Here is a 72,089-nt window from a genome sequence, read left to right as displayed (position 1 = left end):
GGCCGAGTATATTTAAAGAAATGAGAGTGAAAAGACCGAACTGCCCCGGATTTGGGCTAAGTGGTCGGCCGACCACCTTTTGTGGTAGGCCGACCACCCCCTTTGCAAAAAGCTGGTCGGTGGCCTCTCCCTGGGACAAGACCTGGTCGGTGGTGTTCCCCAAGTGTCCACCAAGCTCTCTGCAAATTTTGGGAAGGATTGGAGTCCCTGGGACCTGAAAAAGTACAAGAGAAGTGCACTTTCTGTCGCGAAATCGCCCTACCGAAACTTCAACTCCAGCTTTCAGTGCGTCTGTCATCATTGCTCGTCAAAAGTGAGATGTATCCTTTTTGAACACATTGCAACCCCCCCGGGAGGTAAACCGGAGGTTGCAATTGAGTTGCCCTCATCAAAAACTTGTATTTCTTCGCTCGTCGTTTTATGACAAACATGCATTCTAGTTTGCACTTGCTCTGCATTGTTACACACGTCACCTGCATTCTCATGCACACCACTCATACTATTGTGCACGTTTCACGGGTGTTGTCATACCCTCATGCTTAACCCACGATGTCACGCGCATTACTCCTCGCATTGCGATGCACTTTTCTATCAACACCGCGATTGTCTGCATTCAATAGCATTTTGAAAACATGTTGTTAACAATGTTGTGCTTGTTGAGTCTCTCTCTTTTCAGGGCACGATATTGTATGTACGGTTCATTTGAGGCTGGCGCGACCAGATGAACTGCGCATGTATTGTATCTTCTCCGTGTGAGACGTGGCGAGAATTGAATAATTCTCCGCATTCTTAAACTGCATGAAATGTAGTTGTTGCTTTGCATTCTTGCTTAAAACTGTTGCATCTATTGTGAATACGTGCTTCATTATAGCTTGCTGCATTCGCATGATCCTTGAGTTACCTCCGGCTTCTTGCATTGTCGGTTGCATTTTGCCCCTGCCTGCAGGTATGCCTGCAGGCACATCTCTGCTTATCTCACCTGTTTGTCTAAGTCTTCGGCCTTGTCAAAAATGGGTCGTCTTTGGGCTTTGACATTCACTCTCGTCACTTATGACTTCCGAGTTCTGTCAAAGAGGGGCAACTGTAGACACCCCATTTTTGACCGACCTTAAGACTCAAACGTTACCAGTTGAGCACTCGGTGATATTGCATATCGTGCTCGTTCAGAAGTTTCAGAGTCTCGGCTACGAGCCTTGTCTCCGGACTTCCGAACTCTTTCGTGCCTTGCCTCGGTTTGCGAACCAGGCTCTATTTTCTCTATTTTCTCATCCCGAAGGGAGGGAGAGGTCTCAAAGATCATCTCTCAGTGGTCGCAGGCTATGTTTTGTGGTCGTAGGCCATCTTTCCCGTTTGGAGCCCGGTTTCCGGTTTTTTAGAGCCGACGGCCGTGTGACTCGGTTCGGGACCGCCTAACCATCTCCGTTTACTCCATTTTCTGGTACACACCTTATTTACTCCCTTTTGGGGGACACTGTGGTCTGAGAGACCAACTTCGTGGCCAAACGCCACCTCCGGTGCTTAACAGCCCATTTTCGGGGCCTCGGGCTGCGCGTTTCGGTCCCCGAACCTTCGTTTTGCATCCGTTTTAGTTCATTTTTGGTGGAGACCTTATTTTCATGATTAGGAAACTTGTAGGAGGGTGGGAGGCCAGCAATTACTCTAAAAAACCAGTTTTGTCTCTTCATCGCTCTCCGACGCCCGTTTTCCTCACTTGAAAGCCAATGTTGACCACCCCGGGGCCACTTTCTTGAACCCTAGACCCCATATTTGTGATGTACACACCTGGGAGGCCACCAATATTTGGTTGCCGACCAGTAATTGTTCCTGACCCTTTTGACCCCCTCTAAAAAATGGTCTTTTCTCTCTCCTGGTTCACTTTTTTTGGGTTTCAATCACATAGTTGTGTTATGCACACACGGGAGACCACCAATATGAGGTGGCTGACCAGTAATTTTGCTTGACCCCTTTGACCCTTGGTCGGACTGCCATGGGAGGTGGTCGGCCGACCACCTGAACCCCCAAAACCTGGCCGGCCATGACCCCCACACCCTGTTCCTTCCAGCTGTGACCTCTTTTTTCTCCCAGATCCTGTATCCGGGGGGGTGCCCTTTTGGGGGAAAATTTGAATTTATTTCCCCCCATTTTTCCTCCCCTCCTTTGCCTATATAACCAGCCCCTCAGCTGCATTTTGAGGGGTTAAAAAATTGGTTTAAGGCCATTGCATACAACTCTCCCTCTCCCTCTCTTCCAAGCCTCAAAACACCTTTAGCCCTACACCATTTACCCTGCACCTCATAGCACAAGGCCTCCATCCTCCATTCCAGCAACTTGAGGCTATTTTCCAGAGGTGAAGAACTCCCAAACTTGGCTCAAAAGTTGTTGAAGCATTGGTCTACAAGGGTGAGTCACTTTCTTCCATTTTCTAGTCTTTTTTTGCTTTGTATATAAGACTTAGTTGCTTGCATTTTTGGGTTCCGACCCTAACTGTAAATAGTCATATTTTGAGCTTCTTTTCATGTTTGATTAAGAGTCTTTCTCTGTTTGAGGCATCCTGCTATCACTTGCTTCTTTAACTCTCTTTTAGGCCTTATTTTTGCATAGTATTTTTGGCTTATTTGTGAGTTGTTTTGGACTTTTCCATAAACTGTAAAATAGCTTGTTTTGAGCCCTTCTTCAACATTGTTGAAGGGCTCTCCTCTGTTTGAGGCCTCTTGCTATCACTTGCTTCTCTATCTCTCTTTTAGGCCAATTTTTGCATAGTACTTTAGGCCTATTCGTGGGCTGTTTTGAATCTTGCCATAAACTGTAAAACCTCTTTTTTTGAGCCTCTCTTAAACATTGTTCAAGGTCTCACCTCTGTTTGAGAACAGAAGCTGCCACTTTTCTCTTTATCCCTATTTTAGGCCTTTTCTTGCATGATAGTTTGGCCTTACTTGTGATTATTTTTGTGGCTTGATGTAAACTGTAAAGTGCCTTTTTTTGAGCCCCTCTTCAACTTTGTTGAAGGGATCTTTGCCATTTGGGGCCATCTTTTGTCCCTTTGTGTTTAATCTCTATTTTGGGGCCATTTTTGCATGATAGATTAGCCCTATTTGCATTCATTTTTGGGACTTGTTATAAAATGAAAATATGCATGTTTTGGGACTTTCTTGCATCTGTCTTCATGCTTCATGATCAAATAACGCATGTTTTGTATAGCTATAGGCCAATGCGCATGCCTAGTTTCGTGTTTCGGGTTCATTTCATGCATCAGGTGCCATGTTTCCATGTTTTGGGATCATTTTGCATCACATTTCAGTGCTGAAACTTGCATGTTTGTATGCCATATTTCGTGCCCTGCCATGCCTTGATAGAGTGGCATTTGTGCCTTAGGATCGGTCCTCAGTTTGCGTACATGCGTGCACGTATTTCGAGAGTCTCGTTTTTCATCTCATGGCTACTGATGTGAGTGTGGCTGAGGTCCACTCATGTTAGTGTAAGTCCATTGTGCATTGTGTATGCCATTTCATTTCATAGCATTGCGTATGCTAGGTTGTATGTTAGAGCATTGTGTATGCCTTGTTACATCGTGCATTGTGTATGCCATCTCATAGCATTATGTATGCTAGATTGTATATTAGTTGCATTCATGCATGTCATGCATATTGCATTGTGCTTGGGATAGGAGTTAGCCCGAGCACGGGAAACGAGGGACGTTTCGTACTTCGAGTGACGGAACGTGTCTCAATTCCCAGTCACCGACACTCCGGATTATCCATGATGGAGTTTAGGTCTTGTTGTGTTTATATGTGCATTCATTTTATATTGAGTCGTGCAATTCGACTCCTCGGCCATCATGCATCGATATGCGTGATTGGTGGCACGAGGATCGAGGACTACACTCCCCGAAGAGTAGTCATGCATACATATGTGAAAATACTTTGCCATGCCCCTTTGTTGCTCTCTGTTGTAGCAAATCAGAAATCAGCAGCCTTCCGGAGCTTGGCACGCATTCCAAGAACAATTGCAAACAGAGGCAAACCGGGGCATCACAGTGGATTTTTGCACAAGGCAACCCGAGCATGCATCATTCGTCATCCGGAGCAGATTTGAGGCAGTCCCTGGCTCGCATGCCAATTTATTGCTTTCCTAATTTAATTTGTTAATTAATTAGGATTTTGTACATATTTGGACTGTAATTATTTGGGACTGTATATTATTTATTCGGACCCTCTGCGCGAGGGCACAACTGTAATAAGTGTGCGTGTGTGTGATGTATGTCTTCCAACCCCACGTCTTTCTCCCTTTTATTTACCCACTTATGATGGTTAGATTAGGGCATGTTTCAATTAGCATACAGTATGACAGCATGTTTGCATTCATTCATCTGTTTTGCATGCACTGGGCTCGGCGCATCATACTAACTGCATTGTATTTTCAATTCCAAGATGAATACATGTTAGCTGTAGCATTTCATATGCCATGTCTAGAATAACCGAGCCTACTATAGTTGTATTTTTGCATGTGTTGCATTAGGCATTTCTGTGTAATTAGGATCATGCATGGATTTCTAATTAGCTTCTGTTTTGGCTTGGAGTACTCAGTAAGTTCTATGCTTTAGCATCCTTGCATGCGTGTGAGTGACTGCCATGATAGCATGCTTACCATGAGGCTAATTGCTTATGTGATATAACTGCCTGAATGCCTGTGGGTGAAGGTTGGGTTATTTGGATTGGAACAATTCGTTGACTGTGAGTTTTTTTTAAGCCCACTAGATAGTGGCAAAATCATGTTTTTTTAAGCCCACCCGAGGGTGGCAAATCCACGTCTTAGCCTACTTGCGGGTAGCACCATCAAACCATTTTAAACAAACATGAAACGTTTGGTTCCAATTCAGGTGATCCAGTCTATACTTGTATGCTGTGCGCATCACATAGTAATCTAGGCTAATAATCGGAATAAGAACACATAATGCTTTCAAAACTAGATATCATGATTAGTAGAGGCCGATCTTTGATCGGGCGAGCGGGGGTGCTCACGAAGTGACCTTCCCCAATCGTACCCAAGTTCCCGAGCCGAGGCAACTTTGGTGATGACGGACACGTGGCCTTAGGCAACGAGTCAGGGTTTCCTAAATTTTCCCAAAATAAAATATTTAGGTGGCGACTCTGTATCTGGCAAAGCAGTCCATGTTTGGTATTTCTTTCAAAAAATCTGTTTTCTCAAAACGATTTGCCGGATTTGGACTCTTTGGTTCAGATTAAGAACCGTAACAATTTGAGAGTCCTGAACTGTAGTGAGCCCAATATCGAACGGAACGGGGGGGACTCGTTCCTTCCGGGGTGTTCGGGGACGTCTACAGACACCATTGGCCCTCGGCACTCGTTTGTCCTAGGCCTCTTTTGCTGGACCTAATATACATGTTGTAAGTGCCTCACCGTCTGAGTCTCTCTACGCACCTCGTTCTTATTGGCCCTTGAGTGAATCACATTGATCACTCAAGGTCCATTTGCTTGTTGTTGTGGTGGTAGTGGAGGTGGTGCTGCCGGTGCTTGGGGCAGTCTTGCTTGCTCTTCCCTCATTTTAGCCTCATATACCAGGTCTCTCAAGTGACCCTATTTGACCAGGTCTTCCAAATACGTCTTTAGGGCTTTGCACCCCTGAGTCAGGTACCCATCCTTATTGTTATAGGCACAGTGTTTCCCAAGGCTTCTCCCCATCAATTTGCCAGAAATCTTTTTCGGTACTTTATAATACGGCTGGCTTTTGATCCATAACACTGTGGTGATTGCCTGAGTAGCTCTCAACCCTATTTCCTGCCTATTAAAACTTGTATTACCTCGGCCTCGTTTCGGTGAGCCATTTCTCTTCTCCTTCTTCGGCACCTTCGTTCCCGGTGTATCATCTTCTACTCTGGTATATTTCTCTATCCTTGCCATGAGCTCCTCCATACTTTTTGGTAGAGTCTTTGCTAGCAACTTCCGAAGCGTGCAATCATCTTCTAGGCCGTTCTTAAAAGATACGATCGCCAACTCCTGGTTGATCCTAGTATTTGGTTAAACACCTCGTAATACCTTTTGGCATAAGCCCTGAGGCTTTCACCCTCACTAATTTTTAGAGCCATTTGTTTGTAACAAACCTAGCCACAAACATCTCGGCTAGGCCTTCCTAACTCTTCACAGTTCCTTTCGGCAACTTGTGAAACCAATCCGAAGCGATTTCACCAAAAGATGAGGGGAACACCTTGCATAGTAATGGTTCGTTCCTGGTATACAAAGCCATTAAATTCAGATATAAGCTAACGTGAAAGTTCGGATCGAACTTACCGTCATAAATTTGGAACCTCGGCATATGAAACCTTTTTGGGGCCTCAAACCTATCCAACTCCACTGAGAATGGCGTTCTCGGCTTGACGGGAGATGTGACCTTGACATTTTGCCGCTTCCTTTGGAGGTAGTCCCTCAAATCTTCCTTAGTCTGACCAGGAGCTCAGCTGTCAACGGATTTCAGCCTTTTTGATGCGTTGCTCCCGGTGTCGTTATGTGTTCTCTTGAACTTCTCTTCATTCACCATGTCAAAACAAAGTTCCTTCCCCCGAAGATGCTGATGCTCCTTGACGTAAGTTTCCTTAGTACGAGGTGTCCTCTGAGACTCTCTTCTCATTGACTCTGCTCGCCCTGCATCTCGTGAAGGCCGATGTAAGCGTTCCTTCACCTTGTTATGCTGAGAGACTGTTAGAATTGCTTTTTGCCCCCTTTTCTGGGTGTCGTTCTTGGTCGCTGGAATTGGCGTGTCCTTCAATAGAAACGGTGGTTGCATGACATTGTTCTGCATCCTGAAGCTAACAACCGATTGTAGGTTTGCCAACTTGTTTGCCATTCTCTTCATCTCGTTGTCCCTCATCAGGCATTTATCTTTCCATACCTAGAGGTCGCTTTTATTTTAATACTCATCTCGATTTGCTTTCTTTGGTGCGTCTCCCTCTTGGCCAACATCCTTCTCCCCGGGATTCTGATCCTGTGTTCATTCATTATGGTTTTCCTCTTCTAAGTTAGGATCGGCCTGTTTACCACTCCCACATGGGACGTCGTCCCCGATCTTTTTCTTCTGTCCGTCGTTGGCCATCTATTCTCTTTACTTTCCCACAGACGATGCCAAATTGTGGGTGTTGATTTTTGACCACACAACCAAATGGGGAACTCAGCTGGAGAGCATTGGCAGAATAGATTAAGCTCGAACAACCTGTCACAAAAAGATAAGAATCCGACGATAGTTCATCCACCCGGTGGTATTCCAACTCTTAAGTTAGTAATCGAATATCTCTCAAAGAGAGCAAATTGTGCTTAAACTCACAAGAAAGAACTTATTGCTCCCAGTATCTCACACCTACCTGAGACCCATGGGGGTGCCCTATTCTTATAGCTAGTATTGACATGATCCTTGTGGAAGCCTAACTATAGTAGACTCAAGCTCAATGCTCATCCTGGACTCTCAGCTAGATAGGGATAAACTCCCAAAGAGCTTAATCCTTATCTAGACTAAGATCCTCCTCTGTTCTAGGACTCTTGTTCCTTATCCACTTATCCCAGATTCCGATATCTCCGCAAATAACCTCGGCCTAGCAAGATCACCCCGGCGTCAAGACCAGACCACGTGGCACTTTCGGCTAATACTTCGGCGTCACCTTGGTCACGTGCTGTCATTCACAAAATATATTCCCACAGAAACTAATGATTTTTTTTTGTTGAGAAAATTACAAAACAACATTTAATTTTGAAAAATAATTACATACACATGAAAAAAATTATAATTTTAATAATTACAATTTATAAAATTTACCGTTAATATGAAATTTGTTATTTTTTTTCACCTTTGATTTTTTTTTTTCTTTTTTCTTTTTTTGCGTAGAAAAATTACCAATAAATCCTATATGGGGTAATATTGATTCATTTAGTCCCAAGAGTTTTTTTATGAATCGAATGGTTTTATTTGGTTTTGAAAATGCGTATTTATTTCATTTGGTGCCATTTGAATTTACTTGTTTACCTTTTTGTAATTCATTTGTTATCTCTACTGATTTGTTGTGGTCTAAAAATGTAAAGTGTGCAAGATTTCTTTTTTTGTGTGATTGGGAAGGGGAGTGAATTATAGTGGCTGGGTTGGTGGATGATGTGTTTTTGTTAAATGTAGAAAACATCATTTGAAAGCGGGGAGAAATCATGTTTGGCGACATAGAAAACGTCATGCGTACAATTTTCAATGTTAGCACCTTTGATATGTGTTTGTAACGTTATGGGTAATGTTGATTTGGCACATTGTTTCGTCACATTTCAATTAATGAGTAATTCATTTAAGCCAAACGTGGTCATAATAAAACACCTAAATAAACATTAAATGCAATACCTCGCATGTTTAAAAATAGACCCTATTATGGTTATTGTAATCAATTTTTTAGACATGATGTTAGATTATGACGATCAAACCGCACCGACAACAATGCCATATACAATGGAAAGCAACATCAAGGAATATAAGATTCCATTGCCAACATTAAGGAGCAATGCACTTTTTAATCAGGAAAACACATTTGCTATGGTGTGGCCGATTGCGACATTCAAAAACTAATGTCGCATTACGCTTGTACAATGTGGTTACCGTAAACAGTATTAGGGAAGATGTTACATTCATATTCTCGATGAGCAACACTAACATCACATGATTCGACTATCGGGGATGCAGACCGATGCAGGCTGCTACAACTAGTGCTATGATTAGATCTATTGCTTTTGTTGGAAGAGTGGTCTATTGGTGGACTCCTACTCAAAGCCATATTAATGATTGATTGAGTCACTGCATACACTTCATGGTCATCGACGTGGTCTTTCAATTGTTTCTTTCAACTCAGCAACCATTCTATTTAGCTGTGCTATTTTCATACACAATGATGTTGTCAAAACCAATAAACAAATTTGTGGCTTGCGCATCGAGCATGCATTGTAATGATGTGACTCTCTTTTCTAAGTTTGCATATGTTTGGACTTTATTCGAGATTGGGTCTCTAACTCTATAATTCTGTATGGAGCCTTTCTTAGTTCCTCTTCTGCATCCACTGATTCATTACAATTAACGTCACCCATAGCTGTGCTCAACAGGTGAAAAAAATCGGGGAAGAGATTCAACCATCCTTCTTTGGCGACCAACACGTTGGGAACATGCTTTTCCATTTCCCACAGTAATTCGATGTGGGGTCTCTTGGTGTTGATAGGTGGTTTAATGTCAACGTGGCCACCGTTCAGGGAATCCAGTCTCCAATAATCAAAAGTTGGCTCCGTAACATCCATATTACGCTCATCATTGCCTTTTCCATCCTACACAGATTCTGGCTCAACCTCCAACGTATCCTCCACATTTTGTTTTGCCACGTTTTTAGCCATTGTCGTGGTCAAGTAATAACATTCAATAATTGTTCCCAAGAGTTTGCCACACCTCCCTTGTAACAAAAACAACCAATGTTACCCATTTAGTCAAATAAAAATGCCAATGTATTCACGTCAGTACATGAATTATGACAAACCTCGAGGGAACCGTCTTCCATTAAGTCTAACCTTTTCATCTAATTAATTAGCATGTGAACAATCAGACTCGCATGTTGGCCGATGACATCCAATTCCCCGATATGACATCAAACCATCACCAACAGCGCCACAAAGAATGAAAAGTAGCACCAACAATGTAATTTTGGCCTGGGCCCATGTTGGGCCTTGTAGGCTCCCGCTAAAAAGAGTACTGGGCTGGCCCACGAGCCAGAAAACTAGGCCCAGGCCCAAGCCCAGGCCTAGGGGTATTCGGGCTTTGGGTGGGCCAGTGGGTTGGACCCCTGGGCTCGGGTTTTGGGTGGGCCTAAACAAATTTTTTTATTTTATTTTTTCCACTAAAATTTTATTATTTTCCATTAAAAATAACATTGGGCCTCGGGTGGCCCAGGCTTTTGGGCGGGTCTTGAGTGGGCCAATAGATCGGGTTTCAAAACGATGGCCCAGGCCCTGGCTTAAGGCCTCAGGCTGGCCTTGGGCTCGGGCCTAAGCGGGTTGGGCCCACCTCGGGCCGCCCGTGGGCCACGGGCCAAAATTACACCCCTAGTGTCTAGTTAAGGATGTTATAGGCAAATGTAAACAGACCGAACCCGAAAATATGGTTACATCAGTCAGTATCACTTGCATAAGTTAGATTCATATTACCAATTTAGAAACACAATATCACAAGTTTGGAGAAGGGGGGGGGGGAAGGAACATTTTAGGAGTTATGTTAGCATTTGGTATGTTTCAAACGTATAATAGTAACTCAATGCATACCACTAGATACACATTTGCATGGGGGTAGTTAACAATTTTTACAATGTTACATTTACAACATCAACATTCACATGATGACACTCAAATGTGTCCAATTCTGTATGTCTATTTTCCTATTTTAAAGATGATTAGAACATAAAATTAATCCGAATACGCTATGAACATCAACGACAATGATAGAAAAATGAGAGAATATTCATATAATACATTCATGATGTAAAAAATCCTAATTTCTATGAATATCAATGTCCATTTTCAATTTGTTATTTAAATCTTTGAACACTAACAGGTTTGCTCAAAATGATGACATAAATTACCAAATGACCACTATCTTAACATAGGGGATCGATTTTAACATCCATTCCCATGGCTTAACAAAATCAAACCCTAAAATAAGGCATCCAAAGCATACTGCCACATTGACACATTAAACATAAGAATACATGCAAATATGTTTGGGCGTTACAGTAACAACATCTCGACAACAATCATACATGACCCAAATTCGGATTACCATTCAACCCCACAATATCAACCTAATCAACAACATCTTAGGAATACATAAACACCATAAACACGACATTAGCATCAAACACATGCAAACTGGAAAACACAAACAGTATATCACAACACGCACGAATCCTAGCGTTACATTACACATTGAAATAGAAAATATCAAACATTCATACCCTTACATCTCATTGTCATGAGTTTACAACATCGACACCGATTGTAACTGCTCAACAATATAAGGTTTATATCACCAACTTTAGAATGTAAAATCGGTGGCCTGTGCCGATAATATCGTATTCAACTAAACGTTTGCACCGATTCCTGAAGGCTATTCAAATCACTATTGTAGTTGACGTAGGGTTTCAACAAATTTGGGTTTGTATCCCTAATGTTGAATGTGGAAATCGGCGATTAAGTGCGAAAAATTCTTATTTTCCAATTACGTTTACGTTAGAATCACACTGAAGATGAACAATGTCATAATTAGTTCCATAACCTTTTAGTATGAGATTTGGTCCTGAATGAGAAAAAAACAAAAAAGTTTATAGTACAAATTGCCTAAATGTATACTTTCACCCCAGTTGAAAACTCACATTTATCCCTTCTTCACAACGTGGGTGTGTTGGGAAGTTGCTATTTTAGTAGGCTATTTTAGTTTTTGGTTTATTTTAGTAGGTTAAAATTTTTGTGTTTAGGAAGATGATTGGATTTTTTTTGTAGTTAGATATAATGTTTGGAATCAAGATCCTCTCCTTACTCTCTCTCATTGACTCCCTACTTGCTGGGTTATTGGGCCCACTTTTAGGCCCAATTTCGATAATTCGAACTGTTTACATTTTAAGATTTGTTGAGTATATTATACTTGTAAAAAATCAAGTTGATCAGATATCAGAAACTACTTATTCAGATCATTGAACTAAAAACCATTTTTAAAAAAAATTTAATAAATAGTTTTTCGAACACATGCTTTCTGATATTCGATCAATTTGATTTTTTACAGATATGATATATTCAACAAATATTAAAATATGAACGGTTCGGATCATCGAAATTAGACCCCAAAGTAGGCCCAATAACCTAGCAAGTAGGGAAGCAATAAGAGAGATTAAATAGAGAATCCTGATTCATGATGTTTGTGAGAGAAAAAATAAAATGATTATAAATTTGATGTGATATTTTATCTTATTAATTATTTTAACATATTTTATTTTTTTATAAATTATAACCTTTGTCAAACACCACCAAAACATCATGCTTCTTAATGTATTCCCTTTTGGGTAATTTTCACTTAATCGAGACTTTTAGTTTAATGAAAAGGACGACTAAAACCGTTCATAAGATTTTAAGATTTATTAATGCTTTATTTATTTTTATTTTTTTTAGAAGAAGATGACTAATTTAGATTATTATTATTTGAGTAATGCTAGAGACTCTAAATATTTTACTAAAAATTTTACTAAATGTCTTACATGGGTGTGGGATCCACACAATGTGGGTCCCATGTGGGTCCCACACCCATGTGAGACATTTGATAAAACTTTTGGTAGAATTTTTGGGGCCTCTGTTTGGTAACGTTTACGTTTTCAGTTTATATTTACAAAAATTTTATAAACTGGTTTTTGTTTATTTTTTGTTTATTTTTAGAAAAACATAAACTACAAACGCGTTTGGTAATTGACAAAATATTTTAAAAAATTTAAAAATATAAAAAAGAATGAGAAATGACAAGTGGTGGCAAGTAGCGGCGGAAGACGGTGGTGGAAAGTGGTGACGGTCGGTGGTGGGTAGCGGATGGTGGTGGGTGGGTGGGTGGGTGGGTAACGGTAGCGGGTGGTGGGTGGTAGCGAGTGGGTGGTGGTGGTGGTGGCGACGGCGGATGGTGGGTAGTGGTGACAGGTGGGTGGCGGATGACGGGTGGTGGTGGTGGTGGGTGGGTGGGTGACGGTTGCGGGTGGTGGGTGGTAGCGAGTGGGTGGTGGTGGTGGTGGCAGGTGGGTGGCGGATGACAGGTGGTGGTGGGTAGGTGGCGGGTGGTGGTGAGTGGGTGGGTGACGGTGGCGGGTTGTGGGTGGTAGCGAGTGAGTGGCAGATGACGGGTGGCAGGTGGGTGGCTGATGACGGGCGGTGGCGGGTGGTGATGGTGATGGTGATGGTGGGTGGGTAGGTGACGGTGGCGGGTGGTAGCGAGTGGGCGATGGTGTGTGGTAGTGATGGTGGGTGGTGGCAGGTGGATGGTGGGAGGATAGTGGATGGTGGTGGTGGGTGGTGGGTGGTGGTGGCGGGTGGTAGCGAGTGGGCGGTGGTCGGTGGTGGTGGTGGTGGTAGTGGCGGGTGGCGGGTAGTGGGTGGTGGTGGCAGGTGGGTGGCGGATGGCGGGTAGGTGGCGGGTGGTGGTAGTGGTGGGTGGGTGGGTGGGTGACCATGGCGAGTGGTGGTGGTGGTGGGTGGTGGCAGGTGGATGGCGGGTGGGTAGTGGGTGGTGGTGGTGGTGGTGGGTGGTGGTGGCGGGTGGGTGGCAAGTGGCTGGTGGTGACGGGTGGCTGGTGGTAGCGAGTGGTGGATGGTGGTGGCAGGTGGGTGGTGGGTGGTGAGTGGTGGTGGCAAGTAGGTGGCGGGTGGTGGTGGATGGTAGTGGCGGGTGGATGGCAGGTGGGTGGTGGTGGTGGCGGCGGCGGCGAGGGGTGGGTGGTGGTGGCAGGTGGGTGATGAGTGGTGGTGGCAGGTAGTGGTAGGGGGTGGGTGATGGGTGGTGGTGGCGGAAGACGGTGGTGGAAAATGGTGGCGGGTGGTGGCTAATGTTGGGTGGTAAAAAAAAAAAACTGAAAACTCAAAACGGAAACACATTTTTTGTGTTTTCATTTTTTGGCCAAATTTATAAACTGAGACCACTGATTTATAAATAAAAAATTTTACCAAACAAGTTTTTATTTGAGTTTTTAAAATTTTTGTAAATATAAATAGAAAACTGAAAACGTAAGTGTTACCAAACGGCACCTAAGCATTTTTGTTATTATTTTTTAATTAAAAAAAAATTTAATGGCAGAACACATAAATAAATGGCCAAAAACCTAGGTCGTCTTACCCTCTAGATTCTTCTTCGCTCTCACCGCACTACTCATTGCGGTTTCATCGTCTCCTCTCAGATCTTCCCTCAATCAATCCGCACATTCGAAACCAAGATAATGAGTTCCCAACCTGAATCATCTGACTCGTGAGTACTCCAATCCCTCAATATTCACTTAATTTAGTTTTACTTCACAATCCATCTTCATCAAACCCCCTCTCATTCTTGTCCAATTTGACGATTTTCAAATGGGTTTATCGTTTGATTTTCCAGGAAAGGCGCAAAGAAAGACTTCTCTACAGCAATATTGGAGCGCAAGAAGTCCCCCAATCGGCTCATCGTCGACGAGGCCGTCAATGACGACAACTCCGTCGTGGCGATGCACCCAGCCACCATGGAAAAGCTGCAGCTCTTCCGCGGCGATACTATCCTCATCAAGGTTTTGCTTTTTCATCTATGGGAGTTTTTGTGAATTGGGTTTTTAGGGTCTTGGAAGAATTGGACAGTTTTGGGGATTTTTGTGTTGTTGTTCAGATCAGGGGGGTATTTAATCTGTGGATGTTTTGTTTGGTTTGGTATGTTCTTGTTTTTGTTTTTCAAATTGTTGGTTTTATTTGTTTTTGTATTGCAATTTTGCATCAAGTGGAGGTCTACATAGAGTTGAAAATACTTGTGTTTGTTTGTATATGTAGGGCGATTGAGTACCTGTCTCTCTGTTGTTATTTCTTTACGACAATGCTACGTAGCTCAAATTTTGTGGCTCAAAAGTGGCTCAAATGGCCAAAACGACGTCGTTTTGAGTACAGAACAACATAAAAATGGTGTCGTTTTGGCCATTTGAGTCACTTTTGAGCCACAAAATTTGAGTTACGAGACATTTTTCATTTCTTTATTTCTTGGTGTATATTTGTGTGTACCCACACTTGGTAGAACAGTTAATTTGAATGTTGAAAACTTTTTGTCAACTCAAGCACTAATGATTGAACAAAGTTGAAGATGATTGAACTGTGCTTAATTGCATGCATTTAGCTCAAATCTTTGTAGGGGTCAATTTTAGCATGAAAATTGAACATATCATGTAGTTCGCTTCGAATTATTAATTTTTTTTTTTTGGTGGTTCACCCCTTTTTGGTTGAAGGGAGGAGTTCTGATAAAGCTGTATTTGATGAGATTTGGTTCTTTTTGACTGGTGTTATTTAAACGGAAGTTCTGGATGGTTTATTTACAGTTTCCATTGGTTGGGAACCCAAAGGTCATTGGATAGGCTTGCATTATAGTTTTAGGCATGTTTGAATTGGGGTTGAGAAATCCCGATTGGAAATTTGTGGCTGGCAATGTTTTCTGGTTCTGCACTTGGGAGAAACTGAATTATTGCATGTTAATGTTACAAGGAATTGCAATTACAATTAAGGATCACACACCCTATGTAAGGAATTTCTTGAAAAGTTATGCATGCGTAATGTTGCAGTGTGTATCATGCTGCCTGATTAAGCGTGAATTACTTTATTTTGTTTTGGTAATGTCTTATTGGCTGAAATTTTATAGTTCTTGGTTTGGGTATCATCACTTTGGATTTGGGGACTGCAGGCTGCATGTCACCACCCATAGGATTGGTCTTGGCTTTGACTACCAATTTCGCTGCCCCACAAACTTTTTTGCTGCTACTTTTTCCCCTCTTATTTTGTGGTGAAGTTTTAAATTTATGGAGTTTAATATTGGGATGATCTTAAATTCTAATGGGTAAAAATGAGGTCTCTTGTACTTTACTATGTCCAATTGTGTTTTGTCTTTTTGCAATTAAATGGTTATGAAATGTTTGAGGTGGTGGTTACCCCGATTGTGATTTTGTTTAATTTTATTTACATTCTTTTACTTTTATATGATTTCCAGGGCAAGAAAAGGAAGGATACAGTCTGTATTGCCCTTGCTGATGACGCGTGTGAAGAGCCAAAGATCAGGATGAACAAGGTTGTCAGATCAAATCTGAGGGTTCGGCTGGGAGATACTGTATCTGTGCACCAGTGCCCAGATGTTAAGTATGGAAAACGTGTCCATATACTGCCACTTGATGATACCATAGAAGGCATCACTGGGGATCTGTTTGATGCATACCTGAAACGTAAATTTTTGTGTCAAATATTATATATCACATTAAAAATTTCCCACTCAATTCAAAACTCATTCACCAAATAAATTTTTTACACTCAAATCATAATTTTAAAATTCACAAACTAAAAATACAACTCTATTTTCAAATCATATTTAAAAAAGTCTACCAAAAGCAAGTTCCGTGTTTCAAACCACCCTTTACCATTTACGGGACCATTCAATAGGTCTGTTTGGTAGAGCTTATAAGCTGTTTATTTTAGCTTTCAGCTTAATTTAAGCTAAAATATTGTGTTTGGTGCAGCTTAAGTTAACCAGCTTATAGCTTAAATCAAACTATTTCTCAACTTATCTCAAAAGTTGGTTAGGGGGTGCCTAAATTTTTTACTTAAGTGCACAGCTGATGTGGGAGGCTAAAATTATTTAAATGCCCTCGTCAATACCCAAATATTAATATTAATATTAATTAAAAAAATAAAAAATTATATATTTAAAAAGAAAAAAAATCAATATTAATTGAAAAATAATATTAATTGGTATTAATTATTAATAAATTCATATTGTATATTTTTATGTTAATTAAAAAATAAAAAATTGTATATTTCTGAAGAAAAAGAAAAAAAATCAATATTAATTAAAAAAAATCAATATTAATTGGTATTAATTATTAATAAATTAATATTGTATACTTTTGTAATGAATTAATTATTAATTGATACTAATTAATAACAATTCTTGATTATTATATTTACCAATAAATTCTATCTCACAAACAGTTTTACCGATTGGTCCTAAAATTATTTATATTGTTCTGATTAGTCCTATTAGTGGGGAAATATCTTTCCAGTTGATCCTATTTCCTTTGTTTAGTAACATTGAGTGGTCAGTTATATCCTTTCGTGTGTGTGTCGCGTGACATACATCATTTCAAGGCAAAAAGTATAAAAAGCCTTAGTGTACTTTGTTGATGTGACACCCATTGTGTGTGTCGCGTGACACATTGTGTGTGTCGCGTGACACTCTAAGGCAAAAAGCATAAAGAGCCTTAGTATACTTTGTTGATGTGTGACACTCATTGTGTGTGTTGCGTGACACACCCCTCATAAAGAGTCTTGGTGTACTTTGTTGATGTGTGACACCCATTGTGTGTCTTACGTGACATATTGTGTGTGGCACGTGACACACCCTCATAAAAAGCATGCATCTAATAACATCTAAATGAGGGCATTAAGGTCCCTTAAAATATCCAAGGACTAAATGGTTTATTAGAAAAAAATTGAGACCAATTGGTTCATAAGTTTAACATTTGGGATTTATTGGTAAATCTCCCTAATATTAATTGATACTAATAAAAATTAAATATTAATATTAATTTATACTAATTAATAATTTTAGTATTAATTGAGACTAATTAATCCATTAATTGATACTAATTAATAATTTTAGTATTAATTGATATTAATTAATTTATAATGGAAAATAATTGTGACAATAATACTTCCATTACATTTTTAGCAAATGTATCAATTTTTATATTAATTGATACTAATAAATACTAATTATATTAACTTTTATTAATGAAATATTTTTTTAAAAATTAAAACTGAAAAAAATGATAAAATAATTATTTTTATATCATATAAGGGCAGAAAGGATAATTATACAGTAAAAAATTATTTTACAGCTTATTAATCAAATACTACTCTGCTGCTTAAATTCATAATCCCACAATTGCGTCAAATAAGTTAACAATTTATGTTTATAGGTATAAAGTATAATATGTTAAGGTGTAATATATAATCACTTTTCTATAGTTTTATCAAACGGGTCTAATGTACAATTGAAAAATAATTAAAAATAGATAAATAAAGGACTAGAAGAAGAATTTGAGAAAAGGAAAATGTTTGAGGGCCACAAAATCAGTGGCTCAAATGGCTCAAAACTGTCAAAACGACGTCGTTTTGTGTTGTTTTGCATCCAAAACGACGTCGTTTTGACAGTTTTGAGCCATTATTTTTGTGGCCCTCTAGCATTGCCGTTTTGCAGTCCAGTCAGTAGTCTACACTTCTTCCATTCTACCTTTACGTGTTGGGTTGGTTATTGAAAAACAACAATGATTCATCCCCCTTTTCTCCCCACCCCCTTTGACCCCCTCTCTCTCATTGGTTACTTTTTCTTTTTCTTTTTTTTTCCTGCTTCCCCAATCACCACCCGTTACGTGGCAAAGGGGGGTGAGGGGGTGACCCCCAAAAGGGGGTCCCAAGCATTATTCATTGAAAAACAACATTATTGATAAGCACAGCTCTGTTTATCAATCACAAATTATTAATAATATATTTTTTATGTTTTTAATTATTTAAATTTTAATGAATAATATTAAATATTATAAAATATTTTATAATTTTTTTAAATTAATATGTAATAGTTTATTATGTGTATAATTTAATAATAAATAATTTTCATAAAATGTTACATGATATTTTTTTTATAATATCTAATATTACTTTTATCCAATACAAAATAGTATTCTCTATTTCCTCTATCAATTACCATACATATAAAACACCACACGGCGTTCCTAGCCAATCAATAACTTCTCTGGGTTACTACTTTCTTTGAAATTTAAGTAATTGAATTCTCCTACTACTAGACTGCGTAATCTCTCAATCAATCTTGAGAGCTCTCGTTAAAGTCGCATGATTTGAACATCTTTCAAATTGATGTAGCCCATCACCACCACACTGTCTCACTATTATTAGGTTGAGTCAAATTTTACTGGGTTGGAGCTCCGTTCGTTTGTTATTGAGTTTGAACTAAATTTGTTAATATGTTAAGATTGAGTTCAATTCGAAATTTAATAATGAATTTATTATTATTATTATTACTATTATTTATACATATTTTTTTGAATTATTTAATATATAAATAATATATTTATTTTATAATTTAAATAAAATAAATGAGTGAAACTTATTTGAACTCAAGCCTAAAAATTAAGGCTTAAACTCATTGATTTACCTAACAAATCAAACTGAACCTAATTGAGTTTGTGAACAACTCAATTCTTTTGTAGTTTTAACTATTAATCAATCCATAGAACTCTAGTAAAAGGTCAAGAGCAAGCGAAATTATATTTTGCTGTTCGGATAAATATTCTAAAAATTTTACAAAAAAAAAAATAATAATTAATTCATTTTTATTGATTGAAATAATAAAATTTATTATTTTTGTGTATTTTTAAAATAAGATCTCTCTCTCTCTACATATATATATATATATAAAGGTTATCGTCAAAATCATATAGTCTATTAATATTTAATAAATATTTTAATATAAATAATCTTATAAAATTAATAATTGGGTTGGGATCAACTAACCCAATAAGCCCGATCCAAGTCCAAACACGGGCGGACAGTCCGAGAGGAACTGGCCTCTTATTTTACAAAGACTTCATAGTTTAGGGATTTGCTAATTATAATTAGGTTTCATTATTACGATAGTGAAGATTAGACCACTAAACCCTCCTGCCTTCAGTCCCATGTAGGTTTCGATTTCTCATTGTGAGGCAACAACGTAGAAGTAGAAGGGCGAATTCATTATTACTAGGCTTGTGAAGAAGGTTACACACACTCTCAACCCCTCAATTCATTATTATTTGTTAATGTATATTGGTATTGTGGTTCCTTATATAGGTTCTATACTAGTTTGCACTACTCTACATTAATCGCCCACTCTTGTAATAGTTAGCAAAAAATTCTTAATGCAATTTTTCTGTTTTTCTTTTCATTATTTATTTATTTATTTTTAATTTATTTTTTAAATTTTAACATAATACGAGAACTGGTTAATTTGTTTGTGGGTTTTGCATACCAAGTGTTTGTCTTTGGTCTCTCAAGTATCTGTCACCTACCCATATAATTGGGCTGCATGTGTGGAAAGTTTTAGAGGCTTGCCCTATTTGGGCTTTCTGACTCACCTGTGTTTGATTGATATATCGGTATCACCATAACATAAATTTGTGGTTGTGTACCATGTGTAACTTGTAACTAAAAAAACAAGACATAATTTTAATTTTTTAACGCATAACTAAAAACACAAAATAAGGTATAACTAAAGAACTCATGAATCATTACTAAAATAATGTTATAACTAAAGAAGAAAATAACATAACTAAAGATACATATAATATATCATTTTTAAAGGGATGTATCTTAGAATTTCCCTAAATTTGTACCCCAATTTAAGGTCAATTAATGATTTTAAATTGAATGCCTCCAAAATTTTAACATGCTATTTGTTATTTGCTGCCCTTTTATTTCTCTATCTTTTAGTGTTGTGTGCATTTTACATGCACTCTGTTTTGTTTCTTGCATTTCATCGCAACTTTGCCCTAAATTGGTGGCTCTTTATGCTTAATTAAGTGCAAGCTGCACTTTGCTCTGTATAATATAGATGCATTCTATGTTCTTGTTCGTCCGACCATGACCATAAACTAGCTCCTCCTGACTGGACATTCAGTTTTGAGAAATGTTCAGAATCATGAAATTTTTTTCATAAAAATGATTATGAAAAATTTGTAATGATTTATTCTAAGTGTAATCCAAAGGTCACAAGCCTTTCATGATCATTTTCATGAAAGACTTTTCATGATACTAGCATTGCTGTTCTGTTTTAGGGCTCCCAAAAGTTTGTTAATTGTTTATTAATATAGTGTTCGCCTTCTTAACAGCTCTATGTTTTTGAATTAAAAGGTGGACGAGAGAAAAAGCCTGTATCAGATTGGCGGTAGCTCATAATGGGTAAATCAAAGAGAGCGAAAAAATTGCGTAAGCAGCTAACGAATGGACAGATAAGATATGTCTCAGGATCTTCATTGGAGGTATTTCATTTTTCAAAATTCTACAGTTGCAAACTACTTAGTTCTCAAATCCTTTTGAAGTTGAATAATCCCAAATTGGATGCGTAGACAAACACTAACGCAACGAGTATGTAAATAATAATACAAACACAAACACTAACGCAACGAGCAGCTTGAGGAAGTGGAGATATTCAATTTCCGTGGTGCTGAAGATGAAGTTAAGCTTGCTATCTATTTGCTCAGAAATATGGTGGTTCTTCAGAAGATGAAGATCATTCGCAAAGCACAATTGTATGAAGGGGATGGTAAATGGATGGAGTCCAGCTTACCAACTGCAATTGAAAGAGAGCAAGTGCATAAGAGACTTGCTCAAAAGGTGCCCTACAATACCCAGTTAATAATTCTGTAATAATAATAATATTATTATTATTATTGTCATTATCATTATTATAAGCTAGTATTAATCTTATTCATTGGTACATAGTTACCCTGTGGAGTTTTTTTTAATATTTGGATCATTTATAAAGTAAATCCCTCATTGGAAGAGTGGTTTTTTAAGGCATTGTTATGCTGTTGTTGGATGCTGAAAAAGATTATTTATGGAATAATAGTTTCAACAAACACCGTTTATTATGCTTTTATGAGTTCAAATTATAGGCAAAAATTCAGTCATTGAGTTGTAGTATTTTGGCTTTTCTCAGGTGAAGCATTTTCTAACTTTTTAAAAGGAGTTTGGTAAAGAATTTGTTGCTTCGTTTTATAATTTTATAATTTTTTTTTTGTAAAAACAGGATATATTTACTGTAATTTATTCTAAGCTGAAAGTTAATAATTTATAGTAGAATTGCATCTGTCTCTAGCTTCATGATATTTGGTTAGGGCCTTCGGGACCACAAGCCTCAGTTGATGGTCTTTTTGAAGCTCGACCATATGTCCATCCCAATACAGCAAATCAAGCCCATATACATTAAATAATGGATACTATTTTCGCTCTCTATTTATTTATTTATTTATTTTACGTATGCATTTTTAGTATAACAATATTAAAATTGAAAAATCAAGACTGTGTTTTGATCATCGATTTTCTTGTCTAAATTTATGATTGAAGCACAAACCTAATGAATAGCGCATTCACTGTGAGGCTTGTAATTTATATTTTCTAGAGATTTAACTATATTTTTACAAGATTAATAATGCATACAATTTACAAATCATAATGAATTATAATTATGTATTTCTATAAATAAAGTTCATTTTTATTTTATTTTATTTGATTCAATATGAGATTGTAATTATCGCGATGCACTTTAAATTTTGTATTATAATGATTTTCTTTTTTATTTTATAATGAATTTTGAACTATTAAAGTTTGGATTAAAACCTTAATTAGGGCAAATTTGACCATTGACCAATCAAAGCCCATGGGCCTGTGCTGGGCCTACACCTAAAATTTTAGGATTGGCCTGGCCCATATTACCGAGCCTTACATAAACGCTTACTTTTTTTAAAAAATAAATAAATTTAATTGACAATAAATGATGGGCGATTGCAGAAAAATATAATATGGATAAAATGGAAAATTATAAAATATTTTGAATATCACTTGTTCGTACTCCTTAATCAATTATTATTCATGATGCTCTCTCATATTCTTCAATCATTTAACACAATATCTCACTTATCCATTTTCTCCACTAATTACAATACCATAGAGTCCACTAATTACAATATCATAGAGTAGCACGTATCCATATTCCGGGACTACTAAATAATTATCAGAATAAAATATAATTTTTTCCTTTTCATATTTGGTTATTTTGTTACATTGGTTCTTGAATTTCTCCAAAGCTAATTTGTCTAAAATTAAATAGAAAATGACATATTAACAATCACATAATATATGACTCACATTTTTGACACAATTTTTTTAAAAATAATAATATATTTTTTATATCATGTATTAACGTAATATTTTCATTCTTAAACATTAGTTTTAGAAGTAAATTAAAAAAAAAATATTTGAGACACGAATTGTCAAAGTCAAAAAAAAAAAAAAAAAAAAATTCTTAAACGTAAAAGGAGTAAATTGAAATTTGCTCATCGATTATCTCTCTTTTGTCATTTGAAATGTCAATTAATTGTCAATAGATGTTACGTGGGTCCTATTACATTAATATTGTGTTAATAATTATTTTTAAAATATATCTAAATTAAGTGGATTAAAAAGTAAAAAAAAATAAATTAAAATATTAAAAAAATACTAAAATTTTTAAAAATACTCATTAAAAATTTTAAAAATTATTTTTGAATATTCCGAACTAAGTAGAGTGAATATTTTTTTTCAGAAAATTATAAAAAAAAATTCCCAAGGTTAGACCATTACAACAAAATAAATACTAAATTTTTAATTTTATTAATTTAAATCCTAAATTATTGATGGCTTTCAATCTAAACTATTTATTTATTTTTGTTAAGTAAAATTGATAAAAAAATAATATTTTAAACATTGTATATTGATTTTACTTAACGAAAATAAATTGATAATTAATATTGAAAATAAATCAAAATACTATTAAAATTTAAAATTCGAAAATTTCTTTCCTTACAAATATGAAATTCTGGGGTTTATTTCGTAATTTGCCCTTTTTTGTTTTGAAAATTCAGTACATAGGTGGTTAATGTTATGAGCGTATAAATAAAAATCAATATTAATTGGTATTAATTATTAATAAATTAATATTGTATACTTTTGTAATTAATTAATTATTAATTGATACTAATTAATAACAATTTTTGATTATTATATTTACCAATAAATCCTATCTCACAAACAGTTTTACCGATTGGTCCTAAAATTATTTATATTGTTCTGATTAGTCCTATTAGTGGGGAAATATCTTTCCAGTTGATCCTATTTCCTTTGTTTAGTAACATTGAGTGGTCAGTTATACCCTTTCGTGTGTGTGTCGCGTGACATACATCATTCCAAGGCAAAAAGTATAAAGAGCCTTAGTGTACTTTGTTGATGTGTGACACCCATTGTGTGTGTCGCGTGACACATTGTGTGTGTCGCGTGACACTCCAAGGCAAAAAGCATAAAGAACCTTAGTGTACTTTGTTGATGTGTGACACCCATTGTGTGTGTTGCGTGACACACCCCTCATAAAGAGTCTTGGTGTACTTTGTTGATGTGTGACACCCATTGTGTGTCTCACGTGACATATTGTGTGTGGCACGTGACACACCCTCATAAAAAGCATGCATCTAATAACATCTAAATGAGGACATTAAGGTCTCTCAAAATATCCAAGGACTAAATGGTTTATTGGAAAAAAATTGGGACAAATTGGTTCATAAGTTTAACATTTGGGATTTATTGGTAAATCTCCCTAATATTAATTGATACTAATAAAAATTAAATATTAATATTAATTTATACTAATTAATAATTTTAGTATTAATTGAGACTAATTAATCCATTAATTGATACTAATTAATAATTTTAATATTAATTGATACTAATTAATTTATAATGGAAAATAATTGTGACAATAATACTTCCATTACATTTTTAGCAAATGTATTAATTTTTATATTAATTGATACTAACAAATACTAATTATATTAACTTTTATTAATGAAATATTTTTTTAAAAATTAAAACTGAAAAAAATGATAAAATAATTATTTTTATATCATATAAGGGCAGAAAGGATAATTATACAGTAAAAAATTATTTTACAGCTTATTAACCAAATACTACTCTGCTGCTTAAATCCATAATCCCACAGTTGCGTCAAATAAGTTAACAATTTATGTTTATAGGTATAAATTATAATCTGTTAAGGTATAATATATAATCACTTTTCTATAGTTTTATCAAACGGGTCTAATGTACAATTGAAAAATAATTAAAAATAGATAAATAAAGGACTAGAAGAAGAATTTGAGAAAAGGAAAATGTTTGAAGGCCACAAAATCAGTGGCTCAAATGGCTCCAAACTGTCAAAACAACGTCGTTTTGACAGTTTTGAGCCATTTGAGCCACTGTTTTTGTGGCCCTCTAGCATTGCCATTTTGCGGTCCAGTCAGTAGTCTACACTTCTTCCATTCTACCTTTACGTGTTGGGTTGGTTATTGAAAAACAACAATGATTCATCCCCCATTTTCCCCCACCCCCTTTGACCCCCTCTCTCTCTCATTGGTTACTTTTTCTTTTTCTTTTTTTTCTTGCTTCCCCAATCACCACCCGCCACGTGGCAAAGGGGGGGTGAGGGGGTGACCCCCAAAAGGGGGTCCCAAGCATTATTCATTGAAAAACAACATTATTGATAAGCACAGCTCTGTTTATCAATCACAAATTATTAATAATATATTTTTTATGTTTTAAATTATTTAAATTTTAATGAATAATATTAAATATTATAAAATATTTTATAATTTTTTTAAATTAATATGTAATAGTTTATTATGTGTATAATTTAACAATAAATAATTTTCATAAAATGTTACATGATATTTTTTTTATAATATCTAATATTACTTTTATCCAATACAAAATAGTATTCTCTATTTCCTCTATCAATTACCATACATATAAAACACCACACGGCGTTCCTAGCCAATCAATAACTTCTCTGGGTTACTACTTTCTTTGAAATTTAAGTAATTGAATTCTCCTACTACTAGACTGCGTAATCTCTCAATCAATCTTGAGAGCTCTCGTTAAAGTCGCATGATTTGAACATCTTTCAAATTGATGTAGCCCATCACCACCACACTGTCTCACTATTATTAGGTTGAGTCAAATTTTACTGGGTTGGAGCTCCGTTCGTTTGTTATTGAGTTTGAACTAAATTTGTTAATATGTTAAGATTGAGTTCAATTCGAAATTTAATAATGAATTTACTATTATTATTATTATTATTATTATTATTATTATTATTATTTATACATATTTTTTTGAATTATTTAATACATAAATAATATATTTATTTTATAATTTAAATAAAATAAATGAGTGAAACTTATTTGAACTCAAGCCTAAAAATTAAGGCTTAAACTCATTGATTTACCTAACAAATCAAACTGAACCTAATTGAGTTTGTGAACAACTCAATTCTTTTGTAGTTTTAACTATTAATCAATCCATAGAACTCTAGTAAAAGGTCAAGAGCAAGCGAAATTATATTTTGCTGTTCGGATAAATATTCTAAAAATTTTACAAAAAAAAAAAATTTAATTAATTGATTTTTATTGATTGAAGTAATAAAATTTATTAGTTTTGTGTATTTTTAAAATAAGATCTCTCTCTCTATCTATATATATATATATATATAAAGGTTATCGTCAAAATCATATAGTCTATTAATATTTAATAAATATTTTAATATAAATAATCTTATAAAATTAATAATTGGGTTGGGATCAACTAACCCAATAAGCCCGATCCAAGTCCAAACACGGGCGGACAGTCCGAGAGGAACTGGCCTCTTATTTTACAAAGACTTCATAGTTTAGGGATTTGCTAATTATATATAATTAGGTTTCATTATTACGATAGTGAAGATTAGACCACTAAACCCTCCTGCCTTCAGTCCCATGTAGGTTTCGATTTCTCATTGTGAGGCAACAACGTAGAAGTAGAAGGGCGAATTCATTATTACTAGGCTTGTGAAGAAGGTTACACACACTCTCAACCCCTCAATTCATTATTATTTGTTAATGTATATTGGTATTGTGGTTCCTTATATAGGTTCTATACTAGTTTGCACTACTCTACATTAATCGCCCACTCTTGTAATAGTTAGCAAAAAATTCTTAATGCAATTTTTCTGTTTTTCTTTTCATTATTTATTTATTTATTTTTAATTTATTTTTTAAATTTTAACATAATACGAGAACTGGTTAATTTGTTTGTAGGTTTTGCATACCAAGTGTTTGTCTTTGGTCTCTCAAGTATCTGTCACCTACCCATATAATTGGGCTGCATGTGTGGAAAGTTTTAGAGGCTTGCCCTATTTGGGCTTTCTGACTCACCTGTGTTTGATTGATATATCGGTATTAGGGATGGCAATTGGAACCCGGCCCGACGGGGACCCGATCCCCCGACCCCGAATTGAGTGGTTATTCCCCGAAAATTACCCCCGACGGGCCGGGGATGGTATTAAAAATTAAATCCCCGATGATATTCGGGCCGGGGACGGGGATACATGTTTCAGCCCCGGACCCGGCCCGTCCCTGTCCCCGATCCCCGCCCCGCTGAATCCCCGATGTAAAATTACTATATTGCCCCTTTTATATATATTGATGGTGTTTGGGAAGTGGGTTTTTATGTAGGTTTTTTTAGTTGTAGGTTTTTATTGGATAAAAAATTTTTGGTGTTTGGGAAGATAGTTGGGTTTTTATGTGGTTGGATGTGATGTTTGTGAGAGAAAAAGTAAAATGATTATAGGGTTGGATGTGATATTTTGTTTGGATGTGTTTTTTTTTGGTTTTGTAAAAAGTTTGTCTTTTAATGAAAAAAATGAGAAAAAAATTTGGAACCTAGGTTCCCAAACACCACCATTATATGTGTGAGTGTGTGTAGGGTTTGGGCACTGTTGGCAGACCGTCTCGCTCTCTCTCATCTTCTCGCTCTCTCTCATCTGTTCCTCACCGCAGACGCAACCCCCACACACACACCTTCTCGCTCTCTCTCATCTATTCCTCACCGCAGCCCCTCGTGGTGTCTCCTCTCACCGCACCTCCGTTCTTCTTCTCTTCCTCTCACAGCACCGTCTCTCATTGTGAGGCAACAACGTAGAAGTAGAAGGGCGAATTCATTATTACTAGGCTTGTGAAGAAGGTTACACACACTCTCAACCCCTCAATTCATTATTATTTGTTAATGTATATTGGTATTGGTATTGTGGTTCCTTATATAGGTTCTATACTAGTTTGCACTACTCTACATTAATGGCCCACTCTTGTAATAGTTAGCAAAAAATTCTTAATGCAATTTTTCTGTTTTTCTTTTCATTATTTATTTATTTATTTTTAAAATTTTAACATAATACGAGAACTGGTTAATTTGTTTGTGGGTTTTGCATACCAAGTGTTTGTCTTTGGTCTCTCAAGCATCTGACTCACCTGTGTTTGATTGATATATCGGTATCACCATAACATAAATTTGTGGGTGTGTACCATGTGTAACTTGTAACTAAAAAAACAAGACATAATTTTAATTTTTTAACGCATAACTAAAAACACAAAATAAGGTATAACTAAAGAACTCATGAATCATTACTAAAATAATATTATAACTAAAGAAGAAAATAACATAACTAAAGATGCATATAATATATCATTTTTAAAGGGATGTATCTTAGAATTTTCCTAAATTTGTACCCCAATTTAAGGTCAATTAATGATTTTAAATTGAATGCCTCCAAAATTTTAACATGCTATTTGTTATTTGCTGCCCTTTTATTTCTCTATCTTTTAGTGTTATGTGCATTTTACATGCACTCTGTTTTGTTTCTTGCATTTCATCGCAACTTTGCCCTAAATTGGTGGCTCTTTATGCTTCATTAAGTGCAAGCTGCACTTTGCTCTGTATAATATAGATGCATTCTATGTTCTTGTTCGTCCGATCATGACCATAAACTAGCTCCTCCTGACTGGACATTCAGTTTTGAGAAATGTTCAGAATCATGAAATTTTTTTCATGAAAATGATTATGAAAAATTTGTAACTCTTAGATTACCTTGATTAGTGTGTGATGATTTATTCTAAGTGTAATCCAAAGGTCACAAGCCTTTCATGATCATTTTCATGAAAGACTTTTCATGATACTTAGCATTGCTGTTCTGTTTTAGGGCTCCCAAAAGTTTGTTAATTGTTTATTAATATAGTGTTCGCCTTCTTAACAGCTCTATGTTTTTGAATTAAAAGGTGGACGAGAGAAAAAGCCTGTATCAGATTGGCGGTAGCTCATAATGGGTAAATCAAAGAGAGTGAAAAAATTGCGTAAGCAGCTAACGAATGGACAGATAAGATATGTCTCAGGATCTTCATTGGAGGTATTTCATTTTTCAAAATTCTACAGTTGCAAACTACTTAGTTCTCAAATCCTTTTGAAGTTGAATAATCCCAAATTGGATGCGTAGACAAACACTAACGCAACGAGTATGTATGGATAATTCCTTGTTGGCCAAGAAACATTAGTATAGGTTAGTATTTGTAAGGATGGTGTAAACTTTTAAAATTGTGGACTAGCTGAATTTTGTGCTGTTTGGTGTAGAGTCTCTAGTGCAAATTCTGCTTACAACTTGATAGGCAAAAATAAGCTTAAATAAAGCTGATTATTGAGAAGTAAGAAAAATGATACTTTTAGAATTTGTTTTCTAATTATTAGCTTTTAGCTTGAAGTAAGCGGGCACCAAACAGGCCTTTGTACACCTAACCCCGGTCCCCCTTCAAACAATCACCCACACCAAAACATTGTCACTATGCAAATTTGACAATCAAGATATATTCATAATTAATTGTTTGATATTAATGCAGGATTGCAACACTGAGGTTGGCGATTCCATCAGTCAATTGCCAGAGGAAATTCTTTGTTCAATTGTGTCCTTGTTGACATTGAGAGAGGCTGCGAGGACCAGTGTCCTTTCAAGGAGATGGAGATTCCTCTGGAGGAGTTTGTTGAAACTGAATTTTGATATTACAAACATGACTGGAGACACCATCTTGCAACAGCATGACAAGGGTAGATTTGTGACATGGATTAACCAAGTTTTGAAACATCATGCCGGTGAAAAGATAGTGTCATGCAGAGTTGTTTATCCATTGGGTGGAGAGTATGGTCAGGACATTGATCAATGGGTTCAGTTTGTTGCAGCTAAAGACGTTGAAGAGCTTCATATCAAGTTGACTACATGCCATCTGTTGCACCAGGATTATACCCTCTATGAATTTCCTTACTGGTTCTTTGCTCAAGGAGGAAGAAGATCTTCCTTGAAATGTTTGTCTTTAAATTCGTGCAGTCTGAGCCTTCCACAAAATTTTAGAAGCTTCAGCTCCCTTGTTTCACTGTGTGTAAAAAATACACGCGTGAGTGAAGAAAATATACAAAACATGTTGTCCAATTGTTTGTGCCTTGAACAGTTTAGCATTTCAAAATGCTACTGTCCAATTCGTTTGAAAATTGCTAATGGAGACAAGTATCTGAAGCTGAAGCACTTAAATTTAACATTTTGTCGTGGTTTAGAGGTGGTTGAAATATATAATGCTATAGATCTTGCATCATTTGAATGTAGAGGAGATGTCTTAAGACAGCTTTTGTTCAAGAATAGCGCGCAGCCTGTCAGGGTATGCTTTTTTCCTGTGTGGAATACATTAGCCGGTATAAACTATGCCTTTGGTAGATTTGCTACAGATTTCCCTCAACTTGAGAGCTTGTTTTTGGGTTTTGCACGCGTTGAGGTATGTTGAATCAAACTGTTCTTTTTAGTTTCCTAGTCATATTGCGATTAACATTTTTTTTTTCAGGGTGATATGATTCCCAAACAGCTACCCACATTCACTAAACTTAAGGAATTGGTGCTAATGGTCGTTAAACCATCCCCAACAAGTGTCTTGGAAATTACCTCCTCGCTTGTGAAGGCATCTCCTTTCCTGCGTAAACTTCAGCTGCATGTAAAGGGTTTTTTATTTTTTATTTTGATAATTCTGTTCTCATACCATGTCATGTTTAGCTAGTTTGTTTCATTTCGTGTTGTTCATTGTTAAAGAGTATTTTGTGTTATTCTTTCTCCTTTGCAGCTACCCTATAAATCTTACAGAGGGCGGGAAAAGATATCCCTAGAAAAATCAAAATCAGAATCAGAATCATTTCAGCACGAGCAGCTTGAGGAAGTGGAGATATTCAATTTCCGTGGTGCTGAAGATGAAGTTAAGCTTGCTATCTATTTGCTCAGAAATATGGTGGTTCTTCAGAAGATGAAGATCATTCGCAAAGCACAATTGTATGAAGGGGATGGTAAATGGATGGAGTCCAGCTTACCAACTGCAATTGAAAGAGAGCAAGTGCATAAGAGACTTGCTCAAGAGGTGCCCTACAATACCCAGTTAATAATTCTGTAATAATAATAATAATATTTATTATTATTATTGTCATTATCATTATTATAAGCTAGTATTAATCTTATTCATTGGTACATAGTTACCCTGTGGAGTTTTTTTTAATATTTGGATCATTTATAAAGTAAATCCCTCATTGGAAGAGTGGTTTTTTAAGGCATTGTTATGCTGTTGTTGGATGCTGAAAAAGATTATTTATGGAATAATAGTTTCAACAAACACCGTTTATTATGCTTTTATGAGTTCAAATTATAGGCAAAAATTCAGTCATTGAGTTGTAGTATTTTGGCTTTTCTCAGGTGAAGCATTTTCTAACTTTTTAAAAGGAGTTTGGTAAAGAATTTGTTGCTTCGTTTTATAATTTTATAATTTTTTTTTTTTAAAAACAGGATTTATTTACTGTAATTTATTCTAAGCTGAAAGTTAATAATTTATAGTAGAATTGCATCTGTCTCTAGCTTCATGATATTTGGTTAGGGCCTTCGGGACCACAAGCCTCAGTTGATGGTCTTTTTGAAGCTCGACCATATGTCCATCCCAATACAGCAAATCAATCCCATATACATTAAATAATGGATACTATTTTCGCTCTCTATTTATTTATTTATTTATTTATTTATTTTACGTATGCATTTTTAGTATAACAATATTAAAATTGAAAAATCAAGACTGTGTTTTGATCATCGATTTTCTTGTCTAAATTTATGATTGAAGCACAAACCTAATGAATAGCACATTCACTGTGAGGCTTGTAATTTATATTTTCTAGAGATTTAACTATATTTTTACAAGATTAATAATGCATACAATTTAAAAATCATAATGAATTATAATTATGTATTTCTATAAATAAAGTTCATTTTTATTTTATTTTATTTGATTCAATATGAGATTGTAATTATCGCGATGCACTTTAAATTTTGTATTATAATGATTTTCTTTTTTATTTTATAATGAATTTTGAACTATTAAAGTTTGGATTAAAACCTTAATTAGGGCAAATTTGACCATTGACCAATCAAAGCCCATGGGCCTGTGCTGGGCCTACACCTAAAATTTTAGGATTGGCCTGGCCCATATTACCGAGCCTTACATAAACGCTTACTTTTTTTAAAAATAAATAAATTTAATTGACAATAAATGATGGGCGATTGCAGAAAAATATAATATGGATAAAATGGAAAATTATAAAATATTTTGAATATCACTTGTCCGTACTCCTTAATCAATTATTATTCATGATGCTCTCTCATATTCTTCAATCATTTAACACAATATCTCACTTATCCATTTTCTCCACTAATTACAATACCATAGAGTCCACTAATTACAATATCATAGAGTAGCACGTATCCATATTCCGGGACTACTAAATAATTATCAGAATAAAATATAATTTTTTCCTTTTCATATTTGGTTATTTTGTTACATTGGTTCTTGAATTTCTCCAAAGCTAATTTGTCTAAAATTAAATAGAAAATGACATATTAACAATCACATAATATATGACTCACATTTTTGACACAATTTTTTTAAAAATAATAATATATTTTTTATATCATGTATTAACGTAATATTTTCATTCTTAAACATTAGTTTTAGAAGTAAATTAAAAAAAAAAAATTTGAGACACGAATTGTCAAAGTCAAAAAAAAAAAAAAAAAAAAATTCTTAAACGTAAAAGGAGTAAATTGAAATTTGCTCATCGATTATCTCTCTTTTGTCATTTGAAATGTCAATTAATTGTCAATAGATGTTACGTGGGTCCTATTACATTAATATTGTGTTAATAATTATTTTTAAAATATATCTAAATTAAGTGGATTAAAAAGTAAAAAAAAATAAATTAAAATATTAAAAAAATACTAAAATTTTTAAAAATACTCATTAAAAATTTTAAAAATTATTTTTGAATATTCCGAACTAAGTAGAGTGAATATTTTTTTTCAGAAAATTATAAAAAAAAATTCCCAAGGTTAGACCATTACAACAAAATAAATACTAAATTTTTAATTTTATTAATTTAAATCCTAAATTATTGATGGCTTTCAATCTAAACTATTTATTTATTTTTGTTAAGTAAAATTGATAAAAAAATAATATTTTAAACATTGTATATTGATTTTACTTAACGAAAATAAATTGATAATTAATATTGAAAAATCAAAATACTATTAAAATTTAAAATTCGAAAATTTCTTTCCTTACAAATATGAAATTCTGGGGTTTATTTCGTAATTTGCCCTTTTTTGTTTTGAAAATTCAGTACATAGGTGGTTAATGTTATGAGCGTATAAATAAACAGGGGCGGGAACTCTGCTCGCTCTCTCTCATTCGCGAGCGCTAGCTCTCTTTCGTCTCCGTTTCCAGAGAATTCTCTGCATCGCTCTCGTAAGGACTTCCTCCTTCTGTTAGATATAGCGTAGTACTTGCTTATATGTATATGAACAATGAACACACTAATTAAATCTAAATACAATGTGTTGATATTGAATTGACTATTTGATTTTCTGAGAAAGTACTTGAGAAAAACGAAAAGTTTAATTTTATTGACTTATATCTTTTGATTTGATGTTTGATATTCTGAAAATTGTCTGTTTATATGTATATAAACATATACTAATCAAATGTAAGTAGAATGTGTTCGTATTGAATTGATTATTTGATTTGATTTTCTGAGAAAATAACTGAGAAAGACAAAATGTTAACACAACCGATCAGTTGATATTTATTTATGTAGTTTATATATACACAATTATTTATTTATTTATTATTCTTATATGATTTGTTTTTGATAGAAAATGGAGAAGAAACTGTTAAGTGAGAAGGAAAATAGGATGATAAGGATGATTCAGGCTTTGCCGATGTTGGCAGCTGGAGAATCGCTAAGATGAAATGTGCCGCGTGAAGAAGAAATTGACAAATTGTAGAAAGAATGTGTTTATATGTATAAATACATATACTAATTAAATGTAACTAGAATGTGTTCGTATTCAATTGATTGTTTGATTTGATTTTCTGAGAGTAATTCAGAAGGAAAAAAACAATGTTTACACTGATCAGTTGATCTGTATTATGTAGGTATATAGATACACAAAAATCTGTATTATTCTTAGATGATTTGTTTTTGATGGAAAATGGAGAAGAAACTCAGAAAGAAAATAGGATGATAACGATGATTCAGGAGCTGGAGATCGCTAAGATGAAATGTGCTGTGCGAAGAACAAATTAACAAATTGTAGAAAGAATGTGTTTATATGTACAAGTGTACAAGCACATACTAATTAAATGTATGTTCGTATTGAATTGACTGTTCGGTTTGATTTTCTGAGAAAGTAATTAAGAAAAACGAAATTATTTTAGTCAGTTGATATGTATTTATATAGGTATATATAAACAATTTTTATTTATTTATTGTTCTTAGATGATTTGTTTTTGATAGAAAATGGTGAAGAAACTGTTAAGTGAGAAGGAAAAGAGGATGATTCAGGCTTTGCCGATGTTGGCAGCTGGAGAATCGCTACGATGAAATGTGCCGCGTGAAGAAGAAATTGACAAATTGTAGAAAGAATGTGTTTATATGTATAAATACATACTAATTAAATGTAACTAGAATGTGTTCGTATTCAATTGATTGTTTGATTTGATTTTCTGAGAGTAATTCAGAAGGAAAAAACAATTTTTACAGTTGATCTGTATTATGTAGTATATTATATAGATACACAAAAATCTGTGTTATTCTTAGGTGATTTGTTTTTGATGGAAAATGGAGAAGAAATTGAGAAAGAAAATAGGATGATAACGATGATTCAGGAGCTGGAGATCGCTAAGATGAAATGTGCTGTGCGAAGAACAAATTAACAAATTGTAGAAATAATGTGTTTACATGTACAAGCACATACTAATTAAATGTATGTTCGTATTGAATTGACTTTTTCTGAGAAAGTAATTAAGAAAAACGAAATTATTTTAATCAGTTGATGTACGGGGAGCAAATATTCCGGCGTGCCCGTATTCCTTTCTTCCGAGCTCCGTCGATATCCGATCACCTGCGAGCAAATAATGGTGAGCTACCCGGCGGTGTGTGGCCGGAAACACCCTCCGACGGTCAAATTAGCACACACCTTAGGGGGAATAGAGACAAGGGAGAGAGTGTTTGAGTGTAAGGATTTTCTTACAGAGATCTTCGTCCGTTGCGTATGGGGGGCGCAGACATGCTTATAGACCTTCTGAGCCCCATATCCACTCCCTGTCATCTCCTGACACGTGGCTCTGCTATCCCATCTGTCAGCATAAACCATGCCATTCATCATCTGCTCTCAACTGCCTGCCAGCACAGCTGGTGCTCGGCAGCCGAGATGCCCTACCTCGGTCGTACCATGCTTCATACCTTAAGCGCCTAACCGGATAAACAAACGGTGGACCGGGCTAAGCGGCATCCCGGCCGAGCCTAGCCCGGATGCTTACTTTGATCGGCCTTCTCGCCGGTCAATCAACTACCTCGGCTGACCGCGCCTTTCCGAGCGCCGGTCTCTCGGTTTGTCTGGTTTCGACCATCCTCGGACCAAGCATCCTGGTCTGACCGGTCACTTCCCGACCGAGCAACTTCTGCACGGTCCGGGGCGGCACACCGTCCAAACCTTGCCCGGCCCAAGTTCTGGTAGCCCATCTCCGGGTGAACAGTTGATCATCTCGGCCCAATGCACTGCTGGGCCCTCAGCTTGCCCGGTCGATACCCCGGCCCAACACCGGATCATAAATCACCCTCTCAATTGCCCCTTAATTCCGTCCGCTGAAAGCGTGACTGGGATTACCTATCCCGATCGGGGTAATACTTCCTCGGTCCTCAATATGCAAGAATGTGACCGTACTAAGAAAGCGAGCAAGGTCCGCTCCACGACTTCCTTCTTGGCGAGCAACATCAGCTCGGTCAAGGAACTTCCAAGGTCAGCGAGCAAGGTCCGCTCCGCGACTTGCTTCATGGCGAGCAACAACAGCTCGGCAAAGAACTTCCAAGGTCGGCGAGCAAGGTCCGCTCCGCGACGTGCTTCTTGGCGAGCAACATCAGCTCGGTCAAGGAACTTCCAAGGTCGGCGAGCAAGGTCCGCTCCGCGACTTGCTTCTTGGCGAGCAACAACAGCTCGGTCAAGGAACTTCCAAGGTCGGCGAGCAAGGTCCGCTCCGCGACTTGCTTCTTGGCGAGCAACAACAGCTCGGTCAAGGAACTCCCAAGGTCGGCGAGCAAGGTCCGCTCCGCGACTTGCTTCTTGGCGAGCAACATCAGCTCGGTCAAGGAACTTCCAAGGTCGGCGAGCTAGGTCCGCTCCGCGACTTGCTTCTTGGCGAGCAACATCAGCTCGGTCAAGGAACTTCCAAGGTCGGCGAGCAAGGTCCGCTCCGCGACTTGCTTCTTGGCGAGCAACAACAGCTCGGTCAAGGAACTTCCAAGGTCGGCGAGCAAGGTCCGCTCCGCGACTTCCTTCTTGGCGGACAACAACAGCTCGGTCAAGGAACTTCCAAGGTCGGCGAGCAAGGTCCGCTCCGCGACTTGCTTCTTGGCGAGCAACAACAGCTCGGTCAAGGAACTTCCAAGGTCGGCGAGCTAGGTCCGCTCCGCGACTTGCTTCTTGGCGAGCAACATCAGCTCGGTCAAGGAACTTCCAAGGTCGGCGAGCAAGGTCCGCTCCGCGACTTGCTTCTTGGCGAGCAACAACAGCTCGGTCAAGGAACTTCCAAGGTCGGCGAGCAAGGTCCGCTCCGCGACTTCCTTCTTGGCGGACAACAACAGCTCGGTCAAGGAACTTCCAAGGTCGGCGAGCAAGGTCCGCTCCGCGACTTGCTTCTTGGCGAGCAACATCAGCTCGGTCAAGGAACTCCGAGGAAGGCGAGCAAGGTCCGCTCCGCGACTTCCTTCTTGGCGAGCAAAAACAGCTCGGCAAGGAACTTCCAAGGTCAGCGAGCAAGGTCCGCTCCGCGACTTCCTTCTTGGCGGACAAGATCAGCTCGGCCAAGGAACTCCAAAGAAGGCGAGCAAGGTCCGCTCCGCCACTTCTTTCTTGGCGGACAAGATCAGCTCGGCCAAGGAACTCCAAAGAGGGGGAGCAAGGTCCGCTCCGCGACTTCTTTCCTGGCGGACAAGAACAGCTCGGCCAAGGAACTCCAAAGAAGGCGAGCAAGGTCCGCTCCGCCACTTCTTTCTTGGCAGACAAGAGCAGCTTGGCCAAGGAACTCCAAAGAAGGCGAGCAACATCCGCTCCGCGACTTTCTTCTTGGCGAGCAACATTAGCTCGGCTGAAACTTCGGAGTTAAACAAATCATCAACTCTTCAGCCGGAGTAAGACATCTCGGCTGGAACCTCGCAGTTGAGCAAAACATCAACTCTTCAGCCGGAATAAAACATCTCGGCTGGAACCTCGCAGTTGAGCAAATCATCAACTCTTCAGCCGGAGTAAATCATCTCGGCTGGAACCTCGCAGTTGAGCAAGTCATCAACTCTTCAACCGGAGTAAATCATCTCGGCTGGAACCTCGCAGTTGAACAAATCATCAACTCTTCAACCGGAGTAAATCATCTCGGCTGGAACCTCGCAGTTGAACAAATCATCAACTCTTCAGCCGGAGTAAATCATCTCGGCTGGAACCTCGCAGTTGAGCAAATCATCAACTCTTCAGCCGGAGTAAAACATCTCGGCTGGAACCTCGCAGTTGAGCAAGTCATCAACTCTTCAACCGGAGTAAAACATCTCGGCTGGAACCTCGTAGTTGAACAAATCATCAACTCTTCAGCCGGAGTAAATCATCTCGGCTGGAACCTCGCAGTTGAGCAAGTCATCAACTCTTCAACCGGAGTAAATCATCTCGGCTGGAACAGAATAGTAGGCCCCTTATCCACTATTATTTCGGACACAACAAAGCTCTTCAGCAAAAGTAATTCACTTCTATTACATTGACAAAAAGAGTATTTGCATTCAGAAGTGTAGGGGAAACAAGTCCCTCAAAAAATTACATAAAGCCGCATTCCATGGCCGGGGTACGCCTTTGCCATCCAAATCTTCTAAGTTGTATGCCCCCTTGCCCGGTTATCTTGTAAGGCTCCTCCTAGTTTGCCCCTAGCTTGCCTTCACCCGGCACTAGTGCGTTACCCATGACCTTCCTTAAAACCCAGTCGCCCACTTGCTCGTTGCCATCGAGGTTGTCTCCGCGGTGGACGTCGCCGCATCATCCTCTACTCGGATGTGCTCATTGATGCGCTGCATTAGGTGCCACATGGATGTCTGCTGGTTCATTGTAAGCGAATCCCTCAGCCTATGTCCGAGCGGGAGACCGCGCTTGTATTGCGTGATCGCAAGGTTGACCGGGCAATCTAAGATCTCGTTGAAGGTTTCCCAATACCTCGAGTTGTATGCCTTCAGTGTGTCGCTTGGTTCCATCTTGACACTAAGTAAATGATCGACTTCCTTTGGTGTTTTTGTGTTGGTTTTGAAGCGCGTCACAAACGCTTCTGCCAACTGATGCCATCGTTGTATGCTCCCTTCCGGCAACCTCTCGAACCACTTCAAGCCCAGCTCGCCTAAACTTGACGGGAAGATTAGGCACATAAGTCCGTCATTTCGCCTATGTCCGGCCATAACCTGTCGGAAGTGGCTCACATGCAGGTAAGGATCGGTTTTCCCGTCGTAAAGCGCGAACTTTGGTTGGTGGAAGCCTGCCGGAAGCGGTGTAGTTTCTATTTCCAGGGAGAAAGGGGTGGCACTCAACCTGGCCAAATCTGAATCCACTAGGAGTGGCGCTGTTTGGCGGGGTGGAGGCATTCCGACCTCCTTGCTGGCGTGAACCCCGTAGGATAGCCGCTGGAACGCCGGTATCCTCTGAGCTTCGCGCCGACGAACCCGCTCCTTTAAGACCGCCCGCAAATCCTCTGAATGAGCGGAGTAAGAGTACCTCGAAGTCGTCACCGGACGTGAGGGCCGGTAGGTGCTGTCTTGCGCGCTAGACTTCTCTGCATGCACGTCGGAATCACCAACCTGGTAACTTCTGGTAATAGAAATGGATGGAATGCGTCGCTGACTCTGACCGCCTGAACGGCGGGATGGGGTGCGCTCACTGTGGTCGCCCACTCTAGCTTCACCTTTCCCTTTGACATGCCGCTTCAGATCCTCCATCTCCGCCGCCATTCGCCGGATGACAGCGTCTTGGTCCCTCAACTTATTTTCCAGACGTCTGGCGTGTGAGTCTCTCCTCCGCCGGTGACCGTCTGGACTCCGTGAACGACCATAACTTCTTCCGCGCTTATCCCGCGCGTCTCCTGACTGTCCGCCAGTGGGCGTTCCCAAGTCAGCCATTGGGTGGACAGCAGGAGGTCCCTCTCTCCTTCGGGTATACTCCGGGGTGGCTCCGTCGATGGCGGACAACGGAAACTCGTCGTTGTTCGCCATGGACGGCGATCAGATGAACCTGGAAGACAAGGTTTTGTCTGTCAAGTTTCCCACAGACGGCGCCAATTGTACGGGGAGCAAATATTCCGGCGTGCCCGTATTCCTTTCTTCCGAGCTCCGTCGATATCCGATCACCTGCGAGCAAATAATGGTGAGCTACCCGGCGGTGTGTGGCCGGAAACACCCTCCGACGGTCAAATTAGCACACACCTTAGGGGGAATAGAGACAAGGGAGAGAGTGTTTGAGTGTAAGGATTTTCTTACAGAGATCTTCGTCCGTTGCGTATGGGGGGCGCAGACATGCTTATAGACCTTCTGAGCCCCATATCCACTCCCTGTCATCTCCTGACACGTGGCTCTGCTATCCCATCTGTCAGCATAAACCATGCCATTCATCATCTGCTCTCAACTGCCTGCCAGCACAGCTGGTGCTCGGCAGCCGAGATGCCCTACCTCGGTCGTACCATGCTTCATACCTTAAGCGCCTAACCGGATAAACAAACGGTGGACCGGGCTAAGCGGCATCCTGGCCGAGCCTAGCCCGGATGCTTACTTTGATCGGCCTTCTCGCCGGTCAATCAACTACCTCGGCTGACCGCGCCTTTCCGAGCGCCGGTCTCTCGGTTTGTCTGGTTTCGACCATCCTCGGACCAAGCATCCTGGTCTGACCGGTCACTTCCCGACCGAGCAACTTCTGCACGGTCCGGGGCGGCACACCGTCCAAACCTTGCCCGGCCCAAGTTCTGGTAGCCCATCTCCGGGTGAACAGTTGATCATCTCGGCCCAATGCACTGCTGGGCCCTCAGCTTGCCCGGTCGATACCCCGGCCCAACACCGGATCATAAATCACCCTCTCAGTTGATATGTATTTATATAGGTATATATACACAATTTTTATTTATTTATTGTTCTTAGATGATTTGTTTTTGATAGAAAATGGTGAAGAAACTGTTAAGTGAGAAGGAAAAGAGGATGATAAGGATGATTCAGGCTTTGCCATGGGTTGGCTGCTGGAGAATTGCTAAGATGAAATGTGCTGTGCGAAGAAGAAATCAACAAATTGTGCAAGTTGATGAAGCGAATGCCGCCTTTGATTCCATTAATTTGAGTAAGGGTTTCGGTTTTGCGTTCTTAAGGTTTTTTTTTTGGTTCTCTATTTCTGCTCCTTTTAATGTTTACATTTGATGATATGCAGCTGAACCGTCTGAGTCACTATCCAGTGCTGAACTCTTTGAGAAAAAACAAATTCGCTGGCTGGCGTTAAAATGGAACAACAATGAGCAGAAGTGGAACAGTTACCGTGCTTCGAACCAGCCAGTACCTGCCAGTGTCATTGCTTTTAGATACCTGACCTCAGTGAAGATGAGTGCTGAAAATTATTTTCGTCAAAATCCAAAGAAGCAGGTTCTGGTGTTTTCTGCTGAGCAGTTGTATGAATTGGATGATGGAAGTTATTATGATGTTCGTTATCCAGCAGACTTGCCAGTTGAGGAGATCAGCAAGATTTGTGATGACTGTGAAGCAATGCTGCTTCCCTGCATTCCCTATGATGGCGAATTGAAATTCTCTCAGATGGTTGGTGCCCCTGAAGTCCCAAAGGATGGCACTACTAGTAAGAAGAGAAAGAAAATGAAAAATTCGTTGGAGATTGCAGCTTCCAAGTCTGTGAAGTTGCAAAATTCTGAAAAGGAAACCTTGTTTTCTGTTGGTAGTTCTGAGGACCAAAACCTCGTCTCTGATTTCAATATTTTGGTTGAGCCTGAGCCTCATGAAGACTTAAATGCAGCCAAACTGTCTGATGTTGAGCTCAGAGACAAAAAACGCATTCGCTGGAGGGCATTGAAGTGGCGAAAAAACGAACATGAATGGTGGGTTGCAAACAGTTTGAGACTGCAGGTGTCAGCTAAAGTCGCTGCCATAAAAGCTGATACGAAACTAAAGGAGGATGCTGAGAATTTCTTCATTGAGAACCCACCTAAGAAGCTTCATGTAATTTCAGCTGAACACCTGTTTCAGCTCGATGCTGGTGAAAATTACCAAGTGCTATTTGATGGCAATTTGCACACAGATGAGGTAAATAAGATTCAGGATTTCTGCAATGCTTTGCTGCTTCCATGCGAGATCTACCTTGGGGGGCCGGATGATCTCTACCATCGCTGAGAGTGGTGCTTATGTCAGTTAAAATCTTTACTTGCCTTGTTAAAACGATGAAGTATCATGGAAGTCCTTTTTTGGATGTCTTTGCTTTGCTAACTAAAGCTGCTAGGTACAAATATTAATCTAGGTAGTGACTCCAACCAATGGGTTGTTCCATCATGTATAACCGTGACAACTTCAAACCATTCAAGAAAATAAAAACAATGCTTGGGGATTTTTTCTCTTTTAATTTCTGTTAGCTAAAGCTAGACAGAGAACTTAGTATCATTACTAGAAAGTGTCTTATTTGTCACTCTGAGCTACATGTGAGAACCCAAATGCCCCAACCCAAGTGCACATTGTCATAAAGAAAAATCTTTCAATTGAATGGTGAACCTCCCATTTTATCAATGAATGCCATGGTAAACCAGTACTCGGACACTGTACTGCAGACTGCACATAGCAATAAGAGTTTGAGTTTTGTGCCTTTGCAATTTTGAAAACCTCTTCAAAGGCATTAATTGTTTTGGCATCAGGAATCCACCCTGATTGCACGGGTGATGTCCTTTTTTGAGATGATTGAACTGTGGAATTTGATGTCCAGCAAGAACCATGTAGTGGTGACTCCAAGGAAGTGAAGCCCATGGTGAAGAACAAACTCCCTCGAAAACAAACCAAAGTCTGTCTTGTCCTACCACAAATCCATTATTGACTCTATTAATTTGATTGACATTCCTATGAGATGTGGTTCAACCCTGCAAGCTGCAGGAAAGCGTACCTCGATGGTGTTGCTTTAATTACACTTTGATTGAGTTGATTAATGCATGTTATTTCAACATCTAGTAATATTGGACAATAGGAAATTTATCAGCGATGGTTCACCTTTAACAGGCACAAACTTGGATTTGTAGCAACATAGCTATGAAAAACACTGGCTTTCAACATATCTCCAGAGTGATGCCTTAAAATTGTATTGACTGCTATTACAATGTTATCATGGAGTTTGAATTATAAGTTTTTACTTCACCAACAAACAACATTTCAAGATCAAGGAGTCGGCTGGGTGGATGAGGGTTTCGCTTACCAGGAGTGATGCCGAGGTTCGAATCTTACCACTGAGTGTGTGCAGCTTCCTTCCCATATTCCCCTCTTCCTTCTTTGCCATGTTTGAATTCCCTAAAATCTCTCCCTCGCTTAATTACTAACACAATCGATCTTCTATTTGATACATCATTTGCTAAATCAATCCAAGAAATGGGTACTTTTTATTCTTTCATTGCAATGTGTTTTTCTTCTTTCATGGATAACTCAATTGCTATAGTTTGGATGCTTCTCTAATAATAACATAGAGGTACTCATGCAATGGGGAGGCAGAGAAATATGAGGGATATTATCTACTGGTAGGTGGGTCGTCTGCATTTGAGAGAAATAAAGGAGATGAATGAGAGACAAGATTGGCAAAAAAAAAAAAAAAAAGGAAAAAAAGAAAGAGAGACAGTGCGCTTTGCGGTGACTCAGCCAGCCACGTGTTTTACAGCTCATTCGGATCTGAAAATCAAACTGAATAGTGGACTTCCATATTTTCCAATGCTATTTTACCAAACAAGGAAAGATATTTGTAATTTAAACCATCCACGGGCCATGCCATGAGATCTAGAGAGTAAAGAGAGTAAGTGATTAAGGACATATGATCAAAGCCTTCACAAGATCCATTAGCATTGATTCTAACACCACATTTGTTTGGGCAGAAAATGTTTTCCGCAATTTCTGGCATTTGGTACAATAGAAAACTAAAGCCAACGAAAAGCATTTTTCATGGTCAATCAAACACAAGAAGCCCATTTTCCACTTTTAAACTGTGGCAAATATTTTTCAAATTAAAGTCTTATGAATGGCACCACACTACCACCACTATCATCACCTCCACCACCTCCACCACCACTCACAACCTCCATCTCTGCCCTGCCGCTACCACCACCATCACCCCAGCATCACTAATACAACTATTAGTACATTAGTTTCAAAGACGCAACCAACCATAGAAAAATGTTTTTGGCCGAAACAAACAGAGGTAATGTCAATTGTAAAATTCTAGACAGAGGACTATTCCTCACGCTGCAATTTGGACTTCTTAAACTTAATTGTTGAAATTGATTCAATTCTGGTTTTAAATCTTTTTGCAGGGGACACCACTGAACCAGCACCTCCAGTGACCCAGTCCCTTCTTCTGGACAGCCTGCATCTTTCTTATTTAACATCATGGTTGAGGTTCTTAATATTTTGCTTAAAAGAGCCAAACAGCATCATGTTCTGATTAGAGGGGTCGGTAAGTATTGGTCATGGTAACTTGCAGTTTTCTCACTTCCAATTTGTAGACAACTCAATAATCTTCTATAATGATGATTGAAATGCGATCATAAATGTTTAACATTTCTTGAGATGTTTTGAAATTTTATATGGCCTGAAAATTTATTTTCACAATAGTGTAGGCAGTGGCTGGGTTGGGGAGATTTTTTGGATGAGTTCTTGAAACTTGTGCAGCTGGAATGCTTAACTGTAAGCATAGATCCTTTCCAAAGCAGTACTTGGGACATCCCTTGGGAGCTTGGTGTGGAAACATGGCAACCATTGTTATGCAAGTTCAAGAAGAAGAAAAAGAAGAAGCTATCCTTGTGGAAGAAGAGAAGATGCCTTTCAATGGGAGGGAGGATTACACCGTTAAATGTAACTCTATATCAAATTTAACTATCTACTTTGTCTCTCTTCAAGTTTAGATTTCTACTTTATTCATCAGGTAGTTTCTACATCAAATCTCTTCATAGTCTTTATGATTCAACTCACACTTGTGTGCCTGTGTGGAAAAGTATATATAGTCTTCCACAGAATTGTGATATTTGCCTGATTGGTTTGGAGTAAGTGGATTGTTAATTGTGATTTACTGATTAAAAGGAATGCACTTGATATCTGGGCTTTGCTATTTCTGTGGACATGATGAACTCAAAACAAATTGATCACTTACTTTTTCGGTCTGTGGGCAGGTGAAGAATGAAAAATAAGCATCAAAACCAAACAAACTACCAGTAAAATTTAAACAATTGCAAAGCACAAAGTATCATCCACATCAATAAATACACCAACCAAAAATAATTACTGACTACCTAATAATCTTTTGCAGAAACAACTAAAAGTCATATATGTAAACTGAATAGCCAGTGTGGCTCTAAACAACATAGGAAGTGGAGATACTAAATTTCCATGGTGCTCAAGATGAAAATAAGCTTGCAATCTATTTGCTCAGAAATGTGGTTGTTCTTCGGAAGATGAAGATTATTCCCAAAGGACAAGTGTATGAAGGGAATGGCAAATGGATGGAGTCCAACTTACCAACTGAAATTGAACGAGAGCAAGTGCATAAGAGACTTGCTCAAGAGCTGGCCTACAATACCTAGTTAATAATTATTATATTATTACAAGCTAGTGTCAATCTTATTTATTGGTACATATATAGTTACCTTGTGGAGTTTGTGGAACATGGGGATAATTTGTAGAGTAATCTCTTACTGGAAGAGTGGTTTTTCTGAGGCATTGCTCTGCTGTTGTTGGATGCTGAAAAATATTATTTGTGGAATAATAGTTTCAACAAGCACTGTTTATTATGTGTTTATGAGTTCAATGATTTCAATTACAAGCGAAAAATCAGCTAAGAATCCTTATAATTAAAATTAAATTTCAAGTAAACTTTAAAAATCATATAAAGCATTGAAAGCAAGATAGAAAACAGTGTTCTCATCTGAAGATGTGGATGAAGAGCTTCTTTCATGAACATTGGAACTTCTATTATCTACTTGTAAATTGACAAGTTTAAAGCATATCCAAAATTGTAGGTTCAATAATATATCAACACACATTCACTCAACCCAACAATATGCGGAGTAATTGGTTGTAGTGAAGAGAGAGAAAAGCTAATGAAATGCAAGTAAAATGTGAAAAGGACTACACATTTTCTCCATTAACAAACAAAAATGAAAAGCAAACATAAAACTTTAATAATATCACTACTATAGTTAACAGAAGAAAGTGGCATAGAAGTTACTATATCTCAAGATTAGCATGAAGGTGAAGCATAAAAAGCCTTATGACCCGTTTTAGTGTCAATCAAGTGATCAAAGTGGTTGTTTTAGGCTTCCCTACTTTAGAAAGTCTCATGTTTCAATTATCTTTGTTTAATGTCTAAAAAAATGTACCATATCTAAAATTTTAATTTAAAAAACAAGAAAAAAGATCAGGGGGGGAAAAAATCATTGTCAAAAGTCCCCATTCATAAATATGAAAAACACATGTTTTATCCAGAGGCCCATAGTAAATTTTTTTGTTCAGTGGCCCATAAAAACATTTTTTTTAAAAAAAATTTGGTGGAAAAAAATTATTTTACAAAATAAATGATTCAAATTATCGAAATAAAATATGCGGTAAGTCTGTCACAAACACAAATCCAAACCACACCGTTCAATCCAGGCGTGGACAGGTGGGAAGCCGGTGATTGATTCATTTTTAGCTTCCTTCTAATCCTTTCTCAACCATTTGGTATGCTAGGCCATGTTGAATAGGGAACTCATTATCTTCTACTACAATTTATAACAAAACACTGTAAGGATACCGTTTAACAAATATCCTCAATGTGGAAGTCTTTTGCATTCATGTTGGTACTATGTCCAATCAATGGTCCCATCAATTTAATTTTAACCAATCAAAATTATCATTTAACGTTTATGCCGGAAAAAAAAAATGCAGGGAAAAAACAAGGGAGTTTTTTTTTAAAGTCCTGATATTAAGATTTTATTAGATAAATGACATATAACATTTTCATAATAGTTAAAGTCTCTCAATATTTTCATAGAGAAAATTTGACTCAGAAAAATTTTGTCTGACTGAGAGAAATTTCCATCCGACACAAACAAAAATTTCTCTGAAAATGACATAAAAATGCAGATATAAAGGAAGTCTTGTTAGTTTCTCCAAATCAAAAGGAATCTTGATAGTGTTCAGAAAAAGCAAATGGACAAAAATGAAAAAAGTAAGAATGCGATCATGGAAAAGTGAAAAATTCTTGAATGTTTTTGCGTTGCTGTGACCACAGCACAACTCCCACAACTGGGGAAAGAAAATGAAATTGGAAAGGTGATGAGAGAATAAAGAAATTGAAATTGGAAATTGATAATAGGACATGTAAATCTTTGTTACTTGAGAGAGTTTAATTACTCGGTGCATGATGTGTTATATAACCTGAAGCAGGTCTGCAGCTGTGTATAGATAAAGGGACCTAAGGATGCTGAATTGTTGCTAGTATGCTGGTGCTGGTGAAGCACAACCATTTTTTGGTATTTGTTTGATTGGGAGGGGTAGGAATGTATATGTAGCTTGCTGCTGGTATTGGGTTGTTTTGGATTCATCGGTCTTATGGGTCTTTTGTCTCATCAGTTCATATCTGGTATGTTGGGCCAATGTCTTGATCTGTGGATGCTAAACTGATATGGTTTATCTGGGCTGTTTTGGCATTGTCAAAGTCCACTTCAATTTTCTTCATGAGTTATTGGCTACTGTGATCATGCATTATTCAGTGCATGAAAGCTGTGTTTTGGCTGAATTCTACTCTATAGGTCTACAACAGTAGTGCCTCACTGCAACAGGTGTTTGTATTGGAGTCTTGGGGTCTTGCTAATGTGCCTAATTGCTCTGTTGCTGATCTGTATGCTATTTGGGAAGGCTCTTGCTTGCCGCTGCTTTTGCTATTCATTGGTGACTACTAACTCAGGGTGGTTTTGGATCCTCACCCTTTTTGTTCATGATGGTTGTGAGAAGCTGCAAATGGTTTTGCTCTGGTTTTGCTTTTGGTCTGCAACAGTAGTGCCTCACTACATCAGGTGCTCTGTGTTGATCTATATGCTGTTTGGAAGGCTGGTTTATCTGCTCTGGGCTGCTCTTGCTTGCTGTTGCTTTTGCTATTGATTGATAACTACTAAATCAGGGTTAACTTGGCTGATATGCTGTAGGATTCTCACCCTTTTGTTCATGATGGTTGTGAGAAGCTGCAAGTGGTTTGCTGTGGTTCTGCTTCTGGTTTCTTTTTTTGCTATTGCATCTGGCAACAGTAGTGCCTCATTTTTTTTGCTGTGGTTCTGCTTCTGTTCTAGGCTCTATCTGTTGCTATTGCATCTGTTTATCTGTCAGTTAGGTGTTGCTCTTGTTTTTGTTTTGTGTTGTTGGTTTCTCACCAACTTGGAGGTTGGAGCTTTCTCTAGCTCCAAGCTCCTCTTTATTGATGTTTTGCCTATCATATGTATTTATATGTGGTTCATCAATAAAGATTTATTTTGCCGATCAAAAAAAAAAAAAAAAAATCTTTGTTACTTTACTTTTGTTGAAGTGTTCAATTCATAAGATAAATTCATCTTACCGTATTACTAAGTGCTTGTTTGGCCTACTCTATAAAAGACAAAAAATCAACAAATGTCAAAAAAAAATTATCACTATTCATCAAAAAAGTTATAAAAAAGAAAAGAAAAAAGAGTACAAGCCAAAATTGTACCCCAGTACAAGCTCATGTGTGGGCCCATAGGATACTTTTCATATATCTTATGAAAAAATTAGACATATATATTCAGTGTGTAGAACTTGTCGAGTACTACATGTCTGTAAAAAATCTCGTTGATCGGATATTGATAGCTATGTGATCAAATCAAGTTTTTGTCAGCCGTTTATTTTTCACTGTCCATTTTTTTTTTTTCCATACAAAACTGATTTAATCACATAGCTATCGACATCCGATCAATTTGATTTTTTACAGGCATATAGTACTTGACGAGTGCAACACATTAACGGTTTGAATTATCAAAAAGGGACCTGTGATGGATCCTTACGAACCCAACAGTGCCCTCCAGTCCAATGAAGGGCTGGAGGGAAGCCTCATCCTATATATATATCTTCTAAAGGCACCATCTCATTTCAAAGAAAACTGTACCTCTGCACTATTCAGCCATCACAGTAGCATAGGGCATAGGGATAATACGATAATTTTGCTATTTTATATAATATTTTAATATGTATTTTTTCGCAAAAAGTCAAAAAGTTACCCAAAATAATCATCTTTCTTTTTCTCTATTTTTTTATTTAAAAATTCAAAAAGTACACTTATATAGCTTATCCCAAACAACTCCTACAAATTTTCCATATAAAAGACTATTTTCAATAAAAAAAAATTGGGGGCATGTATATGTGTCAATAGTGTTTGGTGTCAAGTGTAAGCAAAAAGCTGTACTAAACAAGCATGTAGAGCCATGGGACAAGAAAAACCAGATGTCTACTGTTTGGTCGCAGAGAGAGAGAGAGAGAGAGAGAGAGGACTACACATTTTCTCCATTAACAAACAAGATTAAAGCCAGACAGAACTTAAGAGTATTACCACTAGTTAAACAGAAGAAAGCAGCAAGCTTATTACATATCTCAAGATGAACATGAAGGTGAAGCACTACAAGCTTTTTTTCATCCTAAGATGTGTGCTCAAAGACATTAAACTACTAGGTGGACTGATAACTATACTAAAGAGAGCAGCATTATATGAGAAATTCTTATTAAACTGGAACTGTCCTAATGTCATGACTGGTCTGCTGTCTCATCTCCGTCGATCCATCCTCATCTTCCTCGTTCTCTTGAGACATTTCCTCCAATGATTTTCCTTTCGACTCAGGCACCAAGAATGTAAACACCATACCCAAGAAATTGACTCCCCCAAGAACCATGAGCGCATTCCTAACACCAATACCCGGTGGATACCCTTTATCTGTCTTAGTTGGGTCCTGATTCTGAGCTGCATATAAGAACCCAAATGCCCCAACAATTGCCCCAGCTTTCCCAGATGCTGCTGATATGCCATGACACGTAGATCGTAGCCTTGCAGGGAAAATCTCAGCGGGGACAACAAAAGTTGTTGCATTTGGACCAAAATTGGCGAAAAAGAAGGTTAGCGAGTACATGACAACGAACCCAATTCGGTTCTCCTTATGAGTCCAGTGATTGTAAGGAATAGCTAAGGCGTACATGAACACTGTCATGAAGAAAAATCCCATTAACTGAATGGTGAAGCGCCCTATTTTGTCGATTAATGCCACGGTGAACCAATACCCGGGGACAGTACTGCAGAGAGCAATGAGAGTCTGAGCTCTTGATATTCTGAAAACCTCTTCAATGGCATTCATTGTCTTGGCATCGGGAATCCACCCGATTGCACTGAAAATGTCCTTTTGGAAAAGGTTTTGACTGTAAAAGGCAATGTCGAGCAAGAACCATGTAGTGGTGGTTCCAAGCAAGTGAAGGCCATGGCGACGAAGAAACTGTTTTGAAAACAAACCAAAATCACTGCCTTTATCTCCAGAAAGCTTTTCAACTTTTTCTTGTTCCGCTTCTAGCTCAACTTGCAACACTTTGGACATGTCAGCAGCGGCCTGTTTGGCATTCTTGGCAATTAAGGCCGTGTAACGGGCAGTTTCAGGCATTTTCATTCGCCAGTAATAAGTAAGTGCAGCAGGGATCGCACCAAACATCAGAATTATGCGCCAAACACAATCAGCTTCAGGAACTGTGGAGCCAAGAGGATTGTATTGATATGCTGGGGCAGGAAATTTGGCCTTAAATGATGCAGAAATAATACATGCAACCATTCCACCGGTCAAAATCCCAAAACCTTGCATGGCAAACACCGCAGCAATGAAGGCACCGCGAGTTCTTTTGTTGGCGTACTCGGACATAATGGTAGCAGAAAGAGGGTAGTCGCCACCGATGCCAAATCCTAGCCAGAAGCGAAAGAAACAGAGTGTGGTCATCACGCCTTTTGCACTTTTGCCAAAGGAAAGGCCAGAGGCAATTGCAGCGATAACCATGACCATAAGCGTCATGCCATAGACTCTTTTTCGACCCATCTTGTCACCGAGCCACCCGAAGAAGAGTTGGCCAGCAAGGGTACCACAAAAAGCAACACCATTCACTGCAGCCGAGACATTAGGAGGCAAAGACCCCGGTTTAGCATCGCCATCGTTATGGTAGTATATGCGGCCGAGTAACTTGGTGACTAAAGAGATGCAAAACAGATCATATGCGTCGGTGAAGAAACCCATGCCGGCAATTACGATTGCAGTGAAGTGATACCATTGTGTTTTGGCCACATCAAGTGCATTGAGCACTTGCAACTGTTCTTTGGCCATGTCTGACTTAATTCAGAATCTTCTTCACAGGTCTAATTTTCCTTGCAACTGAAAACATAGAACACAGAAGCTAAGGATTAGTATGAACGTTACTTTACTAAACCAAGGAAAGATATTTGTAAGGCACAAATTCTTCAAAATGAGTAGTGTTTGATCATGTGTCCGTATAGGTGTTCGATGGCATGTCCAATATGCTGCGTGTCCACTTGTCGGTCACGCCACGAATATGTCCAAAGTAAAATATATATTTGTTATTTATATGAATATAAATTTAGGGCAAAGAAATATAAGAGAAATCAAAGTATATGTGGGTGTATTTTTATTTTTTTTTCACTTTCCTAACTTCTTTTAAAATCGCTATGTCCCATGTTTGTATTGATGCATGTGTCTGTGTCCGTATCCATGTCTATATTTCTTAATCTCTAACATTAGCCTAATGACTAGAACTTGAGTACCTTACTAGGAAGTCACGGGTTCAACTCAAGTTTGACTCCCCCCTCCCCCAGCACAGCCCACAAAAAATAGAAAGACGTTAGCAGTCTAGTACATAATAATGCCGTTGGAAGAGTCCAGAAGGTGAGTTAGTTCATCCTAGTTTAGACAACTGAAAGGTCATCCAGGAAACATGATAGATTAGATATTTCAAAAAGAAGACAAAGGAGGCCAATTTTTTCTACAGTTTTGAAACGTCTCATGCCTACAAATGGTTTTTCAAAAGCTAGGTGAGAATATGACGTATTGAATTTGACAGCTTAGCATGTGAAAGCAATTAAGAAAAATAGCATTTCAAGGTCAACAAAATGAATACTATATATAGATATAATACAATCAAGATTTATATAATATTACAATATTAACAGCTGTTAGCTGAGATTATGGAGAGATTCATAGGCCCCGTTTGTTTGGGTTATAGCAAGGGAATTAAGATTACTAGTACCTTGGGATTAGTATATGGAGTGTTTATTTTGAGAGATAGCCTTGGAACTATTAATACCTTGGGACTAACTAATACCTTAGTATTACTAATACATTGTTTGTTTTGAGAGATAGGGAGGGTATTACTAATACCTTGGTATTACTAATACCCTTGGGGAGGGGATTCATAGTGAGGAGGTAGAGATGGTATTAGAAAAATAGTGAGGGGATTAGAAATTTTTTTATTTTTTTATTTTTTATATATTGGAAATTTTTTTTAAAATATAAATTTTAATTTTTTATATTTTTTTATTTGTTTTATTATTTTATATAAAAATAATTTAACAATTCCTCACTACTAATCCCCTCACTATCAATCCCCTCACTACTAAGCCCCTCACTATCAATCCCCTCACTAACAATCCCCCTCATTATTAATCACATCACTATCAATCCCCTCCATTCTATCTCTGAAAACAAACGACCCTCACTAACAATCCCCTCACTATCAATCCCCTCCATTCCATCTCTGAAAACAAACGGAGCCACAGAGATTCTCACTTTATTTTACTGTTTAAAAGATGTGAGTAGTTAAAAATTGGGTAGGAGTATGAAAAGGAAAGACTATTTTCTTGAAATTGGGGACCTTTTAACCAAACTCCTAAGATTGTCTAAGCATGTTTTGGATCTACCTTTTCTGTTTTTCTTACCCCGCTCTGAAACATTTTGGTGAAATCTAGCATACAAAGTAATGATTCATGTGAAATGGAGGCAAGCAATTAAGGGAATAGCATTTCAAGGTCAACAAAATGAAAATTATATATGGATATAATATAATTAAGGTATATAATATATAAACCATCTATTTGTTAAAATAAAATATTATTTATTTATATGTATATAATTGTTCGATGAAATTAATTTTTTGCATGAATAATTTTTATTGCGATATCTACAAAGGAGACAATTCAGATTATCGGTGCGGGTTTGGAATTGAGCCCTACAAGAGGAGTATGAAGAATTATGGAGAGATGAGGTATAGAGGGGAGCCTATTCTAACATATTAACAACGGTTGTTGAAATTATGGAAAGATTCATAAAGATTTTCCTTTATTATATTGTTTACCAGATGTGTATAGTCAAAATTTGGGTATGAATATGAACGAGAAAGTAATTGAAGTTATGGTAAGCCATCAGGTTGAACTGATGTGGTGCACTATTCTATTTATTAATTTTCATGTGTAAAATTGAAGCTTGAGAAATCAATTTGTGGTCGGCCTGCGGTGGTGAGTGTTCAGCCACGTTAAAACTCCGGTCTCAGTTTGAATCCCATGTGACACACCAGGACATTTTGGTGAGAATCTAGCAGATACAGTAATGATTCGTGAGAGCAAGAAAATACAACAAAGGACAAGAAAGGAATAGTCTTATTACCAAATGAACAAGAGCATGGGGACCTACATAAAATTTTAAAAAAATATTATGAATAAGCTAAGATAAGTAGGACCTAGGAAAGTTGAAAGAGACCATAAAAATGTCTAGTTCAAAAAACCAGAAAAGAATGAGAAGAGAAAATTTTACATAACAAAGAACAATTCTCAAAACTCAAATGAAATAAGACCAAAACAATTTATTTATGTATTTATTTTTCCACTGAACTCTTTTAACTAGAGAAGCTCCAAGTCAAAACCCATCTAAACAATCCTCAAAAGACAAGATTTAAAATCACAAGACTAGACTTTATACAAACTGGTTGTATCATCAAATTTGACACACACACTTGCGCAGCGTTTGGTTGGGAGATTTGAAAAGAAATTTAGAAAGAAAAAGAAAAAAAATATGTAAAATTGTTGGCAAAATGTTGGCTTATTTTTCCTACGAAGGAAAATATCATAAATGCGAGCGTGCCAGCAAGGATTGAAAAATCCTTACAGATTAAATTCAAGCCAATTATCAAGCGATTGTGTTGACGGTTCTTTTGCCTCAACGAAGAGGACTTCAAATTTGCCAAGTGTAGTGAAAAGAAAAAGTAAAAGAAGAAAAAGGGACGGAGAAAGATGATTGAGTGAACAATCAAAGTAATAATTACTTACCTCTACTCCTATGCTTCGAAAAGAAAGTGCATAAAATGCTTCGAAATGGAAATACTGAAAATAAATGCTTCGAAATATAAATCTATGTTAAACTACTCCTAAGATAAGGAAAATGACAAGAAATATTGAAATCAATTGTCTTTGATTTATGTTCTGGATCTACAATGTAGCCATTAATGGCTATTTATAGAAGAAAAAATACAGCAATAACTACTTAGTAACTACCCATTTCTTCCATCTTCATTCTTGTCTTGCCATGTGTCCTTCCACTCATCCACTTTGTCCTCCCACTCATCCACTTTGTCCTTCATATTCTCCATTATCTCTATAACTTCTTTTAACTTCCAAAAGAATAAGAGGATGCCACGTGTCCTGCAATTATATAAATAATAAATAATAATAAAAATTGCAGATTTATGGTGCTAACATTACCCCCCGCGGCCCTTAAAAATGATGTTTATTTGAATTTTTGAAGGGCCGAACCAAGCACATGACTAACCTAAGCAGCAAAGTGCTTCGAATGATGTAACAACACCAATAAAGTGCTTCGAATGAGTATGAAATTATGACTAGATGACTCGAATTATTACTAGTAACAAGCTTCGAAAGTGATATAAAGGACCAAAATCATTCTTCGAAGGTCGATGGAACTGACAAAAGACGAATTACATCCTCAAAAATACTTGACAAAGCTTCGAAGGTTCACAACCACCATTATTATTTCTTCGAAGCTGTTGTTGATGCAAGATAGAGTGCTTCGAAGCTTACAAAATTATGGCAAAACGGCTTTCGAAGCAACTTATGGCAAAACGGCTTTCGAAGCTGTTTTTGGCCAACCATTGTGGTTTATTCAAAACTTATATGTTCTGGTTCACACATAATTAATGGAAATATTAATTTTGTGTTTCGAACCAATTATTAATTCTTCGAAGACACCAAAACTGTTGTTCTTCGAGCCAACTTATGATGCCAAAAACAGGCATTATTCGACAACTAATTAATTGTCATTCTACATATATTTGAAGAGATGTACACATTTCGAAAGTTTTCAAAGTTTTATACAGTTTCGAAGGTGAAGTAATTAACCTTCGAAACAACTCTTGATGTTTCGAATGTATCTTCAAAGCTTTATACAGCTTCGAATGTGAAGTAATCAAGCTTCGAAACAACTCTTGATGCTTCGAATGTATCTTTGATGCTTTGATTGTGTACATACAAACAACTGGCCATCAATTTGAAAAGATAAGCCATTCTTAACCACTTATTTAAATGCATAGGCTTTTTCTAGCCAAGTTCATGCATTTTAAATGGTCATCCCTTGTTCTTAGTGCTTCGAACTCATAAGAACAATTTGTTAATTTTATTAACCACATCATCAGAATTATATTTTGATGTGAACCACAAATCCAAAAAGGATTTTGAACACCAAAAGTCATGGTATAGTGTGACCATGAAAATTCATACTTTTTAACATTTTGAAAAATGTCAAAAAATTTGAATTCATGAACAGTGGCTTGTTCATTATTCTTGACCATGTTTGGTTTAAAAACATGACTTTCGCCGAATTGATTTTCATAATTCTTTGGCAAAGTAGGTTGTTTTTCCATGTTAGCCATTAATGGCTTATGAAAATCCCCCATAAGAATGTTATTTTCATGACTTGACTCTCTAAAAATTAATTTTTGGACCTCCCGAGCCATGTATGAAACATCATTCTTAGTCAAATTTGGCTCAAAAACATGCTCTTTCGTTATGTTAATTTCATAATTTGGCTCTTTAAAAACGGATTCTTGAACCCCCCGAGCCATTGATGAAATCAACTCTTTGCTTTTGCTATTTTTAACCATGGAAAAATTCTGAAAAAATTCACCAATTCCGGCCATTAAGGCCTCAGTTAAAGACTTGGTAGTGAGAGTTGATAACTCATCATTCCATTGGCGAATTTCCATATCAAGTTGATGAATTTCTCCAATTAAATGGTGTCTTTTTTCTTCCACCAAATAATATTGTAAGGGATGAAAATTTATTTCATCAAGAAAATGGATCTCTTCTTGAAGATCCAAAATTTCTTGTTTACGCCAATAAATTTCATCTAGACTATTTGAAATGGACAAATCCAATTCATTTTCCATTTATTACACTTGACGTCCCACTGGGCGTGCCAAAAAATGTTGGCAAAATGTTGGCTTATTTTTCCTACGAAGGAAAATATCATAAATGCGAGCGTGCCAGCAAGGATTGAAAAATCCTTACAGATTAAATTCAAGCCAATTATCAAGCGATTGTGTTGACGGTTCTTTTGCCTCAACGAAGAGGACTTCAAATTTGCCAAGTGTAGTGAAAAGAAAAAGTAAAAGAAGAAAAAGGGACGGAGAAAGATGATTGAGTGAACAATCAAAGTAATAATTACTTACCTCTACTCCTATGCTTCGAAAAGAAAGTGCATAAAATGCTTCGAAATGGAAATACTGAAAATAAATGCTTCGAAATATAAATCTATGTTAAACTACTCCTAAGATAAGGAAAATGACAAGAAATATTGAAATCAATTGTCTTTGATTTATGTTCTGGATCTACAATGTAGCCATTAATGGCTATTTATAGAAGAAAAAATACAGCAATAACTACTTAGTAACTACCCATTTCTTCCATCTTCATTCTTGTCTTGCCATGTGTCCTTCCACTCATCCACTTTGTCCTCCCACTCATCCACTTTGTCCTTCATATTCTCCATTATCTCTATAACTTCTTTTAACTTCCAAATGAATAAGAGGATGCCACGTGTCCTGCAATTATATAAATAATAAATAATAATAAAAATTGCAGATTTATGGTGCTAACAAAAATTAAGTAAAATATAAGTATGTGTATTCACATTTGACCAACCTTTTCTATTATCCTTTTCAAATTTCTCCTCAAATTCTCAACCAAACACATATTAAAGTTTCTCATTTCAGAAATCCCAATTTTAAAACAATGGTAGTTCTACCCTATTGATCATCTTCCATTTGATCTACTCTACTATACATACATGTATCTATATGGGTATATACAATGTTTTTAAAGTTGTAAAACAGAGTATTTATTGCAACCACCGCAAAAACTGGTGGCGTCACACCAAAAACGGTTCAGAGATATACTAAAGTACGAAAACAGAGAGAGAAAAAAATAAAATAAAAACAAGTAAGAAAAAATCGAAAAGACAGTGGGAATTAAATTCTAAATGGGTTTCTTTACCTCAGAAGCGGTGATTCAGAAAAACCATCAAAAGACACAGCCAAGAGTCTTCTTGTAAGCAGAAACGTTACGGACAACAAATATGAGAGAGGCCTTTATGCTGCGTTTGGTTGAGAGATTTGAGGAGAAATTTGGAAAGAAAAATAGAAAATGTAGGTGAAATGTGAAAAAAATATAACTACATTTCACATAGTTTCACACACCTCCTTTTCCTTTTCCAAATCTCTCCTCAAATTCCCCTAACCAAACACACCATTAGAGAGAGAGAGCGCTTACGGGGGAGAGAGAGAAGTTAATGAGAGTGTGGAGGGAAGAGTGGAGTTCGGGTCTGTATTTAACCTCAATTGGAGTGGCTTGCGTACGGATAATCCTTCTAGGCCTTTTTTGTTGCCGTTTGATGTTGACACGTGGTGTTAATTCTGTTGTAGCAGGGTCGTGATTCTTTTTTAGATAAATTACAAACATACCCCTAATATTTATTTAAATTATAAATTATCTCTTGTAATTCTAAAAACTATATTATATCCCACAAGATTTTTAATTTCATATCAAATATGTCATTTTATTAATAAATCATCAAGTTAATTATCAATTTTTAATAATATTAATTTTATTTGAATTAATAATTCAAATAATTTTATTATTGTGTAGGTGAACAGTTATAAATTTTATTTTTTTAATTAATTTTGTTAAATAAAAAATTCAAACAAAATAATATTTATAATTTTTTAAACTATAAAAGTTAATTTATATTTTAAATAAATTTTAAGAGATATATTTTTAATTTTTCCTCCATTTAAAGGCTTTGGTCAACGGTCGTAGTTAAACGACACGTTCACATGATATACTTGGGCGGGCTTGTGTTGACTGATCTTCCCCCCTAACAACAAATGGTACTAAATTGTTAAAAAAAAAAAAAAAAAAAAAAACTGTTTGGTTTGGATTTTCAAGATTTATTTTTTTCAAAATTAAAATTTTTTATTTTTTATTTTTTTTATTAATTTTTTTTAATATTTTGAATATTTTTTTTTATTTTTAGATACATTTAATATAAATATATTTAAAAAGCATAATATTTATGATTTTTTTAAAAAAAAAATTCACCAAATACTAAACATATAAAAAAAATACTAGAATTTCGTACATTTTTCATATTTTTATGTATTTATTAATTTGTTAAAATATTTTTTTATAAATATTTTACTTTTTAAATACATCTAAGTAAGGTGCATTTAAAAAAGTAAAAAAAAAATACTTAAAATCTTAAAAATATTCATTAAAAACAAAAAAATAGAAAAAATAAAAAATTCAATTTCTGAAAAATTGAATCCAGAAAATTAAAACCAAACACACTAAGTGATACTGAATTCAATAAGATTTCGAATACAATGTGATATCAATGTATTAGGGAAAGTGTTATTTTATAAAATTAGAAATTAAAAAAAAAATTGCAAAAATTAAAGTAAGAAAGTTAAGTACTAATTTTTTTTTTTTTTTTAATTTTTAAGTTTTGAATTAAATCAAGTTATTTGATATGTAAAAAAAAGGCTAAATTACAAATACATTCCTGAAGTTTGCTTAAAATACAAATTGTTCCATGTGGTTTGAAAAATTACAAATACTTCCTTGTTAGTATTTTTTATTTAACAGAATTAACTAAAAAAAATAAAATTCATAATTACTCTCCTATACAATAATAAAATTACCTAAATTATTAATTGAAACATATTTCTAACATCATTAAAAAATTGTTAATTGACTTGATGATTTATTAATAAAATGAGAGATTGATCATGAAATTAAAAATCGCAGGGGGTAGAATATAATTTTCAAAACTACAGAGAGCGATTTGTATTTTAATCAAACTTTAGAGGATGTATTTGTGATTTATCCTAAAAAAAATTAGAATTTGTTGGTGTAAGTGGTACTGGTTGTGTTGGTGTTTGTGGTGGTGGTGGTGGTGGTGGTGGTGGTAGTCGTGTGATATTAGCTGGGGGGGTGATGTGACAATGGTGGAGTGATAATGGTATTTTTTATCAATGATATGATTATAAGATGTTAAAAATCAGAATTCAACATTATAATTAAGTAAGAAATTTATGAGATTAAATTTTTAAGGGAGGTTTAAAATTTTAAGTGATACGAATTATAGTTATTAAACAATTTAATTTGTAAGCATTTACTTGTAAGTGTTGAATTGTGTAATTAAACACTAACTAAGTGGAACTATTAAACAAATTTATTAATATATTAATTATATAATTATATGTCAATAATGTTACATTTATAGAAAAAATTTAAACATACACAAAAAATGAAATTTATATTTATTTTACATTTTCTGGGATCACACGCCGAATAAAATATAGCATACATTTATTTTTTATATATGTAATTACTAGTATTACACCCATACTATGCACCGTATCACACAAGTAATTAAAAATAATATTAATATTAAATAAAAATTTAAAATATTTTAAAATGAAGAGGAAAAGAGATTTAGAACCAAATAAATTTTAATTATTTTCATGACAATTATAATTAAGATCGTTTTTTATGATTTTGTCATCAATGGTGCGTTTCATGTATTAAATATAAAAATGTGCTATAATATAATTAGTAAAAAAGAAAGATAAAAAATAAAATAAATTATAAAAATTGTATTTGCGGTAAAACATAAATAAATTATGCCATTAGAATTTTGTAATTATAATTCATTCAATTATATAATAAATTACATATGTCGATTAATTTTTAACTTTTATTTTTTATGTGAAACTCGATAAAAACGGTTAATAAAATAGGAAAGAAAACAAAGGGAGTAGTCACTTTCTCCGTCACTCCTCAAATTAATCTTCCCCTTATGAAGCATAGTTGCAAGTTCATCTATCAAATAATTTAATTACAATAAAGTTTATCATTGAAAATAAAAATAGAAGTTCAAACTTGGAGTATGCCAGTCTAACATTTAACCCAATCAAAAATCATTATTTTGTCTGACTTCACCATTAAGACCAATGTTTTCATGATTTTAAAATATATATATATATATATATTAAAAAATTTCATATTAAAAAGAATAAATTAAACTATTTACCAATATCAACTTATCTCTAAAACAACTTTTCTTGGTCTAGACCTAACAAAACAATTATCATTGTTTGAATTATGTCACTATTAAAATTAATCTATTACATAAAATAAATAAAATATATTTGCATATAAAATAATTTTGAGTTAGCCCCCAAATTTTTTTTTGGCTCATTTTCTAATTGAACCATTTTAGTGTTTAAAGCCTAACCTATTAATGTAGATTATATGACTTGTTTTTCAGTGCCGACGTAGTTAGGGTTGTTTAATTTTGTTTTGAAACTTTGTGCACTCATCCTTTCTTTGTTGATATCTGTCTTAGTACTCTTTGTATATTGATTTTTATCAATAAAGTTTTTTTTTTCCTCATAAAAAAAAAGGACCTAACTTATTGATAAGAACTCGAGTCTAGGCTTGATTTTTTTGGGAGACCAAACTAGTTAGACTGTATAGATTATTTGACTACAGTTATCATTAGAAGATGAAGTCTATTATGATTTATCTTAAGAATAGTTTGGTAATCTACCTAAAATTTATATTTGTATTTTAATAAATTATTTATAACTCATACTTCAAATAATATTTTTATATATATTTTTAAAATGAGTAATATTATGTGATCATATTTTGATATCAGATTTTAATACTATGTATTGTAACACATTACATGACACTACTCACATTATTTGATAGGCATTACATGACACATTGAATTATTATTTTTAAAACGCCATATCAGATACTATCAAATATGATTATCATAACATTACTAAATTTCATATTTTATTTTTTTTAATATTTCAAAATTTCAAATTTCAAATGACATCGGACTTAATAATAAATAAGATTCTTTTTTGGATTTTCCATTTAAAAGATTTCCATATTTTCAAATTAAATATATGGCTAGATATGTGCCAATAATTAATGCTAAATATATTTCTTAGCTTTTAGTAAAAAAAATTATAGAAGAATTTAAAAAAAGATTAAATGTAAACTTTAAGCCAAACAAATAAAACTTTGGTTAATAAAATTTGAAAATTAACGTTGATAGGTCATGATCAATATGTATTGCATGCATCCATTTTTTACTAGCATCATAAAAAAAAAAAAAAAAAAAAATAGAAGTAATATTTCATTGTTATTAATTTAAAATTACGAAGTAGGGTTTCATTGTTATTATCATTTAAATTTTTGATTTATTTTTCATATCAATATTATAAAAGAATCATACAATTAGAAATTTGAAAGGTAATAATTACACCATATAAAAAAAGGTGATAATTACAAAATTTAAAATATGTTATTGTGTGTGTTAATTTTCGACCACACTGCCAATCAGGCACTCAGCTGGAGAACACTAACAGAATAGATTAAGTCCGAACGACCTGTCACAAAAAGAAGAGATTCTGGCGGTGGTTCGTCCATCCGGGGGCACTCCGACGATCAAGTCAGTTATCTCTCAAAGATAGCAAAAGAGCTTAACTCACTATTCAGAGCATAAAAAGCATACCTTAGACCTATGGGGGAGCCTCTCTTTTATAGCCAACACTTACCTAATCCCAATAGAAGCCTAACTTCAATAGACTTAGGATTACTGCTAATCTTGGACTTCCAGTAGGATTAGGATAAACTCTTTAAGAGTCTTATCTTTACCCAAATTGAAATCATCTCTTATTTTAGGACTCTTGTCCCTTATCCGCTTATCCCGGATTCCGATATATTCGCAGATAACCTCAGCCTAGCCAAGATGATCTCGGCGTCATGACCAGGACACGTAACACCTCGGCTGACACTTCGGTGTCACCTCGGCTACGTGTTATTATTCAAAAATTATGTCCCCACAGTTATCATAATAAATAAAATGTCAACAATTATAATTAAAGTGAAATGATCAATGATTTTATGACACATGTATTTTTATATTTTATTAATTTAAAATTATAAAAAAAATTATATTATACGTTTTAAATTCATTGACCCAACAATATTTTTACCTTTATAATAGTATAGATAGAAGTATAAATATAGATTTAGATTTCATATCATAACCATTGAAACTAAAATAGTAATAATATCATTGTATGTTTTGAAATCACAAAGGAAATAATATTGACAATGATTAAAATGATATAAAAATTAACTTAATTTATGTAAATTAAATTTTAGACTAATCACAAAATGACATGTATATTTTAAGTGATATAAAATTTTAAAAAAATATATAAAAAGATTAGATTGAAATTTTCAACTTCAAAAAGGTCACAACATTTTACCTTTTATTACATAATTTATTTATTTTTGTTGGAATCGGTAGTTTAGGAAAACAATAATGATTTAGACCACTAAAAAATACATCACTAATAGCACTAATACAGTGGGAATGGTAAAAAAAATAATAAAAAAATAAAAACAAGTCATAGAAAGTGAGCGGGACTCACTGCCACATCATTAGTACTCCCTTTAGTGATCCCCTTTTAGTGCTCTCAAGCATTTTTCTTAGGAAAAAGAACATTGAACCCCGACATCTTCTTCGGGTGCAGCCGTAAAACTCGTTTCGAATATTATTTTAATAATTTAAACTGTTTAAATTTTAAAAAATATCAAAAAGAATATATCTGTAAAAAATTAAATTAATCAAATATCGATAACCCATTTATTAAAGTATATTTGTATACAAAAAAATGAATATGTATGTATCAAACTAAATACAAATGTAATTTAATGAAGGAGTTGTCAATATCCGATTGACTTGATTTTTTATAAATATATTCTTCTTGATATTCTCTAAAATTTAAACGATTTAAATAATTAAAATAAATAAAAAAAAAATCTCACGAACCACACAACCATCACAGTTGTGCACGAAGCACATCAAATCCACGGGAGGGGGGGGGGGGGGGGACTCGCCCAGTTAGTTTTTTATGCCTGTTTTGGTGGCGTCCCATTATTGTGCTATTAAATTATTTTTTCTAACTTTTTAATAGAACTTGATTAAATTAGATTGATTGTTTAGTTTTAAAATTTAAAATTAAAACAAAAGAGCCAAAACTAAAGAAATTTTTTAAAACAAAACGCTGAACTGTGAACCCCCGAGATTTTAGATGATAGGGGGTTTCGACACTTTAATCTAGTTTTTTGTCTGATTTCTTTTATTTTAACTTCAATTCTCCATTATTTTTTACTATTTTTGGCCATGCTCTTCCATACAACCTCAATCGGAATTTTTGCTATATGTTTCACTTCATGCTTGTTTTTGTGGAATCTATATCTGTATTTGCAATTGTTCTCTGCTTCATGCTTTGGTCACCGTTTCTTGTTTTTTAAGTCTGTATCATAATTTATTCCTAAATTTAAGAGTGTGCGTATTGCTTCTGGTTCTTGCACACTACCTTGCACACACTTACTTATTGTTCTGCGAGTTTATGATTTTCTTAACTCTTGATGTCACGACCCAAACCCGCCCTTATAGGTTTAACGTCGTAATCAGCCAGTAATCCTTGGATTACCAAAAGCCTCTGAACAAAATAACATATAATCAAGGGGCTGCGGAAGCAAATTCACAAAATACAACATCCATTGAGCTGTGCAGACATACATGGGACAAAATAATTTTGAACTTTTTAAACATACACATGACGTCACATAGATACATCAATTATACGTCACCCCATATACAGATAATTAAAAACAAACTCTTCACAAAGCAAGAGAGATCAAAGTTTTGAACTTTCAAAAAGACATGGCCACATAGCTTGACTTGATCCTGAACCTCCTCGAGAGGCGCAAAAGGTGGCAGTCAAAACGGAATTTTAGGCCATCAACTCTAGCCTTGATCGCGTGCCTGGTCACCTACATATATAATATAAATAGTGAGCAGGAGCCCAATGAATAATAACAGAGTAAAGGGTTTAGATGAATGATGCCCATCATAATTTAATTTCAAGTCTTTTACTGAACAGAAAAATAATCATGCTTATATACAGAAACAGAATCATAGTCACATTTTTAACTTGAGTGGTGTATTCATTAGCATTAAACGTATCTCTATGGTCAAGCTTATTAAGTTCTACATTGGAACCTACGGTACTAGGTAACATATCTCATACATGAGCCACGGTATTGTTTCCCCCGAGCGAGGGCCTGAGCCACGATATTGTTTCTCCCGGGCGAGGGTCTCATGACCATAAGCCACAGTATTATGTCCCCCAGGCCAGGACCTCTGCTAAGGATACCACATGAGCATTTCAAAGAAGTGGATCATCATTCATGTAATCACATAAGAGCCTTTCGTATCATTCGAAAACGATTCATATCATATCATAAAGTTTAGAAAGTATTTCATATCGAACATAGCTTTACTGAGTTATTACTCACAGATAACTGTATAGATAACTTGGCAGCAAACCAATGGATCAACTGCTCACGGTGCGTGACTTACATCAATCATAACAGATACATACACGGTAACACATACTTGATTTGTACATAACTCATTGCGCTTGATCTTTGTTTTTCTTCTCCTTATCCTCATTAGGGTGTCCTAATCTTGGCTTAGAAAAGCCTAGGATGCAATGAGGATGCCAAAATATATTGAAAAACACTTAGTTAATTTTTTGAAAATAGGGTCCCTACTCGAGCATAGGTTTCTTCGCTCGAGCGGACATGAAAAATATGAGTGGTCGCTTGAGCGTAACTTCTTTTGCTCGAGCGATCTGCAAACTTGTCAAAAGTATTGGTTGCATGAAATTCCCGCTCGATCGTCACTCGAGCGGAAGATTGAGTAAAAAGGGTCCTCGTTCAAGCGTCATTTTGGTCGCTCGAGCAACCTGTAAAATTTTGAAAAACTTCTGGGAGCTCAATATTCACGCTTGAACGACACTTTGCTCACTCGAGCGGACAATGCAAATTCTGAAATTTCCAGAATTGCCTTTAAACTTCAAAACCACAAATCATGTTCTTTTGGGTCAAAACTCAAGAAAACTTGTCTAAACTTGAAAGATATTGAGAATCAAAGATTATTTCATGAAATCAAAGCCCAAAAGTATGTCAATTGTGCAAAATTCAACTTGAAATGTGAGAACATGAGGTGAACATAACATGCACGTATTCACTTGAGTTCATAGCTCCCAAAACATGATCAAATGGAACACTTAGGTCATAAACATGATGAAGGCCTTGACCAATACCAAAATATGGACATGCATGTGGAAATTCTTGATGAACAACTTACAAATCTTAGGGAATTATGCATGTATGGTTGAATTCTTTCTATATCCATCTTCTTTAACTTAAATCATGACTTGAATCTTTATATTCTTTTGAATTCTTACATTAGCCATCTTAAATACATAACCAAAGGGTTGAATTCTTACCTTAGTTCTCCAATCTAGCTCCAAATGGTGAATTTACTAAAATCCCATACCAAACCTTTAAATCCAAAGCTAATTCCTTTCACTCTTTAGTATTTCCTTTGTTTGATCACAATTCTCACCTTTCCTCTCTCTCTCTCTCTCTCTCTCTCTCTCTCTCTCTCTCTCTCAACATTTTTGAGCTCAAAGAATGAGGAAATGAAGTGTAAAATGTATACAAAATGGTGGTAATGGCTTTAAGTGGGCTTACTTAGGAAAATTAATTAAGTTAAGTTAAGAACAACTAAGTGAGATCATTTATTCTAATTATTTGGTTTCGAATCGAATTTCAATTGAACTTACTACAAAATTCTAAAAATTCTAACACACACATAATTCAAGTCAATTTTGTGATCGGATGCCGATAAGGCTTTCGATTTACAAAACAGAACAGAAATTTAAACAGATATGTCTATGATAAACATATAAAAACACAAATAATGCAACACATATGTAATTAATTCAAAATCTGATCTTAACAACTTATTAGGCATATTAAATCATGGATTAACGTTAATCATGGGTTAGGGTTGTCACACTTGAATCTTGGTTGCGTTTTGAATCATGCTCTTTTTTGTTTGTCTTGTTGTATTTCCAGATTTTTGGTTTCAATTCCTGTAGTTTCTAGGTTTGGGATTTGCTTTAGAACCCTGTTCTTTAGGAAAATTAAAACAAATTCCCCTTAGATCTTCAAAAACCCTGACACCAGTGTCTGTTTAGGTTTTAGTTGAGGTCTTTAAAGCTATATTAATCATTCTGTTGCATAACTCCTTCTTGCCGAGATAATGGGTATGTTTAGGTGGAGGGTAGACACCCAAGAAAAACTAGATTATTTTAGGCGGGAGTTCTCTATCCCAGCCGACGTCCATTGGAGGTTAGCTGGGGAGGAGGACTCTATCATGCCTAATAGAGACTTCATGTCCTTCCCTGTTGTTGTATTCATCGAATGCGGACTTCGGTTTCCCCTAGATACACTCTTCCGAGAAATCCTTCACTATTACAAACTCAACCCCATGCAGCTTGCCATAAACTCATATAGGGTTATCAATGGCATAATCGAACTAGCACACTGAGAAAAATCTAGGATCACATTAGTCGATATCCAATTTTGCTATACATGTGTGGCCTTAAGTCTGAAAAAGGCTACATATACTACCTTAAGCCCAGATCCATGACCTTCAAACTAATAACCGACCTCCCAGACTCCAACAAGGGTGCTAGAGATGATTACTTCATCATCTCAGGCAACTGGGAGTCTGCTTATGATGACGATCTTCATCTTTATCCTTTGCGCCGAGCAGTTTTTAAAGAGGCTGATGGTAAGATTTAGTCAGCCTACTGTAATTCCATTTTGGTTAAGGCTTGCCAACTCATTCATCTTTTCTAATGTTTGCTTTTTGTTTTTATAGTTCTTCTTCAACCAGTCAAGGGATTTCGGCAATCATACGTCCCCAGCCGAGATCTAAAGAAACTCTTGGATCTTCTTGTCAAGAAACGCAAAGCCCCTCTTTTGTTGAATTACATACCAACATACAAATCGGCTTTGCCCGACATCCCTCGAAGAAGTCAAACTTCACCGTCTGCCTCAACCCTTCCAGTCACTTCTTCACCAAGAGCTAATTAGGCTTTCTCTTTTGATCCAGTTGAGTTGTCGTCAACCTTTGCCCACCAACTTATCCCAATATCCCAACGCCAACGCCATCGTCGTGCCCCAACAAACGTATCAGCAGGTAGAACTCGTAGCCGTAAACGTCAAGATTTTGAGGCACCAGCTTACAATCCAGAAAACCCACCAATAGCCTTGCCAGCAATCCATTTTGGTACCAAAGTTACCCTCACTGCTACTGCGGAAGGCATGGGCAAAAAAGCCGTCGTTGAGATCCTTCTGGTTGACTTGCCAGGAGTGGTCACTGTCGCCTTTTCTTCACCATCTTAATCCCTGCCCAAGCAAAAACCAAAAAGGGTAAAGAAGGCTAAGGCAAAAGCCTATGCCACTTAAATTGAGTCTGAAGATACAGTACCAATCCTCAAACTCGCTGAAGTCAAGAGAACCGCCTCCGCTGTCGAAAAGAGGCTTGCTGAGGCCGATCCAACCGATATCGCTCGGTCAAAGAAGGCAAGGTCCGAAGTTGCAGCAACCTCGAGTGCATTTAAAGCCGATGAACCCTGGGCCTTAGCCATCATGATTGAGGATCGGCCAATGAAGGCCGGGGACAGCGTCATCGACAGTATTGAGGTCGGCGTCGCTCTCTCCACAGCCGTGCTCCTTTCAACTTATGGCCAAGATCAATGAATATGAAAATTTTGCTTTGATGATGCAGCATTCCGTCTTGGTAAGTACCCAACACTTGGTACTTTTTGGCTTGTGTTTTAAGTTCTTCATACTAACTTGTTCATTTCTTTCTTTCTAGGCCATCCTGCATGCCCATTTTTTCGCCACGAAAGTCGAGGCTTTCAAAGAAGAGTTAGTGCACAAAACCAAGGAAGCTGCTGGCTTCTTTTCCTCTCTAAACAATGCTGAGACTAAAATCAAAGTTCTGTTGGATCAGGCCAAGGCAGCAAGATGAGCCCAAGATCAGGCCGAGGAAAAAGCTGAGGCGGCCGAGGCTGTAGCTGAAGTATTAAAATCTAAGATCAAGGATGTCGAGGCCAAAACTGCAGAGGTCAAGGCAAAGCTCGAAGAAGTACTGGCAACGAAGGAAGTCGAGATCAAGGCCATCGACGAGAAAGCATTAGCAGAGAAGCAAGCTGCAGTCCATGACGCGTACAAAGAATAAGTCAACCAAGCCTGTAACCGAGGCTTCTACCTCAGCTGGACTACAGCTCTCAACAAATTATCTGTCCCTATGGACTCTGACCTCCGAGATATCAGCAAACTCCAAGTGCCTTTCCCTCCGTCAGACGGGGAGGCCAATGAAGAGGAATCCGACGCAGAGGATGCCGAAAAAGATGAGGGGGTCGCTGTTGGGGCCAAGTCTCCAACATTGAATGATCAAGTCCTGGACTTCACTCATGATGATGAGGAAGACTTGGTTTCCAAGGGTGTCTCTCCCAAACAAACAACTTCTGAGGTCGAGGTCTAGGCAGCCGAAAAGAGCTTGGACCAGACCTTACTGGAGATTGACGCTGAAATAGCGGCGAAGAAGAAAGCAACATTGCCAGTCGAGGTCGACACAATGCCAATAGCCGAGGTTGAGCATTCCGAGATCAATGCCCAAGTCTCTAACACTTAGGATTTTTTTTCTTTACTTTGAACTGTTGTGAACAATGTAATCTTTTTTGTAACTTTGTGGACGAGTAATCTCTTTTATCAGGCCGAAGTACCATTTTGTTTCTAAACAAGTTTTTCTTGAATGCATGCTTGCCTTCTTCTTTTTCTACTAAGTGTTTGGATGCTTTGTTTCATGTATGCTTACTACTTCCCTTCTATGCCTTTTATGCTTCCATACTCAGAATATTTTTGCATTTCTTCAAAGTACACCTTAACTTGTGTAATCACTTCGGGGTAAAGTACCTCAGATATAAACATTGACTATTTATCTCGGCCAACACTTGGATCACCTTGGCTAACACTTAAAAAATGTTTCAAAATATTTTTTACAAATGTTGTTTCTTTAAACCTATTTAGTCAAGTATAACTTATTTATTTCCACTTGTTGTCTTCTATCAAGACTTTACCCTTTCAACCCTTTCAAGCTTGACAACCTGGTTGGTTATCTAGGGTACTTCTTTCATCATTACCTCGGCTAACTCCAACTTGTAAATTTCTCAGAAATTTCAATAAGTGTTAAGCCTATTTTAACTTGTAAATTTTTCTAAAAAATTTCAACAAGTCTTAAGCTCTTAAGTTTATTTATCATTCCTGTTCCCTGCCCCCTAATGTGAACCTGAGTTCTACTTAAGTTCACATTATGCATTTATGATTTTTTGCCAAAGTCAGATTCAAACAAAAACTAACTGAGGTCCAACCTTGGTTTCTCTATTAGTCGACTTTAGTTCCACTCTGCCGACATGGCAAGCCTTGGTTAATTTAACTTAGTTCAACTCTATTATATGCAAGTATAATTCAACTCTGCCATATAATAAGTCTAAGTTATTCATCATGCTTCATTCAGAAACATCGGCAACTTAGTTCAACTCTATTATATGCTAGTATAATTCAACTCTGCCGTATAGTAAGTCTAAATTATTCTTCATGTTTCATTTAGAAACATCACTAACTTAGTTCAACACTATTATATGCAAATATAATTCAACTCTGCCACATAACAAATCTAAGTTATTTGTCATGTTTCATTTAGAAACATCGCCAACTTAGTTCAACTCTATTATATGCAAGTATAATTGAACCCTGCCATATAATAAATCTAAGTTATTCGTTATGTTTCATTTAGAAATATCGTCATAGGACTGGTCAGTCCTATCCCACAAATTTAAAAATCTTAAAAATCAAACTTGCATGTTATTATTACTTCGGCTAATAAAATTATGACATAAACTTCAAAAAATAAAAAATTAATGATAAAAAAGCTTCAAGTTGCAAGTGTTCCAGGGTCTTAGTAACTTTTTGCCCTCAGTGTTTTCAAGCCGATATGCCCAATTGCCGGTAACTGAGATGATTTTATAAGGCCCCTCCTAGTTTGGGCCAAGTTTTCCCTCCATGGGATCTTTCTTGTTGTCGATGACCTTTCTTAGGAGGAGGTCCCCAACCTTAAACTCTCTTGGGGTGACTTTCTTGTTGTAAGCTTTAGCAAGTTGTTACTAGTATGCCCCCGGCCGAATTGTTGTTCTCTCTCTTTTCTTCTTCAGCAGGTCCAGATCTTGGGCCAGGAATGTCTCATTAGTCCCATTCTGTACTCTTTGGGTTCTGATCCTAAGCATGCCGACTTCCAATGGGATAACTGTTTCAGTACCATAAGCCATGGCAAATGGAGGCTCCCTAGTTGATCTTTTCGGCGTAGTCCAATATGCCCAAGGTACACTGGGCAACTCTTCCACCAATTTTTCCTTTATTGCTTCCAGCCTCTTTTTGATCCCATCCAAGATGGTCTTATTAGATGCTTCTGCTTAACCATTGCTCTGAGGGAAACTTGAAGTAGATTAGTAGTTCTTGATTTTGTACTTTACACAGAAACTTTTGATTAGCGTACTGACAAACTGTGTACCATTGCCTGCTATTATTGCCCTTGGGGATCCCAAACCTGGAGATGATGTTCTTCCATATGAAGTTTTTCACATCAATATCTCGAATCTTCGCAAGGGGTTCAATTTCTACCCATTTTGTGAAGTAATCAGTTGCTACCAACAAAAACTTCCTTTCCCCAGTTGCTTGGGTAGTTGTCCAACAAGATCTATGCCCCATTGGGCAAATGGTCAAGGGCTGGATACTAGGTTCAAATCAGTTGCTAGTTGATGTATCAAAGGTGTAAACCTTTGACACTTTTCTCACTTTTTGACGTAGGCTTCAACATCCTTCTGCATGTAGAGCCACTAGTACCCCTAAGTAATGGCCCTATGAGCAAGTGATCTGCCCCCAGCATGGCTTCCACATACTCCTTCATGTATTTTATACAAGAAGTCTTCAACCTATGAGGGATGCACACATCTCAAAAAGGGACTAGTGAAGGATCTCCTGCAGAGATGGCCATCTGTTGTTAGGCTGAACCTGGCTGACTTCAATCTAGTCTTATGTGCCTCTTTTCGGTCATCTAGCGGCTTGCCATCCCTAAGGAACATTACTATTGCATCCATCCAACTTGGACCCATTTCCACATACATCGCTTCATACTCTGTGATTAGTGGTTCCACACTTAGGCCTGACAATTAATCAACCATTATTGTCCTTGTCTTCCCTAATTTCATTGCACTAGCCAGGTTTGCCAAGACATCAGCATGACTGTTATCATCTCAGCTAACCTGCTGTAACCGGCAGTCCTAGAACAAGGCTAGCAGTCTAACAACTTCTTTGACCTAGGCTATCATTCTTTTATCTTGGGCTGCATACTCGCATGTTGCCTAGTTTACAATAAGTTAGGGGTCACAGAAGACTATCACCTCATCGGTTTCCATTGTTGCTGCTAATTTCAACCCTACAATCAGTGCCTCATACTCTGCTTCATTGTTTAAGGCCTTGAACCCCAAATGAATAGACTGTTCTAATATTCGCCCATCTGGCGATACTAACACTACTCCTGCCCCCGCTCCTTGACGGTTTGAACTTCCATCAACAAACAGGCAGAAGGAGTCGCCGATGTAGATGTCACAGGCCTTTGGTTTCTCTTCTTTTTTTCTGTTTTGCTTGAGTGGGGTTCTTGGGCCCCAGCTGAGTTTCTTCTTGCTCTCTTGGGCATCCCAAGCCGCGACTCAGCGGAGTCCGACGTGGGATAGCACCAAATGTGAACTCGGCCACAAAGTCGGCCAAAACCTGGCCCTTAATTACTATTTTGGGCCTAAATTCCAGGTCATAATGGCCCAATACTATTGCCCATCTGGTTACCCTGCCTGTCAGATCTCCTTGCTGCA

At 36.7% G+C, this 72,089-nt stretch overlaps 2 protein-coding genes and 1 pseudogene across 9 annotated transcripts; 2 read left to right on the top strand and 1 right to left on the bottom strand.

Annotated features, from left to right (window-relative positions):
- Positions 1-13,894: 13,894 nt before the first annotated feature.
- On the top strand, positions 13,895-21,430 carry LOC114276799 (cell division control protein 48 homolog E). 3 transcript variants are annotated; one of them, XM_082905772.1, is made up of 5 exons: positions 13,904-14,055; positions 14,182-14,347; positions 15,799-16,027; positions 19,549-19,633; positions 20,766-21,430. In XM_082905772.1, exons 1-4 carry the CDS (start codon positions 14,027-14,029, stop codon positions 19,626-19,628), a joined length of 504 nt encoding a protein of 167 aa, XP_082761898.1. In that variant the 5' UTR covers positions 13,904-14,026; the 3' UTR covers positions 19,629-19,633; positions 20,766-21,430. The 3 variants fall into 3 exon arrangements, with proteins under 3 accessions (XP_082761899.1, XP_082761898.1, XP_082761900.1); XM_082905774.1 differs by lacking the exon at positions 19,549-19,633; XM_082905773.1 differs by lacking the exons at positions 19,549-19,633; positions 20,766-21,430 and having other exon boundaries at positions 13,895-14,055; positions 15,799-16,520.
- On the top strand, positions 20,810-31,216 carry LOC114279635 (F-box protein At1g80960). Of its 3 annotated transcripts, none has more exons than XM_082905770.1 (5): positions 27,443-27,719; positions 28,808-28,935; positions 29,420-30,340; positions 30,407-30,553; positions 30,680-31,216. In XM_082905770.1, the coding sequence occupies exons 2-5, from the start codon at positions 28,852-28,854 to the stop codon at positions 30,998-31,000; spliced, it is 1,473 nt and encodes a 490-aa protein (XP_082761896.1). In that variant the 5' UTR covers positions 27,443-27,719; positions 28,808-28,851; the 3' UTR covers positions 31,001-31,216. The 3 variants fall into 3 exon arrangements, with proteins under 3 accessions (XP_082761897.1, XP_082761896.1, XP_082761895.1); XM_082905769.1 differs by having other exon boundaries at positions 28,786-28,935; XM_082905771.1 differs by lacking the exons at positions 27,443-27,719; positions 28,808-28,935 and adding an exon at positions 20,810-20,893.
- A 17,780-nt stretch (positions 31,217-48,996) lies between these two features.
- LOC114276797 (low affinity inorganic phosphate transporter 1 pseudogene) lies at positions 48,997-57,204 on the bottom strand (annotated as a pseudogene). 3 transcript variants are annotated; one of them, XR_014351401.1, is made up of 3 exons: positions 57,067-57,166; positions 53,171-53,193; positions 48,997-50,869 (listed from the first exon to the last, which is right to left on the bottom strand). The product of XR_014351401.1 is annotated as a low affinity inorganic phosphate transporter 1 pseudogene, transcript variant X2 (transcript). The 3 variants fall into 3 exon arrangements; XR_014351400.1 differs by lacking the exon at positions 53,171-53,193 and having other exon boundaries at positions 57,067-57,204; XR_014351402.1 differs by lacking the exons at positions 53,171-53,193; positions 57,067-57,166 and adding an exon at positions 51,277-51,439.
- Positions 57,205-72,089: the final 14,885 nt, after the last annotated feature.

This window comes from Camellia sinensis, chromosome 14, assembly GCF_055761805.1.
Source record: "Camellia sinensis isolate YWXY chromosome 14, ASM5576180v1, whole genome shotgun sequence".
NCBI classification, from domain to species: domain Eukaryota; kingdom Viridiplantae; phylum Streptophyta; class Magnoliopsida; order Ericales; family Theaceae; genus Camellia; species Camellia sinensis.
The sequence above is the reverse complement of the archived record's forward strand: the minus strand, read 5'-3'. Positions and strand labels throughout refer to the sequence as shown.

Excerpts from the sequence above, each read along its gene's own strand:
- LOC114279635 (XM_082905771.1), top strand. The coding sequence starts at position 20,810 with ATGGGTAAATCAAAGAGAGCGAAAAAATTGCGTAAGCAGCTAACGAAT. Across the intron at positions 20,894-29,419 it reads TCTCAGGATCTTCATTGGAG|GATTGCAACACTGAGGTTGG; the intron begins GTATTTCATTTT and ends ATATTAATGCAG. Across the intron at positions 30,554-30,679 it reads TGCGTAAACTTCAGCTGCAT|CTACCCTATAAATCTTACAG; the intron begins GTAAAGGGTTTT and ends TCTCCTTTGCAG.
- LOC114276799 (XM_082905772.1), top strand. The coding sequence starts at position 14,027 with ATGAGTTCCCAACCTGAATCATCTGACTC. Across the intron at positions 14,056-14,181 it reads CAACCTGAATCATCTGACTC|GAAAGGCGCAAAGAAAGACT; the intron begins GTGAGTACTCCA and ends TTGATTTTCCAG. Across the intron at positions 14,348-15,798 it reads GCGATACTATCCTCATCAAG|GGCAAGAAAAGGAAGGATAC; the intron begins GTTTTGCTTTTT and ends TATGATTTCCAG.